The 72089-nt window shown below is 43.5% G+C and overlaps 1 pseudogene; it reads left to right on the top strand.

The window, feature by feature from the left end:
- Nucleotides 1-37616: 37616 nt before the first annotated feature.
- LOC132344428 (eukaryotic translation initiation factor 1A, X-chromosomal-like) lies at nucleotides 37617-71758 on the top strand (annotated as a pseudogene).
- The last annotated feature ends 331 nt before the right edge of the window (nucleotides 71759-72089 follow it).

Raw genomic sequence — 72089 nt, 5'->3', positions numbered from 1 at the left:
AGGTCCTGCCCTTGTGCGGGCCCCTAGCACAGTCTCCGACCCCACCTCTCGGTCCCTGCAGTCAGCGGGCGTTCCTGGGACTTTGCATAGTCGAGTCCCAGGAACACAATCCTGAGCGCACGTCTCAGGCCCTGCCCTGAAGCAGGCTGGGTCCTTCCCACGATCAAGGCCCGAGAAGCATTCCGGAGCCCACATCGGGTTCCCCACCCTCAATCAGGCTAGGTCCTGCCCTTGGACCGACCCCCGGCAAACACTCCTGAGCCGGCATGGGTCGCTACCCTCCACTGGGCGGTGCCCGGCGCTTCTTCCGGACCCTAACAAACACTCCGGAGCCAACACCTCGGTCCCTGCACGGGACGAGGCTAGGTCCCGCTCGGCGTCAGTCCCCTGACAGACCCTCCTGAGCTTGCCTCGCGGCCACGGCACGCACCTAGCCTGGGGCCTCCCCTGGTGCACGGCGCCGTCCAACGCCGCCGAGCCAACATCTCCTTCACTGCACGGGTCGCGGCTGCGGGAAGCACTTGCTGAAGACACCGGTAAATGCGCCTGTGCCTACCCCTCTGGCGCTGCGCTGAACCAGTCGAGGTCCTGCCCTTGTGCGGGCCCCTAGCACAGTCTCCCGACCCCAGCTCTCGGTCCCTCAGTCACGCAGGCGTTTCTGGGACTTTGCATAGTCGAGTCCCGGGAACATAATCCTGAGCGCGCGTCTCTGTCCCTGCCCCGAAGCAGGCTGGGTCCTTCCCACGATCAAGCCCCGAGAAGCATTCCTGAGCCCACATCGGGTTCCCCGCCCTCAATCAGGCTAGGTCCTGCCCTTGGACCGACCCCCGGCAAACACTCCTGAGCCGGCATGAGTCGCTACCCTCCACTGGGCGGTGCCCGGCGCTTCTTCCGGACCCTAACAAACACTCCGGAGCCAACCCCTCGGTCCCTGCACGGGACGAGGCTAGGTCCCGCTCGGCGTCAGTTCCCCGACAGACCCTCCTGAGCTTGCCTCGCGGCCACGGCACGCACCTAGCCTGGGGCCTCCCCTGGTGCACGGCGCCGTCCAACGCCCCCGAGCCAACATCTCCTTCCTTGCACTGACCGAGGCTCCGGCAAGCACTTGCTGAAGACACCGGCAAATGCGCCTGTGCCTACATCTCGGTCGCTGCGCTGAACCAGTCGAGGTCCTGCCCTTGGGAGCTACCTCAACACGTCCTCCTGAGGCCACCTCTCGCTCTCTGCCCTGAAGCCGTGTGCGTGCTGCTCACGGTCAGAACTCGAGAAACCCTCCAGAGGGCGCCTCTCGGTCCCTGCAGAGAGACAGGATGGGCCGTGCCCTCGTTCAATCACCCGGGGAACACTGCTGAGCCCGCATCTTGGTCCCCGCGCTGAACCTGTCCGGGATCCTACCTCCAGCCAATACTCCTGAAGCTGCATCTCGGTCCCTGTCCTGAACTGGTCTAGGTCTGGCCTTTGTTTGATTCGCCCAGCACAGACTCCTGAGCCCCCATCTCTGTGCCTGCCCTGAAGGAGGCTGGGTCCCGCCCACGGCCAGGCGACGACAAACACTCCTGAGCCCCCCGCCCCGTGCCTGCACTGAACCAGGCTGGCTCCTTCCTGAACTTGGGCAAGACCCTGACAAACACTCCTGAGCCCACCGCCCGATGCCTGCACTGAAGCAGGCTGGCTCCTGCCTTCGTTCAAGCACCTGGCAAAGAAACCACCGGGAGCCTCCAGCTCGCTCCCTACCCGCCCACTTCGCTGTGTCCTGCCCTTGGTCCCTCGCCGGGACAAAGCCCTGGTCCCGCAGTTCACTCCCGGCACTGAACCCGCCTCGGGGGCTTGGCGTGCTTCAAGACCCCGAGAAACACATCGGGGTCGGCGCACGGAAGAAGCAGTCTAGAGCCTGCCCTTCTTGGAGTCCCGCAACACACGCTCCTGAGCCCACAGCTGCGTGCCCGCCCTGAACTCGGATGGATGCTGCCCTTGGGCAACCCTCCCGCCCTCCAACACAAAACGCACCTCCCTGCGTGTCCATCTTGGTCCCTCCACTCAACCTCGGTGGTTTCTGCCCCTGGCCAAGGCGCCCAACAAACAATCCTGAGTCGAAATTGGCTCCCTGTCCCCGAACGACGGTGAGTCCTCCCCTTGTTCAAACCCCCGGGAAACACTGCTGCGCCCTCACCTCAAGCGCTGCATAAAAGCAGGCTGGGTCCCGCCCATTTTGAGGCGCCGTGTAAACTCCCGAGCCCGGTCTCGGTCACTGAACGTAACCATTCGAGGTCCTGCCCTTGTGCGGGCCCCTAGCACAGTCTCCCGACCCCACCTCTCGGTCCCTGCAGTCACGCGGGCGTTCCTGGGACTTTGCATAGTCGACTCCCGGGAACATAATCCTGAGCGCGCGTCTCAGTCCCTGCCACGAAGCAGGCTGGGTCCTTCCCACGATCAAGCCCCGAGAAGCATTCCGGAGCCCACATCGGGTTCCCCGCCCTCAATCAGGCTAGGTCCTGCCCTTGGACCGACCCCCGGCAAACACTCCTGAGCTGGCATTTGTCGCTACCCTCAAGTGGGCGGTGCCCGGCGCTTCTTCCGGACCCTAACAAACACTCCGGAGCCAACACCTCGGTCCCTGCACGGGACGAGGCTAGGTCCCGCTCGGCGTCAGTCCCCCGACAGACCCTCCTGAGCTTGCCTCGCGGCCACGGCACGCACCTAGCCTGGGGCCTCCCCTGGTGCACGGCGCCGTCCAACGCCCCCGAGCCAACATCTCCTTCCCGGCACCGGCCGCGGCTCCGGCAAGCACTTGCTGAAGACACCGGCAAATGCGCCTGTGCCTACCCCTCGGCCGCTGCGCTGAACCAGTCGAGGTCCTGCCCTTGGGAGCTACCTCAACACGTCCTCCTGAGGCCACCTCTCGCTCTCTGCCCTGAAGCCGTGTGCGTGCTGCCCACGGTCAGACCTCGAGAAACCCTCCTGAGGGCGCATCTCGGTCCCTGCACAGAGACAGGATGGGCCGTGCCCTCGTTCAATCACCCGGGGAACACTGCTGAGCCCGCATCTTGGTCCCCGCGCTGAACCTGTCCGGGATCCTGCCCCCAGCCAATACTCCTGAAGCTGCATCTCGGTCCCTGTCCTGAACTGGTCTAGGTCTGGCCTTTGTTTGATTCGCCCAGCACAGACTCCTGAGCCCCCATCTCTGTGCCTGCCCTGAAGGAGGCTGGGTCCCGCCCACGGCCCGGCGACGACAAACACTCCTGAGCCCACCGCCCCGTGCCTGCACTGAACCAGGATGGCTCCTTCCTGTCCTTGGGCAAGACCCTGACAAACACTCCTGAGCCCACCGCCCGATGCCTGCACAGAAGCAGGCTGGCTCCTGCCTTCGTTCAAGCACCTGGCAAAGAAACCACCGGGAGCCTCCAGCTCGCTCCCTACCCGCCCACTTCGCTGTGTCCTGCCCTTGGTCCCTCGCCAGGACAAAGCCCTGATCCCGCAGTTCACTCCCGGCACTGAACCCGCCTCGGGGGCTTGGCGTGCTTGAAGACCCCGAGTAACACATCGGGGTCGGCGCACGGAAGAAGCAGTCTAGAGCCTGCCCTTCTTGGAGTCCCGCGACACACACTCCTGAGCCCACAGCTGCGTGCCCGCCCTGAACTCGGATGGATGTTGCCCTTCGGCAACCCTCCCCCCCTCCAACACAAAACGCACCTGCGCGTCCATCTTGGTCCCTCCACTCAATCTCGGTGGTTTCTGCCTCTGGCCAAGGCCCCCAACAAACAATCCTGAGTCGCAATTGGCTCCCTGTCCCCGAACGACGGTGAGTCCTCCCCTTGTTCAAACCCCCGGGAAACACTGCTGCGCCCTCACCTCAAGCGCTGCATAAAAGCAGGCTGGTCCCGCCCTTTCTGAGGCGCCCGTGTAAACTCCTGAGCCCCGTCTCGTTTACTGAACGTAACCAGTCGAGGTCCTGCCCTTGTGCGGGCCCCTAGCACAGTCTCCCGACCCCACCTCTCGGTCCCTGCAGTCACACGGGCGTTCCTGGGACTTTGCATAGTCGAGTCCGGGAACATAATCCTGAGCGCGCGTCTCAGGCCCTGCCCCGAAGCAGGCTGGGTCCTTCCCACGATCAAGCCCCGAGAAGCATTCCGGAGCCCACATCGGGTTCCCCGCCCTCAATCAGGCTAGGTCCTGCCCTTGGACCGACACCCGGCAAACACTCCTGAGCCGGCATGGGTCGCTACCCTCCACTGGGCGCTGCCCGGCGCTTTTTCCGTACCCTAATAAACACTCCGGAGCCAACACCTCGGTCCCTGCACGGGACGAGGCTAGGTCCCGCTCGGCGTCAGTCCCCCGACAGACCCTCCTGAGCTTGCCTCGCGGCCACGGCACGCACCTAGCCTGGGGCCTCCCCTGGTGCACGGCGCCGTCCAACGCCCCCGAGCCAACATCTCCTCCCCGGCACCGGCCGCGGCTCCGGCAAGCACTTGCTGAAGACACCGGCAAATGCGCCTGTGCCTACCCCTCGGCCGCTGCGCTGAACCAGTCGAGGTCCTGCCCTTGGGAGCTACCTCAACACGTCCTCCTGAGGCCACCTCTCGCTCTCTGCCCTGAAGCCGTGTGCGTGCTGCCCACGGTCAGACCTCGAGAAACCCTCCTGAGGGCGCATCTCGGTCCCTGCACAGAGACAGGATGGGCCGTGCCCTCGTTCAATCACCCGGGGAACACTGCTGAGCCCGCATCTTGGTCCCCGCGCTGAACCTGTCCGGGATCCTGCCCCCAGCCAATACTCCTGAAGCTGCATCTCGGTCCCTGTCCTGAACTGGTCTAGGTCTGGCCTTTGTTTGATTCGCCCAGCACAGACTCCTGTGCCCCCGTCTCTGTGCCTGCCCCAAAGTAGGCTGCGTCCCGCCCACGGCCCGGCGACGACAAACACTCCTGAGCCCACCGCCCCGTGCCTGCACTGAACCAGGCTGGCTCCTTCCTGTCCTTGGGCAAGACCCTGACAAACACTCCTGAGCCCACCACCTGATGCCTGCACTGAAGCAGGCTGGCTCCTGCCTTCGTTCAAGCACCTGGCAAAGAAACCACCGGGAGCCTCCAGCTCGCTCCCTACCCATCCACTTCGCTGTGTCCTGCCCTTGGTCCCTCGCCAGGACAAAGCCCTGATCCCGCAGTTCACTCCCGGCACTGAACCCGCCTCGCGGTCTTAGCGTGCTTCAAGACCCCGAGAAACACATCGGGGTCCGTGCACGGAGGAAGCAGTCTAGAGCCTGCCCTTCTTGGAGTCCCGCGCCACACACGCCTGAGCCCACAGCTGTGTGCCCGCCCTGATCTCGGATGGATGCTGCCCTTGGGCAACCGTCCCCCCCTCCAACACAAAACGCACCCGCGCGTCCATCTTGGTCCCTCCACTCAACCTCGGTGGTTTCTGCCTCTGGCCAAGGCCCCCAACAAACAATCCGGAGTCGAAATTGGCTCCCTGTCCCCGAACGACGGTGAGTCCTCCCCTTGTTCAAACCCCCGGGAAACACTGCTGCGCCCTCACCTCAAGCACTGCATAATAGCAGGCTGGGTCGTGCCCTTTCTGAGGCGCCCGTGTAAATTCCTGAGCCCTGTCTCGGTCACTCAACGTAACCAGTTGAGGTCCTGCCCTTGTGCGGGCCCCTAGCACAGTCTCCCGACCCCACCTCTCGGTCCCTGCAGTCACGCAGGCGTTCCTGGGACTTTGCATAGTCGAGTCCCGGGAACATAATCCTGAGCGCGCGTCTCAGGCCCTGCCCTGAAGCAGGCTGGGTCCTTCCCACGATCAAGCCCCGAGAAGCATTCCGGAGCCCACATAGTGTTCCCCGCCCTCAATCAGGCTAGGTCCTACCCTTGGACCGACCCCCGGCAAACACTCCTGAGCCGGCATGGGTCGCTACCCTCCACTGGGCGCTGCCCGGCGCTTCTTCCGGACCCTAACAAACACTCCGGAGCCAACACCTCGGTCCCTGCACGGGACGAGGCTAGGTCCCGCTCGGCGTCAGTCCCCCGACAGACCCTCCTGAGCTTGCCTCGCGGCCACGGCACGCACCTAGCCTGGGGCCTCCCCTGGTGCACGGCGCCGTCCAACGCCCCCGAGCCAACATCTCCTTCCCGGCACCGGCCACGGCTCCGGCAAGCACTTGCTGAAGACACCGGCAAATGCGCCTGTGCCTACCCCTCGGCCGCTGCGCTGAACCAGTCGAGGTCCTGCCCTTGGGAGCTACCTCAACACGTCCTCCTGAGGCCACCTCTCGCTCTCTGCCCTGAAGCCATGTGCGTGCTGCCCACGGTCAGACCTCGAGAAACCCTCCTGAGGGCGCATCTCGGTCCCTGCACAGAGACAGGATGGGCCGTGCCCTCGTTCAATCACCTGGGGAACACTGCTGAGCCCGCATCTTGGTCCCCGCGCTGAACCTGTCCGGGATCCTACCCCCAGGAAATACTCCTGAAGCTGCATCTCGGTCCCTGTCCTGAACTGGTCTAGGTCTGGCCTTTGTTTGATTCGCCCAGCACATACTCCTGAGCCCCCATCTCTGTCCCTGCCGTGAAAGGGGCTGGGTCCTGCGCATGTTCCGGCCCCTACAAACACTACTGTGCCTAATACCTGGTGCCTGAAATGAACCAGGCTGGTTCTTGCCCTTCGGTAAGACCTTGACAAACACTCCTGAGACCACCCTGTGTCCCTCCACTGAAGCAGGCTGGCTCCTGACTTTGGTCAGGGACCTAGCAAACAAACCATCGGAAGCCTACAACTCGCTCCCTGCCCGTCAACTTCGGGGTGTCCTGCCCTTGTTAACTGGCCAGGACATAGCTCTGATCCCGGTGCTGACTCCCGGCACTGAACCTGCCTCGGGCTTTGCCTGGTTCATGACTCCAAGAATTACTCCTGAACCTACATTTCGGTCAGCGCACTGAAGCAGTCTAGGTCCTGCCCTTCTTCGATTCCCCCGACACATACTCCTGAGCCCCCATCTCTGTCCCTGCCCTGAAAGAAGCTGGGTCCTGCCCATGTTCCAGCCCCGAAAAACACTCCTGAGCCCACCGCACAGTGCTTGCACTGTACCAGGCTGTTTCCTGCCCTCAGGCAACACCCTGACAAACACTCCTGAGCCCACACTGGGTTGCAGCCCTGAAGCAGGCTGACCCCTGCCTTTGTTCAAGCATCTGGCAAACAAACCATCGGGAGCCAACAATTCGCTCCCTGCCCGTCAACTTCGGTGTGTCCTGCCCTTGTTCACTCGCCAGGACATAGCCCTGATCCGGCAGCTCACTCCAGGCACTGAACCAGCCTCGGGCTTGGCCTGGTTCAAGACCACGAGAAATACTCCTCAACCTGCATCTTGGTCATCGCACTGAAGCAGTCTAGGTCCTGCCCTTCTTGGATTCCCTGACACACACTCTGGAGCCCATATCTACGTTCCTGCCCTGAACTCGGATGGATCCTGCCCTTGGTAAAACCCCAACAAACACTCCTGAGCTTTCATCTCGGTCCCTGCACTCAACCACGGTGGTTTTTGCATCTGGTAAAGCCCCCGACAAACAATCCTGAGCCAAAAACTCCCTCTCTGTCCCTGAACTAAGGTGAGTCTTCCCCTTGTTCAAACCCCAAGACTCTACTTCACCGTCATCTCATCACTGCACTAAACCAGGCTGGGTCCTGCCCTTCCTGAAATGCCACTCTAAACTCCTGATCCCCGTCTCGGTCACTGAACTGAACAAGTCTAAATCCTGCCATTGTTAGGTCCCCTAACACATACTTCTGACCCCACATCTTGGTCTCTGTAGTCAAGCAGGCATTGGACTTCCCATATCAAGTTAAGGGAAAATAATCCTGAGTGCACGTCTCAGCCCCTGCCCTGAATCAGGCTGGGTCCTTCCCATGTTCAAGCCCCGAGAAGCACTCCTGAGCCCACATCGGTTTCCCTGCCCTCAAATAAGCTAGGACCTGCCCTTGGACCAACCACCGGCAAACACTCCTGAGCCTGCCTCTGTCCCTGCCCTGAACTGGGCTGTGTCCTGTGCTTGTTCCCCACCCTAACAAGCACTCCTGAGCCAACATCTTGGTCCCTGCACGGGACGAGGCTGGGTCCTGCCTGGGTTCAATCCCCCGACAGACACTCCTGAGCCTGCCTCGCGGCCACTGTACAGAGCTATCCTGGGTCCTACACTTGTACAAGATGCTGTAAAACACTCCGGTGTCTGCATCTCATACCCAGCACTGGCCGAGACTTCCTCAAACACTTGCTGAAGCCAACCGCAAATGGCCCTGTGCCCACACATTGGTCACTTCACTGAACCAGTTTAGGTGTTTCCCTTGGTAGCTATGTGAACACATCCTTCTGAGCCCACATCTCGGTCTCTGCCCTGAAGCAGTCTGTGGCCTTCCCATGTTCAAACATCGAGAAACACTCCTGAGGTCACATCTTGGTCCCTGCACTGTGATAGGTTGAGTCCTGCCCTTGTCCAATCACACAGGAAACACTGCAGAGCCTGCATCTTGGTCCCCGCACTGAACCTCGCTGTGTTCCTACCCCAAGACATACTCCTGAGCCTACATCTGGGTCCCTGCAGTGAACTAGGATGGATTCTTCCCTTGTTCTAACCCCCAAAACAATCCTGAGCCTTCATCTTGGTCCCTGCACTCAACCACGGTGGATTCTGCCTCTGTTCGAGGCCCTGAGAAACAATCTTTAGCCGAAAACTCGCTCCGTCCCTGAACTAAAGTGAGTTCTCCCCTTGTTCAACCTCCCCACAAACACTGCTGTGCCCTCATATCACGCACTGCACTAAACAAGGCTGAGTCCTGCCCTTACTGAAATGCCGGACAAAACTCCTGAGCCATGTCTCGGTCCCTTTACTGAACGAGTCTAGGTCCTTCCCTTTTAGGTCCCCTTATACATACTCCTGGGCCCACATCTCGGTCCCTGCACTGAAGCAGGCTTGGTACTTTGCATATTCAAGTCAAGGATATATAATCGTGAGAGCACATCTCAGTCCCTGCCCTGAAGCAGGCTGGGTCCTTCCCCATGTTCAAACCCCGAGAAGCACTCCTGAGCTCTCTTATTGCTCCCTGCGCTCAACTGGGCTAGGTCCTGCCCTTGTACAAACCCCCGACAAACACTCCTGAGCCTGCATCGGTCCCTGCCCTAACTAGGCTGTGTCTTGAGCTTGTTCCCGACCCTAACAAACACTCCTGAGTCAACATCTCGGTCCCTGCATGGAAAGAGGCTCGGTGCTCCCCAGGTTCAATCCACTGACAAACACTCCTGAGCCTGCCTCTCGGCCACTGCCCGGAACTAGGCTGGGTCCTACCCTTGTACAAGACGCTGTCAAACACTCCTGACCCAACATCTCATTCCCTGCACTGGCCGAGGCTGTGTCAAGCAGTTACTGAAGCCACCGTCAAATACCCCTGTGCCCACACCTCAGTCACTGCACTGAACAAGTCTAGGTCCTGCCCATGGTAGCTACCTGAACACATCCTCCTCAGGCCTCATCTCGGTTTTTGCCCTGAAGCAGTCTGCGTCCTTCCCATGTTCAAACCTCGAGAAACACTCCTGAGGGGACATCTCGGTCCATGCACTGAGATACGGTGGGTCTTTCCCTTTTTCAATCACCTGGGAAACACTGCTGAGCCTGCAATTGGTCACCGCACTGAACTTGGCTGGGGTTCTACCCCGAGAAATACTCCTGAGCCCACATCTTGGTCCCTGCACTGAACTAGAATGGATCCTGCCCTTGTTCCAATCCCCTAAAACACTCCTGAGATTTCATCTTGGTCCCTGCACTCAACCACGGTGGTTTCGGCCTCTGTTCAAGCCTACAACAAACAATCCTGATCTGAAAACTCGCTCAGTGTCCCTGAACTAAGGTGAGTTCTCTCCTTGTTCAAATTCCCCAGAAACACTACTGCACCCTCATCTCCTGCGCTGCAGTAAACAAGGCTGGGTCCTGCCCTTATTGAAATGTCCGACAGAAGACCTGAGCCAAGTCTAGGTTACTGCACTGAACGAGTTTAGGTCCTGCCTTGTTAGTCCCCTAACACATACTCCTGTTCCCACATCTCTGTCCCTGCCCTGAAAGAAGATGGGTCCTGCCCATGTTCCAGCCCTGACAAATACCCCTGAACCGACCTCAAGGTGCTTGCACTGACCAGGCTGGCTCCTGCCCTTGTTCAAGACCCAGACAAACACTCCTGAGCCTACTTTGGGGCCCTGCACTCAAGAGGCTGGCTCCTGCCTTTGTTCAACCACCTGGCGAACAAACAATCGTGAGCCTACAAATCGCTCCCTGCCCATGAACGTAGGTGTGCCCTGCCCTTGTTCAGTTGCCAGGAAAAAGTCCTGATCCTGCATCACAATCCCTCCCCTGAACCCCCCTCGGGCTTGCCCTTGATCAAGACCCAGAGAAACACTCTTGAACCTACATCTCGGTCATCGCCCTGAAGCAGTCTGGGTCCTGCCCTTCTTAATTCCCTCGACACACATTACTGAGCCCACATCTTGGTCCCTGCACAGAACAAGGATGGACCCTGCCCTTGTTCCAACTTCCAGAAACACTCCTGAGCTTTCATCTCAGTCCCTGCACTCAACCACAGTGGTTTCTGCCTCTGTTCAAGCCTCTGAAAAAAAATCCTCAGCCGAAAACTTGCTCCCTGTCCCTGGACCAAGGTGAGTCCTCCCCTTGTTTAAACCCCCCAGAGTCACTACTGAGCCCTCATCTCATGAGCTGCACTAAACAAGGCTAGGTCCTGCCTTTATTGAAACACCTGACAAAACTCCTGAGCCACCTCTCGGACACTGCACTGAAGGAGTCTATGTCCTGCCCTTGTTAGATCCCCTAACACATACTCCTGACCCCACATCTCGGTCCCTGCCCTGAAGCAGGCTGGGTCCTTCCCATGTTCAAACCCCGAGAAGCACTCCTGAGCCCACTTGTTGCTCCCTGCACTCAATTAGGCTAGGTCCTGCCCTTGTACAAACCCCCGACAAACACTCCTGAGCCTGCATCCTTCCCTGCCCTGAACTAGGCTGTGTCTTGCGCTTGTTCCCGACCCTAACAAACACTCCTGAGCCAACATCTCGGTCCCTGCACGAAAAGAGGCTGGATCCTACCCGGGTTTAATCCCCCAACAAACACTACTGAGCCCGCCTCTTGGTCCCTGCACTGAACCTGGCTGGGTTCATAACCCTAGAAATAGTCCTGAAGTTGCCTCTCGGTCCCTTCGCTGAACCAGTCTTGGTCTTGCCCTTGTTAGATCCCCCAAAACATACTCCTGAGCTCCAAGCTCTGTCTCTTCCCTGAAATAGGCTGGTTCCTGCCTATGTTCCAAGCCATACATATACTCCTGAGGCCACCTCACGGTGCCTGCACTGAACCATGCTGCCTCCTGCTGTTGTACAAGATCCCAACAAACAGTCCTGAGCCTACATTGGGTCCCTGCACACAAGCAGGCTGGCTCCTGAGTTTGTTCAAGCACCTGCAAAACAATCGTGAGCCTACAAATCGCTCCCTGCCCGTGAATTTAGATGTGTCCTGCCCTTGTTCACTCGCCAGGAAAATGTCCTGATCGCGCATCTCACCTCCTGCAGTGAACCCACCTCTGGCTTGCCCTTGTTCAAGACCCCGAGAAATACTCCTGAACCTACATCTCAGTCATCGCACTGAAGCAGTCTAGGTCCTGCCCTTCTTAGATTCCCCCAACACACACTCCTGAGTCCACATCTTGGTCCCTTCACTGAACTAGGACGGATCCTGCCCTTGTTCCAACCCCCAGAAACACTCCTGAGCTTTCATCTCGGTCCCTGCACTCAACCACGGTGGTTTTGGCCTCTGTTCAAGCCCCCAACAAACAATCCTGAGCCGAAATCTCGCTCCCTGTCCCTGAACTAAGATGAGTCCTCCCCTTGTTCAAACACCCCAGAAACACTACTGAGCCCTCATCTCACGCACTGCACTAAACAAGGCTGGGTCCTGCCCTTATTGAAATGCCCTACAAAACTTCTGAGCCTCATCTCGGTCACTGCACTGTACGAATCTATGTCCTGCCCTTGTTAGATCCCCTAACACATACTCCTGACCCGACATCTTGGTTCCTGCATTGAAGGAGTCTACATCCTGCCCTTGTTAGATCCCCTAACACATACTTCTGAACCCACATCTCAGTCCCTGCACTGAAGCAGGCTGGATCCTTCCCATGTTTGAGCCGCGAGAAGTACTCCTGAGCCCACATCTTGTACCCTGCACTCAATTAGGCTGGGTCCTGCCCTTGTACATACCCCCAAAACACTCCTGAGCCTGCATAGGTCCCTGCCCTAACTAGGCTGTGTCCTGCGCTTGTTCCCGACCCTAATAACACTCCTAGGCCAACATCTCGGTCCCTGCACGGAAGGAGGCTGGGTCCTGCCATGGTTCAATCCCCCGACAAACACTCCTGAGCCAGCCTCGCGGTCAGTGCCCTGAACTAGCCTGGCTCCTACCCTTGTACAAGACGCTGTCAATCACTCCCGAGCCAACATCTCATTCCCTGCACCGGCCGAGGCATCGTCAAGCACTTGCTGAAGCCACCGGCAAATGCCCCTGTGACCACACCTCGGTCACTGCACTGAACCAGTCTAGGTCCTGCCCTTTGTGGCTACCTGAACACATCCTCCTGAGTCCACCTCTCGGTCTCTGCCCTGAAGCAGTCTGCATCCTTCCCATGTTCAAACCTCGAGAAACACTCCTGAGGGCACGTTTCGGGCCCTGCACTGAGATAGGGTGGGTCCTGCCCTTGTTCGATCACCCGAGAAGCACTGCTGAGCCGGCATCTTTGTCCCTGCACTGAACCTGGCTGCGTTCATACCCCTAGAAATACTCGTGAAGCTGCGCTCAGTCCCTGCACTGAACCAGTCTAGGTCTTACCCTTATTAGATCCCCCAACACATACTCCTGAGCCCCCATCACTGTCCCTGTCCTGAAATAGGCTGGGTCCTGCCCATGCTGCAGCCCCGACAAATACTCCTGAGCCCACCTCATGCTGCCTGCACTGAACCAGGCTGGCTCCTGCCCTTGTTAAAGATCATGGCAAACACTCCTGAGCCCACTTGGGTCCCTGCACTGAAGCAGGCTGGCTCCTGAGTTTGTTCAAGCACCTGGAAAACAATCGTGAGCCTACAAATCGCTCCCTGCCTGTGAACTTAGGTGTGTCCTGCCCTTGTTCACTCGCCAGGAAAATGTCCTGATCGCGCATCTCACCTCCTGCAGTGAACCCACCTCCGGCTTGCCCTTGTTCAAGACCCCGAGAAATACTCCTGAACCTACATCTCGGTCATCACACTGAAGCAGTCTAGGTCCTGCCCTTCTTAGATTCCCTCAACACACACTCCTGAGCCCACATCTTGGTCCCTGCACTCAACCGCGGTGGTGTCTGCCTCTGTTCAAGCCCCTGACAAACAATCCTGAGCCGAAAACTCGCTCCCTGTCTCTGAACTAAGGTGAGTCCTCGCAGTCCTTGCAGCTGTGCAGGTTTAGTTACTCTGTAACATATGGGATGTTATTTTCCCAATCAGGGATTGAACGTTCATCCCCTACACTTCAAGGTGAATGCTTAACTACTGGAGCACCAGGAAAGGCCCCTAGACATGCTTTACGTGCTTGCTTTTACACCCTATATAAAAAAGACACATTATTGATGGGATTATATCACCATTCAGGGTTGCAAAGATTTGACATGCTTCAAGAACTTCTTCATCCACACTGGTCAAATACAACCAGATGTTTATCACCATGCAGTGCCATTCCGTGTGCCTCTTCATTGATTACTCGTGGAACACATCCAATAGATTATCATCATCTACTGTTTCATTGCATTGACACCTCAAATTATTCTTCACGCACCCTGGGTCAAACACATCCAGTTGTATATCTCCATCCAGTGTTTCACTGCTGTGACATGCTTTCAGTGTTTCTTTATCCACCCCAGGTCAAACGTACTCAGTAGCATATCAGTATCCGCACTTCAAAGAGGAGGTTCAGCCATATCTTGGTCCACCCCAGCTAAAATATCACTTCCTGTTTTTCACTGCTGTCACAAGTTCAAGTGCATCTTTATCAAACACACCAGTAGTTTATCACCATCCAGTATGTCCAAGCTGTGACACAAACTGCTTTATCATCCAGACTGGAAAAATACATCCAGTAGTTTATCAAAGTCAGTGTTTCAGTGCTGTGATGTGATTCAAGTGCCTATTCATCCACTCTCTGGAAATACACGCTCTGTAGTTTATTACCATGCAGTGCTCAGTGCCTTGACATGAGACATGTTCCAAGTGCTTCTTTGTCCACCTGGTATCAAATACTCAATAGTTTATCAACATCTATATTTCAGCACATGCTTCTTTGTGAGTCCTGGCCCATCACTCCTAGTTTACCACCCTTCAGTTTTTCAGTGCTGTGATATGCTTCATGTTTTTCATCCTCTCCTGTGAAACATGTTCATTTGTGTATCATCATCCCATATTGAGTACAGTGATATGCATCAAGTGCTACCTGTGGTGGATTCATTTTGATGTTCGGCAAAACTAATACAATATTGTAAAGTTTATAAAAAAAAAAAAAAAAGTCCACATCAGTTGAACGTTCCCAGCATTTTATCATTAGCCAAGGTTTCAGGGCTGTAACTTGTGGCATATATTAGGTGTTTGTTTGATCCCCAGAGGTCAAACTCAACAAGTGTTTTATCACCATTCAGTATATCAGTGCTGTGACATACGCCAGTGCTTCCTTATCTACTCTGGGTTAATATACACATCCATTCTTTCAGTGCTGAATAATGCACAAGGGCTTCCTCAACTATCCTGATTCAAATACATACAGTAGTTTATCAACATCCAGTGTGTAAGTGCTGTGACACACTTCAGGTGCTTCTTTATTTACCTCTGATTGATGTTTTTCAGTTACACAGTCATGTCCAGCTCTTTGCAACTCCATGAACTACAGCACACCAGGCTTCCCTGTCCTTCACTATCTCCTGGAATTTGCTCAGATTCATGCCCATTGAGACAGTTATGCCAACAGTCAACCATTTTATTCTCTGTCACACCCATCCCCACCTGCTTACAATCTTACCCAGCATTAGTGTCTTTTCTAATGATTTGGCTCTTTGCATCGGGTGGCGAAAGTATTGAAACTTCAGCATCAGTCCTTCCAATGAGTGGTCAGTGTTGATTTCCTTTAGGACTGACTGGTTTGATCTCTTTGCAGTTCAAGGGACTCAAGAGTCTTCTCCAGCACAGTTCTAAAACATCAATTATTTGACATTCAACCTTCTTTATGGTTCAGATCTCACATCCATGCACGACTACTGGGTAAAACCATACCTTGTTTATATGGACCTTTGCCAGCTAAGTGATATCTCTGCTTGCATATGCTGTTAAGGTTTGTCATAGCTTTTCCTCCAAGAAGCAAGTGTCTTTTAACTTCATGGCTTCAGTCACCATGCACAGTGATTTTGGAACTCACGAAAATAAAAATCTGTTGCAGTTTCCCTTGTGTCCTGATCTATTTGTTATCAAGTACTTTGGCCATCTCATGCGAAGAGTTGACTCATTGGAAAAGACTCTGATGCTGGGAGGGATTGGGAGCAGGAGGAGAAGGAGACAATAGAGGATGAGATGGCTGGATGGCATCAATGACCCGACGGACGTGAGTCTGAGTGAACTCTAGGAGTTGGTGATGGACAGGGAGGCCTGGCCTGCTGCAATTCATGGGGTTGCAAAGTGTTGGACACGACTGAGTGACTGAACTGACCTGAACTGATGGTACTGGATGACATGATCTTAGTTTATTGAATGTCAAGGATTAAGCCAGCTTTTTTTATCCCCCCTTTCATCTCAGCAAGGAGCTCTAATTCCTCTTCTGCTTTCTGTCATCTGCATGTCTGAGTTTATTGATATTTCTCCCAGCAATTTTGATTACAACTTGTGCTTCATCCAGTCCGACATTTTGCATGACATAGTCTGCATGTAAGTTAAATAAGTGGAACGACAACAAGACAGCCTTGATGTACTCCTTTACCAATTCTGAACAAGTCCATTGTTCCTGCCTTATTCTGTTACTTCTTGCCCTGCATACAGGTTTCACGGGAGCCAGGTAATGTGGTCAAGTACACACATCTCTTTAAGAATTTTTCACAGTTTCAGTGACCCACACAGGCAAAGGCTTTAGCATAGTGAATGAAGCAGAAGTAGATCATTTTCTGGAATTCCCTGCTTTTTCTATGATCCAATGAATGTTGGCAATTTGATCTCTGGTTCCTCTGCATTTCCTAATTCTATTTGTACATTTGAAAGTTCTTAGTTCACATGTTGTTGAAACCTAGATTGAGGAATTTTGAGCATTACCTTGCCAGCATATGAAATGACCACAGTTGTGCAGTAGTTTCAGCATTCCTTCTCAATGCCCCTCTTTGGGATCAGAGTGAAACTGACCTTTTCCTGTCCTGTGGTCATTGATGAGTTTTCCAAATTTCCTGGCACACTGAGTGCAGCATTTTAACAACATTATTATTATTTTTTTTTTGAAATAGCTGAGCTTCAATTCTATCACGTCGACTAGCATTGTTTGCGGTAATTCTTCCTAGGATCCACTTGACTTCACACCCCAGGTTGTCTGCTCTATGTGAGTGATCACACCATTAAGTGGTGATTAAGTGGAGAAGGCGATGGCACCCCACTGCAGTACTCATGCCTGGAAAGTCCCATGGACAGATGAGCCTGGTAGGGTGCAGTCCATGGGGTCGGGAAGAGTTGGAATGACTGAAGTGACTTAGCAGCAGCAGGAGCAGCAGGTGATTAAGACCTTTCTTTGGTTCAGTTCTTGTCTTGTTCTCTTGCCAACACTTCATTACATTTTCTGCTTCTGCTAGGTTCATAGCACTTCTGTCTTTGATTGTGCCCATGTTTGCATGAAATATTCCCTTGGTGTCTCTAAGTTTCTTGGCAAGATTCCTAGTCTTTCCTATTCTATTGTTTCCTCTATTTTTCTATTTGCATTAAACATGCACAATATTATATCCCCATCCAGTGTTTAAGTTTGGATATGCTTCAAGTGTTTTTTAATCCACTCCAGAAGAAATTAATGTGATAGCTTATCACCATCCATTTTTTCTGTATTGTGACATGTTTTGAGCCTCCTCCATTCCCCCCCAGGTAAAACACACTCTGTAAATTATCATCATTCATTGATGCTGTGCTATTAGAGGCTTGAAGTGTCCCTTTGTCTGATTGAGTCAAACACTCCCTGTAGTTTACCACTATCGAATGTTCCAGTACTGTGGCATGCCTCATGTACTTCTTTATCCTCTCCAAATAAAATATGGTCAGTAGCTTATTACAATTACTATTTTGGTTCTGTGATGAGTTTCAAGTCCTTCTTTAATTCATTCTAGATAAAACACATTCAGAAATTTACCATGGTCCCATGTTTTACTTTGTGCCATGCTTCCAATTTCTCTTCATTCAATATGTATCAAATACACTCCATAGTTTATCACCATCCAGTGTTTCAGTGCTGTTTCCTGCTTCAACTGTTTCTTCATTCTCTGCAGAAAATACACAACCAATAATTTATCACAATCCAGCGTGTTAATTCTGGCATATGTTTCAAAAGATCCTTTGTCCACCCAAGGTTGACCACACTCTTAGTTTATCACCATCCATTGATTCAGTGCTGTTATATACTTTTATTGATTTTTCGACTACTGCAGTTTATCATACACAATGATTTATCATGATCCAGTTTCAGTGTTGTGACATGCTTCATGTGCTTCTTTCCCTATACAAGATCAAACACAGACCATCTGAAGTGTGAACATATAGTGTTTCAGTCGTGAAACACACTTCAAGTGGTTCTTCATTCACTCCACGTCAAATATACCATATAGGTTATCGACATTCATTGTTTCAATGCTGTGACACATTTCAATGGCTGCTTCACTAACTCCCAGTCAAACACACTCAGTGTTTTACCACTATTGAGGATTAGTGTTTTCAGAGTGTTTTCCAATGAGTTGGCTCTTCACATCACATAGCCATAATATTGGAGCTTCTGCCTCAGCACCAGCCCCTTCAGTGAATTTTCAGGATTGATTTCCTTTAGGGTTGACTGGATTGATTTCCTTGCAGCCCAAGGGACTCACAAGAGTCTTCTCCAAGATTGTGGTTCAAAAATATCAATTCCTTAATGTTTAGCCTCCTTTATGGTATAATTTACATTGGTACATGACTACTGAAAAATATATATATATAGCTCTGACTACATGGACTCTTGTTGGCAAAGGAATGCCTCTGCTCTTTAACATGCAGCCTAGGGGTGTCACAGCTTTTCTTCCAAGAAATAAGTGTCATTAAATTTCATAGCTTCAATCACCATCTGCCATGGTTTTGGAGTCCACGAAAACAGAAATCTGTCACGGTTTCCATTGATTTTCCATCTATTTGCCATGAAATGATAGGATCAGATGCCATGATCTTAGTTTTTTAAAAGTTGAATCTTAAGCCAGCTTTTTCACTCTCCTCTTTCACCTGCATCAAAAGGCTCTTTAGTTATTCTTTGCTTTATGCCATACGGGTGGTGTCATCTGCATATCTGATGTTATTGATATTTCTATTTTCCTCTTAATTTCAGCTTGTGTTTCCTCCAGCCCAGCATTTTCCAAGATGTGCTCTGCATATAAGTTAAATAAACAAAGTGACAATATAGTAGTTTTTTTTTTTTTTTCCAATTTCAAAGCATCTGTTCTTCTGCATCTTGTTCTCACTGTTGTTTCTTGACCTGGATATAGGTCTCTCAGGAGGCAGGTAGGTAGTATGATATTTCCAAGTCTTTAAAAATTTTCTGCAGTTTGTTATGATCCACATAGTGGATTTTTATCATAGTCAATGAAGCAGAATATATATATATATATATATATATATATAGATATATAGATATATTTAGAATTCTCTTGCTTTTTACATGATCCAATGGATGTTGCCAATTTGACCTCTGGTTTCTGTCTTTTCTAACTCCAGTTTGAACATCTGCAATTTCTAGGTTAATGTTCTGTTGAAGTCTAGCCTGGAGAATTGTGAGCATGCCTTTGTTCGATTCACTTCAGTTGCTCAGTAGTGTCTGACTTTTTGTGACCCCATGGACTGCAGCATGTCAGGCCTCCCTGTTCATCACCAACTCCCGGGCTTTACTGAAATTCAGGTCCTTTGAGTCGGTGATGCCATCCAACCATCTGTCCTTTTCTGTCCCCTGTCCTCCCCTTCTCCTCCTGCTTTCAATCTTTCCCAACATCAGGGTCTTTTCAAATGAGTCAGCTCTTCACATCAGGTGGCCAAAGTATTGGAGTTTCAGCTTTAACATCAGCCCTTCCAATGAATATTCAGGATTGATCTCTTTTAGGATGGACTGGTTGGATCTCCTTGCAGTCCAAGGAACTCTCAAGAATCTCCTCCAACACCACAGTTCAAAAGCATCAGTTCTTTGGTTCTCAGCTTTGTTTATAATTCAACTGTCACATCCATATATGGCTACTGGAAAAAATCATAGTCTTAACTAGATGGAACTTTGTTGGCATATTTACATCTCTGCTTTTTAATATACCATCTAGGTTGTTCATAAATTGTCTTCCAAGGAGTTAGTGTGTGAAATAAGGGCAGTTGTGTGATACTTTGAACATTCTTTGCATTGTTCTTCTTTGGATTTCAAATGAAAAACTGATCTTTTCCAGTCCTGCAGCCACTGCTGAGTTTTCCAAGTTTTCTGGCATACTGAGTGCAGCACTTAAACAGTATCATCTTTGAGAATTTGAAATAGCTCAGCTGGTGTTCCATCACCTCCACTATCTTTTTTGGTAGTGATGCTTTCAAAGAGGCACTTGATTTCACACTCCAAGATGTCTGGCTATAGGGAAGTGATCACCTTGATAATCTTGGTTATCTGGGTCATTCGGATCTTTTTGGATAGTTCTTCTATGTATTCTTGCCACCACTCCTTAATATCTTCCACTTATTTTAGGTTCATACATTTTCTGTCCTTTATTGTGCCCATATGTGCATGAAATACTCCCTTGATATCTTTTATTTTCCTGAAGAGATCTCTAGTCTTTCTCAGTCTATCATTCCCACTCAGCAGTTTAGCAACATTTATTGTTTCATGGATGTTACATGCTTCCCGTGTTTCTTCTTCCACTTGAATTCCAACATTCCCAGTAGTGTATCACAGTCCCATGTTTCAGAACTGGGACCTGTTTTATCTGCTTCTTCTCAACCCAAGATCAAACACATTCAGTACTTTATTATCATAGAGTATTCAGTGCATTAACATGTGACATTTTCCAGTGTTTCCTTGTCACCTGGGACTAATCACCCAGTGGTGTAACTGCCATCCTCTATTTTAGTGCTGTTACACAGTTCAAGTGTTTCATTTTCTGAAGGTAAAACACACTCATCATCCAGTGTCTTGGTGCAGAGACATGCCTGAAGAGCTTCTTCATCCACCCAGTCAAATACTCTCAGGGGTTTTTCACCATCCAGTGTTCAAGTTCTGTGACATGCTTCAAGTGCTTCTTTGTGTGCACTGGGTCAAACACACCCAGTAGTTTGTCATTATCCAATGTTCCAATTATGCAGCATGCTTCTGGGTTTCTTCATTCCCTCAGGTCATCACACCAAGTAGTTTATCACCATCCAGTGTTTCAGACTCACAACATGCTTCCAGAGCTTCTTTTTTCTCCCTGAGTCAAACATACCAAGTAGCTTGTCCCCATCCACTTCTGAGTTCTGTGACATGGTTCATGTGCTTCTTGTCCACCCTAAATCAAGCACGCTCAATAGTTTGTCACTATCCAGTGTTTCATGTTGGTGACAAGGTTCTGATACTTCCTCATGCACTCTGGGTCATACCCAGAGTCAACCTGGGTCAGGTTGTTTATCACATCCTGTTTCAGTTTTTTGACATGCTTCACGTGCTTCTTGTCCATCCTGGGTCAAACACACAAGTAGTTTAGTAACATCCAATGTTTCAGTATTGTAACATATTTCAAGAATTTTGTCATACACCACCGTTCAGAAATACCCAATAGTTTATCAGCCTTCCATGCCTCAGTTAGAGGACTTGCCTCAATTGCCTAGGTTGCTCTTCACAACCCTAGACAAAACACACTTAGTAGATTATCACCATCCATTGTTTCTGTCCTGTGGCATGCTTCATGTGCTTCTTCATCCTCTCTAGGTAAAACACATGCCGTAGCTTATCACCATTTAGTGTTTCAGTTCTATGGCATGCTTCCAGGATTTTTTCATCCTCACCAGGTCAAACATACTTAGCAGCTAACACCATCCAATGTTTTAATGTGTGACATGCCTCAAGGCTTCTTCATCATCCCAAGTCAAACACATCCATAATATTCACCACCTACTGTTTCAATGCCAAGATACACTTCAATGGTGTGTTCATTCACCCCATTTAAATACATGCACTAGTTTAGCACCATACAGTGTTGAAGTTCAGTGGCATGCCTCAAGTGCTTCTCCATTCATTCAATGTCAAACCCAGCTGGTAATTATTGACCATTCAAGTTTTCTTTGTGTGACAGACTTCAAGGGCTTCTCTATCCACCCAGGTCAAATGTGCCCAAGATTATTAAAAAAAAAAAAAAAAGAAAAGAAAGAAAGAAAAATCACTCTTTAAGGGGTGTTCAGTTCAGTCCAGTTGCTCATTCATGTCCACCTCTTTGTTATCCCATGGACTTCAGCAAGCCAGCCCTCCCTGTCCATCACCAGCTCCCATGGGTTTGGGGAGTACCATAAGCCATGTCCATTGATTGGTGATACCATCCAACCGTCTCATCCTCTAATCTCCCCTTCTCCTCCTGCCCTCAAACTTTCCCAGAATCAGGATGTTTTCAAATGAGTCAGCTCTTCGCATCAGGTGGCCAAATTATTGGAGTTTCAGCTTTAATATCAATCCTTCCAATGAACACTAAAGACTGGTTTCCTTTAGGATGGACTGGTTAGATCTCCTAGCAGTCCAAGGGACTTTCAAGAGTCTTCTTCAACACCGCAGTTCAAAAGCATCAATTCTTCAGTGCTCAGTCTTTTTTATAGTCCAACACTTACATCCATACATGACCACTGGAAAAAACAGCCTTGACTAGATAGACCTTTGTTGACAAAGTAAAGTCTCTGTTTTTTAATATGCTGTCTAGGTTAGTCATACCTTTCCTTCCAAGGAATAAGTGTCTTTTAATGTCATGGCTGCAGTCACCATCTGCAGTGATTTTGGAGCCCAGAAATATACCGTCATCTACTGTTTCCACTGTTTCCCCATCTATTTGCCATGAAGTGATGGCATCGGATGCCATGATCTAAGTTTTTTGAATGTTGAGCTTTAAGCCAACTTATTCACTCTCCCATTTCACTTTCATCAAGAGGCTCTTTAGTTCTTCTTCACTTTCTGCCATAAGGGTGGTGCCCTCTGCATACTTGAGGTTATTGATATTTCTCCATCAATCTTGATTCCACCTTGTGATTCCTCCAGCCCAGCATTTCTCATTATGTACTCTATGTAGAAGTTAAATAAGCAGAGTGACAATTATACAGCCTTGAGGTATGCCTTTTCCTATTTGGAACCAGTCTGTAGTTCTATTTCCAGTTCTAACTGTTGCTTCCTGACCTGCATACAGGTTTATCAAGAGGCAGGTCAGGTAGTCTGGTATTCCAATCTGTTTCAGAATTTCTTAACATTTATTGTAATCCACACAGTCAAAGTCTCAATAAAACAGAAGTAGATCTTCTTCTGGAACTGTCCTTGTTTTTCAATGATCCAGTGGATGTTGGCAATTTGATCTTGGTTCCTCTGCCTTTTCTAAAACCAACTTGGGTATCTGGAAGTTTACGGTTGATGTATTGCTGAAGCATGGCTTGGAGAATTTTGAGCATTAATTTAGTAGCGTGTGATATGAGTGCAACTGTGCAGTAGTTGGAGAATTCTTTAACATTGTTTTTGTTTGGGATTGGAGTAAAAACACATTTTCCCGTCCTATGGCCAGAGCTGAATTTTCCAAATTTGGTGGCATGTTGAGTGCAGCACTTTCATAGCATCATCTTTTGGAATTTGAAATAGCTCAACTGAAATTCTACCACCTCCAATATCTTTCTTTGTAGTGATGCTTCCTAAGGCCCACTTGAGTTCACATTCCAGGATGTCTGGCTCTAGGTGAATGATCACTCCATCGTGATTATCTGGGTCATGAATATCTTTTTTGTACAGTTTTTCTGTGTATTTTTGCCACCCCTTCTTAATATCTTCTGCTTCTGTTAGGCCCATACCATTTCTGTCATTTATTGAGCCCATTTTTGCATGATATGTTTGCTTGGTATCTCTAATTTTTTTTGAGGAGATCTCTAGTCTTTCCCATTCTATTGTTTTCCTCTATTTCTTTGCTTCAGTGGGTGTGGCACAATACAAATGCTTCTCCTCCCACTCTGGTCAGTCATAGCCAATATTTTGTATTAACCAGTGTCCAGTGCTGTGACATATGGCCGATTTCAATTCATCAATGAAGTGAGTAAAAAAAAAAAAAAAAAAAAAAACATTCAGGAGTTTATCAACACACAGTTTCATGGCTGCCACTGGATTCGAGTACTTCTTCACCCACTCCAGGCTAACATAGTCGTTTATCACCATCTATTGCTTCAGTACACTGACATGCTTCAAATGCTTCTACATTAATCCTGGTGCAAAATTTCTAGTAGTTATAAACAGCCAGCATTTTAGTTTTGGAGCACGACCCAATGGCTTCTTCGTTCTCACCCATAAACCAAACTCTGTGGTTTGTCACCATCCAGTGTTTACATACTGTGACATGCTTAAAGAGCTTCATCATCCACCCAAGATCTAGACAGTCAGCATTTTATCATCATTCCAGCATTTCAGTGGTGTGACATGATTTAAAATTTTGTTTGTCTACACTGAGTCATACACAGCAGTAGTTCATCATCCTCCAGTGTTTCAGGGCTTTGATAAGATTAAATGTGTTCTTGGTCCTACTGAAATCAATATACTTACCATTGATAACCATCTTGTTTCACTGCTGTGACATAATGTCAACTGCTTCTTCATCCATTCCTGTGTCAAACAAACCCAGTAGTTTTTTTTTCTCCCATCTAGTATTAGTGTTTAGTACTATGAAATGATTTCTGGAGCCTCTGTGTCCATCCCAGCTCAAACACAGCCAGTATTCTCAATCAATGCTTCAGTGATGTCACATCCTTCAAGTGCTTTCTTCATTCACTCCATATCAAGTACATTCAGTCATTTATAAACATCCAGTGTTTCAGTTGTGTGATATGCTTCAAATGTTTCTCTAATCCATTTGAGCTGAAACATACCCAGTAGCTTAAGAGTATCCAGTGTTTCAGTGTTGTGACATGTTTCAAGTGCTTCTTCTTCTACTCCATGCTGAACACAAGCCATAGTTTATCACCATCAGTTGTTTCAGTTCTGTAACATTCTTCAAGTCTTTTTCATATACTCTGTTTCAAATACACCTGGCAGTTGTTCACCATCAACTGTTTAGTTCTGTGATATGTTTCAATGGTTTCTGTACATACCAATTCATACACACTCATAAATTTATCACCATCCTGTGTTTTAGGGCTGTCATATGGCTAAATGTGTCCCCATCTTACCCCAGGTCAAACACACCCAGTATTGATCAACATCCAGTCTTTCTTTTATGTGATGCATTTCAAGTGTTCTATCATCCATTCTTGGGAGATACATCCAATAATTTATTGAATTCCAGTGTTTCAGTGCTGTGAAGTTTTTAAGTGTTTCTGCATCCAAATAGCTCAGGCATGAATAATAGATTATAAACATCACTGTTTCAGTTTTATGACATGACTTAAGTACATCTTCATCTACTTTATGTGGAACACACTCAATAATTACCACCATCCTGTAAATCAGAGGTAAAATGTTCTTGGAATGCTTCTTTGTCTACTGTGGGTCAAACTCACCTAGTAGCTTTTCACCATTCAGTGTTTAAGTGCTGTGACGACTTCCACTGCTTCTTCATGTACTACAGGCCATTGCACCAAGTATCTTGTAACTACTAACTTGCACCTAGAGAACATATCTCTCCACTACTGAGACTGAGTTGTAAAGCATGCATCTAAGGACTAATAATACCCCATTCTAAGCACACATGAGACTTCTGCAGCACCTAAGCTCTGAAGGAAATGTGACAACAGTATTGATCCTGTATTCTAGAACACACATCTTACCATTATTGAACCAGTGTTCTACAGCAGGCTTAGCACAACTACTTAGCTTGCATTATGGATGTATCATCCTACTTCTACTGAGTCAACACTACCTGGCATATGTGATCCAACTTCTGAGTTTGCACTATGGAATATACATTATGCCACTACTGAGCAAGCTCTAGTGTACATATGACAAAAAACTGATCCCCACATCAAAGGGAAATGCCAAAACTTATTCAAAGTACTGGACAATTGTGCTCATTTCACATACGAAGCAAGATAATGCTCAAAATTCTTTGAGCTAGGCTTCAAAATATGTGAACCAATACACTGGATTTAGAAAAGGCAGAGGAACGAGGGCTTATACTGCCCAGCTCCACTGCCTACTAGAAAAAGTAGGAAGTCAAGAGATACCTGGAGTAACAGGCAAGTTTGACCTTGAAGTACACATGAAGCAGGGCAAAGGCTAACAGAGTTTCCTAAGAGAACTCACCATTCATAGCAAACACCCTCTTCCAACAACACAAGAGATGAGTCTAGAGATGGCCAATGCTGAAATCAAATTGATTTTGTTCTTTGCAGCCAAAGATGGAGAAGCTCTATACAGTCGGCCAAAACAAGACTGAGCAGTGGCATGGCTCAGATCATGAATGCCTTAAAGCAAAGTTCAGACTTAAATTGAAGAAAGTATGGAAACCACTAGACCATTTGGGTTTGACTGAAATCAAACCCTTATGATTACACAGTGGATGTGACAAATCAATTTGAAGGATTAGATCTCATAGACAGCCTGCCTGGAGAACTATGGACCAAGGGTCATAACCTTCTGCATGAGTCAGTGATCAAGAGCATATCCAAGAAAAATTAATGAAAAAAGGCAAAATGATTGTCTGAGGAGGCCTTACAAATAGCTTAGAAAAGAAGAGAAGCTAAAGGCATAGGAGAAAATGAAAGATAATCTCCTTGCTCTTCTTTGGGAATCCAGTTTCCCAAAGAACAGCAAGGAGAGATAAGAAAGTCTTCCTCAGTGGTCAGTGCAAAGAAATAGAGAAAAACAATAGAATGGCAAAGAACAGACATCACCTCAAGAATGTTACAGATACCAAAGGAACATTTTATGCAAAATGGGCACAATAAAGCAGAGAAACAATATGGACCTGACAGAAGCAGAATATATTAAGAAGTGGTGGCAAGAATACACAGAACTGTACCAAAAAAAGATCTTAATGACCCAGATAACCATGATGGTGTCTTTACTCACCTAGAACCAGACATCCTGGAATGTGAAATCAAGTAGCCCTTAGTAAATCACTATGAACAAAGTTACTAGAGGTGATGGGTTTCTAGTCAGGCAGTTTCAAGTCCTACCAGATTATGCTATTAAAATCCTGCACTCAATATGCCAGGAAATTTGGAAAGCTTGGCATTGGCCACAGAACTGGAAAAGATTAAACTCCAATCCCAAAGAAAGGCTATGCCAAAGAATGTTCAAACTACAACACAATTGCATTCATTTCACATGCAAGCAAAGTGATGCTCAAAGTTCTCCAAGCCAGGCTTCAACAGTACATGGACTGAGAATTTCCAGATGTTAAATGTGGATTTAGAAAAGTCAGAGGAACCAGAGATCAAATTGCCAACATCCATTGAATCAGAGAAAAGCAAAGGAGTTCAAGATAAACATCTACATCTGATTTGGACTATGCCAAAGGTTTTGACTGTGTGGATGACAACAAACTTCGGAAAATTCTTGAAAAGATGCAAATACCAGATCTCTTTAGCTGCCTCCTGAGAAATCTGTAGGCAGGTCAAGAATCAACAGGTAGAACTGGACATGGAACAATGCACTAGATTCAAATTGGGAAAGGAGTACATCAAGGCTGTATATTGTCATGTGGCTTAGTTAACTTATATTCAGAACACATCATGTGAAATGCTAGGCTGGATGAAGCCCAAACTAAAATCAGGATTGCCTGGAAAAACATCAATAACCTCAGATATGCAACTGACACCACATATATGACAGAAAGTGAAGAATAAATAAAGAGCCTGCTGATGAAAAGAAAGAAGAGAGTGAAAAAGCTGGCTCAAAACTAAACATTGAAAAAATGAAGATCATGGCATCTGGTGCCATCACTTCATGTCAGATATGGAAAACATGGGGGAAAATGGAAAGAGTGATAGACTTTATTTTCTCGTGCTCCAAATTCACTGCAGATGGTGACTGCAGCCATGAAATTAAAAGGTGCTAGATCCTTGGAAGAAATGCTGTAACCATCTAAAGAGCATATTCAAAAGCAGAGGGATTATTTTGCAACTATGGGAGAGTTGAGCTATACAGGAAACTGAGCATGGAATAATTGATGCTTTTGAACTGTGGTCTTGGAGAATACTCTTGTGAGTCCCTTGGACTGCAAGGAGATCAACGCAGTCAATCCTGATGGAACTCAGCCCTGAATATTCATTGGAAGTATTTTTGCTGAAGCTGAAACTCTGATACTTTGGCCACCTGATGCAAAGAACTGACTCTAGGAAAATGCCCTGATGTTGGGAAAGCTTGAGGGCAGAAGGAGAAGGGCCTAGCAGAGGATGAGATGGTCCGATGGTACAACTAATTTGATGCACATGAGTTTGAGCAAACTGGGAGTTAGTGGTGGACAGTGACGCCTAGTGTGCTCCAGTCCGTGGTGTTGCAGAGAGTTGCTATGACTGAGCAACTGAACAACAGGAGAATAATACATTTCAGTAAGAAGTGAAGACACAACTTTCAAGAAGATAATCAGAGAAAAATAGAGAAAAATTATCAATCCACTTCTCATACAGTCATTTTTACTGCTTTTGAAACAAGTTTTTCCATAGTTAAATGTGACTTTCCTGAAGTATGTGAATTCTATTTTTTTTTAATCTCAGAGAGGTGTATTGATGAAATTGTGATGCACACAGAAATGTCAGTTCTCACAGATCCCCTTAATAAAATCATGATGTACTTAAAGAGTTAGCAGTATTTTTTACATGGGAATGAAATTTTTTGATGAGTAACTCTTTAATTCTTTAGAAAACATTAATTACTATAATCAAATTAGTTTCGAATATTTGTAGTCTTTCCTTCAGTATCAGAAGATACTACAGCCCTACTAATAATGCAGGGTTTTCCAACCAAAACCCTGAAACAGAACAGTTCACCACACTCTAAAGGCACTGAAATCCCTATCAAGCTACCAATGGTATTTTTCACAGAGCTAGAACAAATAATATTTCACAATTTGTATGGAAATACAAAAAACCTCGAATAGCCAAAGCAATGTTGAGAAAGAAAAATGGAACTGGAGGAATCAACCTACCTGACTTCAGGGTCTACTACAAAGACACAGTCATCAAGACAGTATGGTACTGGCACAAAGACAGAAATATAGATTAATGGAACAAAATAGAAAGCCCAGAGATAAATCCACGCAACTATGGACACCTTATCTTTGTCAAAGGAGGCAAGAATATAAAATGGATTAAAAACAATCTCTTTAACAAGTGATGCTGGGAAAACTGATCAACCACTTGTAAAAGAATTAAACTAGAACACTTTGTAACACCATACACAAAAATTGGCTCAAAATGGATTAAAGATCTAAATGTAAGACCAGAAACTATAAAACTTCTAGAGGAGAACATAGGCAAAACACTCTCTGACATAAATCACAGCAGGATCCTCTATGACCCACCTCCCAGAATATTGGAAATAAAAGCAAAAATAAACAAATGGGACCTAATTAAACTTAAAAGCTTCTGCAGAACGAAGGAAACTATTAGCAAGGTGAAAAGACAGCCTTCAGAATGGGAGAAAATAATAGCAAATGAAGCAACTGACAAACAACTAATCTCAAAAATATAGAAGCAACTCCTGCAGCACAATTCTAGAAAAATAAATGACCCAAATAAACAAATGGGCCAAAAAAAAAAATACTAAATAGAAATTTCTCCAAAGAAGACATACAGATGGCTAACAAACACATGAAAAGATTCTCAACATCACTCATTTTCAGCGAAGCGCAAATCAAATCCACAATGACGTACCATTTCACACCAGTCAGAACGGCTGTGATCCAAAAGTCTACAAGCAATACTGTAGAAGGTATGCTGCAAGCATGCTGGAAAGAGTATGGAGAACAGGGAACCCTCTTACACCGTTGGTGAGAATGCAAACTAGTACAGGTACTATGGAGACCAGTGTGGAGATTTCATAAAAAACTGGGAATAGAACTGTCATACGACCCAGAGATCCCACAGCTGGGCACACACACCCAGGAAATCAGAATTGAAAGAGACACGTGTACCCCAAAGATCATCACAGCAGTGTTTATAATAGCCAGGACATGGAAGCAACCTAGATAACTGTCAGTAGATGAATGGATAAGAAAGTTGTGGTACGTATACACAATGCAATATTACTCAGCCATTAAAAAGAATACATTTGAATCAGTTCTAATGAGGTGAATAAAACTGGAGCCTTATAGAGTGAAGTAAGCCAGAAAGAAAAACACCAACACAGTATACTAATGCATATATATGGAATTTAGAAAAATGGTAACAATAACCCTGTAAGCAAGACAGCAAAAGTAACACAGAGGTATAGAACAGTCTTTTGGACTCTGTGGCAGAGGGAGAGGGTTGGATGATTTGGGACAATGCCATTGAAACATGTTTAATATCATATATGAAATGAATCGCCAGTCCAGGTTTCATGCAAGATACTGGATGCTTGGGGCTGGTGCACTGGGACGACCCAGAGGGATGGTACGGGAAGGTGGAGGGGCAGGCGGGTTCAGAATGGGTAACAAGTGTATACCTGTGGCAGATTCATGTTGATGTATGGCAAAACCAATACAATATTGTAAAGTGATTAACCCCCAATTAAAATAAATTTATATTAAAACTAAATTTAAAAATAAAAGTGCATTAGAAAAGTGTTAATTTGCTATTAAAATCAGTGACCATTATACCCAAATTAAAGAATGGCAAAAACAGCTTGAAGAACATCACTAGAGCCTGCTTAAAAAAATGCAGTACAGGGTTAATGGTATGCAAGGTTAGGGTAGACAAAACTTGAACTCTAGTAATAGAAAATATATTAAAATTTTCCTAGTGTTTGGGCAGAATGAGAAGACTCCTCAGAAACTAAAACCAACAAAACAAATATACACATTCTTTTAGAAAATCCAAATGGCTTCAGAAGGAAATATAAAGATGCTAAAGACAGATCTAACAGCTTAAGTAGATATATGTATACTTGAATTATATGAGCAACATGATGTTTCATAGGATTTTAGGCATTCGCACCACAAATTTGAACTCTGATGGTTGGGTTACCCTTACATCTCATCCTGGTGAACTATTACATAGAATATTTTTATTTTGTGGTAAAGTTGTTCTAATCAGTATTGTTCTATCATGTTTTAAAAAATAAGTATTTTTGTGCTTTCAACATTCAAAGTATATTTGCTTGTTGCTACATATATGTAACTACACTTCTATGTTAAACAAACTCACTTTTTTAAGGATCATATTTATTTTATTATTTTTAAAATTTTATTTATTTTGGCGGGTCCAGATATTCATGGATGTTCAAGGGCTTTCTCTAGCTGAGGCAAGTGGTATGGTGCACTTTGATATGGTGCATGGCCTGCCCATTGTGATGGTTCTTTTGTTGCAGAACACTGGCTCTAGTTTTGGCACATGTGCTCATGAGTTGTGGCCCATGAGCTTAGTTACACTTCAGCATGTGGGATTCTCCCAGACAAGGATCACTGGGAAGCTGACTATTAACCAATGGATCACTAGGGTAGTTCTGAACAAACCCAGATTATGCAGGCTAGAAGTTTGATACAAAACATATGAAAGCCAAGAACTACTTCTTAAATAGATACTATGTGGCTTTGGAGGATTCTCCTGGTGGCTCAGTGGTAAAAAATCCACCTCCCAATGTAGATGACCCAGGGTTGAGAAATCCCTGAGTTGGGAAGATAGATCTTCTGGAAGAGAAAATGAGAACCAACCTCAGCATTCTTGCCTGGGAAATCCCACGGGCAGAGGTGCCTGGTGGTCTATGGTCCATGGAGATGAAAAAGAGAAGGAAATAACTTAGCAACTAATCACGACCACCACCACCATGTTGTTTTGGGAGATAAAGTAGATAGTTTGTTTAAAAGACCTTTGTTGGAATGTCTGAAAGTAGTCAGTGTTTTTGATTATTCAAACTATGCATAACTAAAAGGCATTTTTTTTAAATTGTGTGTAAAAATCCTTTACAATATTGACTGTGATGTTTTTGTAATGTATTGCCAGAGAATTTAGCCAGTCATTATGTACATTTATTTAGCTCTCTTTTGAAGCCATGTCCTACAACAGCAACTGATTTCAATTACGTTATTGCTTTGGTATTCGTCTTGAATTAGATTATTTTTTCATTTTTGCAAGCAGCATTTCAGTAGGTTCAAATCATTTACTTAATCATTAATATTTTCACTACAACAACTATCCTCTAAAAAGGGAAATGACACTCCATCTCTCCTGTGATTTTATAGGGACAAGAGAGTAGTAAAGTTTGTTACTTAATGTATTTTTTTCAGGGTTAAAATACTCTTTCTAAGGCAGACCTCCAAACTTAAAGCTTTTCAAGCATTTTTTTTAATCTATTTTGGTTTCTGGTCTGCTTAGTCTCCCAGTCATGTCTGACTCTTTGTGACCCTCTGGTCTATAGCCCATCAAGCTCCTCTGTCTATAGGGGTTCTCCAGGCAAGAATAGTGGAGTGGGTTGTCAGGCCACTCTTCCAACGGATCTCTCATAGCAGGTGAATTTTTTACTACCTGCACCACCAAGGAAGCCTAAAGAATACAGGAGTGAGTGGCCTATTGCTTCTCCAGAGAATCCTCCCAAACCAGAAATCAAACTGCATTGCAGCATATTCTTTTTTTTTTAATTTTTTATTCCTTTATTTCTCATGTGTTCCCCATCCTGAACCCTCCTCCCTCCTCCCTCCCCATACCATCCCTCTGGGTCGTCCCAGTGCACCAGCCCCAAGCATCCAGCATCGTGCATTGAACCTGGACTGGCATCTCGTTTCATACATGATATTTCACATGTTTCAATGCCATTCTCCCAAATCTTCCCACCCTTTCTGTCTCCCACAGAGTCCATAATCCTGTTCTATACATCAGTGTCTCTTTTGCTGTCTCGCATACAGGGTTATCGTTACCATCTTTCTAAATTCCATATATATGCATTAGTATACTGTATTGGTGTTTTTCCTTCTGGCTTACTTCACTCTGTATAATAGGCTCCAGTTTCATCCACCTCATTAGAACTGATTCAAATGTATTCTTTTTAATGGCTGAGTACTACTCCATTGTGTATATGTACCACAGCTTTCTTATCCATTCATCTGCTGAGGGACATCTAGGTTGCTTCCATGTCCAGGCTATTATAAACAGTGCTGCGATGAACATTGGGGTACACGTGTCTCTTTCCCTTCTGGTTTCCTCAGTGTGTATGCCCAGCAGTGGGATTGCTGGATCATAAGGCAGTTCTATTTCCAGTTTTTTAAGGAATCTCCACACTGTTCTCCATAGTGGCTGTACTAGTTTGCATTCCCACCAACAGTGTAAGAGGGTTCCCTTTTCTCCACACCCTCTCCAGCATTTATTATTTGTAGACTTTTGGATCGCAGCCATTCTGACTGGTGTGAAATGGTATCTCATAGTGGTTTTGATTTGCATTTCTCTGATAATGAGTGATGTTGAGCATCTTTTCATGTGTTTGTTAGCCATCTGTATGTCTTCTTTGGAGAAATGTCTATTTAGATCTTGGCCCATTTTTTGATTGGGTCATTTATTTTTCTGGAGTTGAGCTGTAGAAGTTGCTTGTATATTTTTGAGATTAGTTGTTTGTCGGTTGCTTCATTTGCTATTATTTTCTCCCATTCTGAAGGCTGTCTTTTCACCTTGCTAATAGTTTCCTTTGATGTGCAGAAGCTTTTAAGTTTAATTAGGTCCCATTTGTTTATTTTTGCTTTTATTTCCAATATTCTGGGAGGTGGGTCATAGAGGATCCTGCTGTGATGTATGTCAGAGAGTGTTTTGCCTATGTTCTCCTCTAGGAGTTTTATAGTTTCTGGTCTTACGTTGAGATCTTTAATCCATTTTGAGTTTATTTTTGTATATGGTGTTAGAAAGTGTTCTAGTTTCATTCTTTTACAAGTGGTTGACCAGATTTCCCAGCACCACTTGTTAAAGAGATTGTCTTTAATCCATTGTATATTCTTGCCTCCTTTGTCAAAGATAAGGTGTCCATATGTGCGTGGATTTATCTCTGGGCTTTCTATTTTGTTCCATTGATCTATATTTCTGTCTTTGTGCCAGTACCATACTGTCTTGATAACTGTGACTTTGTAGTAGAGCCTCAAGTCAGGTAGGTTGATTCCTCCAGTTCCATTTTTCTTTCTCAAGATTGCTTTGGCTATTCGAGGTTTTTTGTATTTCCATACAAATTGTGAAATTATTTGTTCTAGCTCTGTGAAGAATACTGTTGGTAGCTTGATAGGGATTGCATTGAATCTATAAATTGCTTTGGGTAGTATACTCATTTTCACTATATTGATTCTTCCAATCCATGAACATGGTATATTTCTCCATCTATTAGTGTCCTCTTTGATTTCTTTCACCAGTGTTTTATAGTTTTCTATATATAGGTCTTTAGTTTCTTTAGGTAGATATATTCCTAAGTATTTTATGCTTTTCGTTGCAATGGTGAATGGAATTGTTTCCTTAATTTCTCTTTCTGTTTTCTCATTATTAGTGTATAGGAATGCAAGGGATTTCTGTGTGTTGATTTTATATCCTGCAACTTTACTATAATCATTGATTAGTTCTAGTAATTTTCTGGTGGAGTCTTTAGGGTTTTCTATGTAAAGCATCATGTCATCTGCAAATAGTGAGAGTTTTACTTCTTCTTTTCCAATTTGGATTCCTTTTATTTCTTTTTCTGCTCTGATTGCTGTGGCCAAAACTATGTTGAATAGTAATGGTGAAAGTGGGCACCCTTGTCTTGTTCCTGACTTTAGAGGAAATGCTTTCAGTTTTTCACCATTGAGGATAATGTTTGCTGTGGGTTTGTCATATATAGCTTTTATTATGTTGAGGTATGTTCCTTCTATTGCTGCTTTCTGGAGAGTTTTTATCATAAATGGGTGTTGAATTTTGTCAAAGGCTTTCTCTGCATCTATTGAGATAATCATATGGTTTTTGTTTTTCAATTTGTTAATGTGGTGTATTACGTTGATTGATTTGTGGATATTGAAGAATCCTTGCATCCCTGGGATAAAGCCCACTTGGTCATGGTGTATGATCTTTTTAATGTGTTGTTGGATTCTGATTGCTAGAATTTTGTTAAGGATTTTTGCATCTATATTCATCAGTGATATTGGCCTGTAGTTTTCTTTTTTTGTGGGATCTTTGTCAGGTTTTGGTATTAGGGTGATGGTGGCCTCATAGAATGAGTTTGGAAGTTTACCTTCCTCTGCAATTTTCTGGAAGAGTTTGAGCAGGATAGGTGTTAGCTCTTCTCTAAATTTTTGGTAGAATTCAGCCGTGAAGCCGTCTGGACCTGGGCTTTTGTTTGCTGGAAGATTTTTGATTACAGTTTCAATTTCCGTGCTTGTGATGGGTCTGTTAAGGTTTTCTATTTCTTCCTGGTCGAGTTTTGGAAAGTTGTACTTTTCTAAGAATTTGTCCATTTCTTCCTCGTTGTCCATTTTATTGGCATATAATTATTGATAATAGTCTCTTATGATCCTTTGTATTTCTGTGTTGTCTGTTGTGATCTCTCCATTTTCATTTCTAATTTTATTGATTTGATTTTTCTCCCTTTGTTTCTTGATGAGTCTGGCTAATGGTTTATCAATTTTATTTATCCTTTCAAAGAACCAGCTTTTGGCTTTGTTGATTTTTGCTATGGTCTCTTTTGTTTCTTTTGCATTTATTTCTGCTCTAATTTTTAAGATTTCTTTCCTTCTACTAACCCTGGGGTTCTTCATTTCTTCCTTTTCTAGTTGCTTTAGGTGTAGAGTTAGGTTATTTATTTGACTTTTTTCTTGTTTCTTGAGGTGTGCCTGTATTGCTATGCACTTTCCCCTTAGGACTGCTTTTACCATGTCCCACAGGTTTTGGGTTGTTGTGTTTTCATTTTCATTCGTTTCTATGCAAATTTTGATTTCTTTTTTGATTTCTTCTGTGATTTGTTGGTTATTCAGCAGGGTGTTGTTCATCCTCCATATGTTGGAATTTTTAATAGTTTTTCTCCTGTAATTGAGATCTAATCTTACTGCATTGTGGTCAGAAAAGATGCTTGGAATGATTTCCATTTTTTTTAAATTTACCAAGGCTAGCTTTATGGCCCAGGATGTGATCTATCCTGAAGAAGGTTCCATGTGCACTTGGGAAAAAGGTGAAATTCATTGTTTTGGGATGAAGTGTCCTATAGATATCAATTAGGTCTAACTGGTCTATTGTATTGTTTAAAGTTTGTGTTTCCTTGTTAATTTTCTGTTTAGTTGATCTATCCATAGGTGTGAGTGGGGTATTAAAGTCTCCCACTATTATTGTGTTATTGTTAATTTCTCCTTTCATACTTTCATACTCCCAAACCAGAAATCAAACTGCATTGCAGCATATTCTTAAGCAGGTGACCTACCAGGAAAGCCCTGGTTTCCGCTTAAAAGTACCAATTGTCATTCCTTATTACGTGGACTCCCTGATCATATGTCATGATTAAGTAAAAGACAACTTTCAGTACACAGTTGCATACTTGAAGTGAAAAACAATTTTTTTCCTTTAAAGAAAGTTATACCATATTGATGAAAATACCCAATAAATGATATATATACTAAAATTGGGGGAAAATATTCAAACAAACTCAAGGATCATAGCCTGGGAAATGGTCTTTCATACAGTTTTAAGAGGAGTGTTCTGAAGCTGTAGGGGAAGAGCCAGTATACATAGAAATTTCTTTAAAGTGGGAAATACATGAGTGAAACGTATATCGTGCTAAAAGAATCCTGTTAACCACAAAATACAGATATGGCAAGCAGTGATGTTAGTGTTTTTAGGCAAGAATCTGGAATCATTAAACTTCTTAATTATTTTAACTGACTAGGAACACACAACTCCAAAGCACAGAAATGCACAATCTCATTTTGTATCCTGATTTTCTGGAGGGTACACTGATGACAGACAACTGCAGTAGATGTTTACCTCCCCATTCAAGTGAATACCCAGTGACTATTCTCCATGGCTAAAGCAGATGTACAATATTTGTTTCACAGGTCAAAAATAGGGTGTCTAGTGTAAAGTTCAAGCAAAATTATATCTAGTCAGAATGTTCACTAATGCTTAAATAGGTGAAAAGGTCTCCCATCACTATGAAAAATAATCCTAAACATTTTATTTCTGAAGAGAAAGTATTTTTTGTTTGTTTGTTTACAGTAACTTTAAACTTTATTCCATCATTCCAACATTGGATACACAGACTATGGGCTCTACCCCCACCACCACCAGTCCCTAGCTTACTGGATCTAAATATTTCAAAGAGAGGGATCTCTAATGGACCACAAGAGGTTCCTGTCTCCCAAATCTACGAACGTTTGTCCAGGTCCTCTGATAGATATATAACCTTTCTCTTTAATTCCTCCACCACTTGTATTACGTTAGATTTCTAACAGAAGTATCCAGATGGAATTTATTTCTCCAAGAAGGAAGACAAGGGATACAATTTAAGTGAGGAAATAGTCAGGCAAGAGCACTTATTAACAAGTAGCAGAAGTCTGTTCAGTAGTATGAGTTAGCTCAAGTGGTTTCTAATTAGGGAAATGCACGTGGTCTTCACTATATTGACGCATCTTGTTTCAAGCTCAGTGCGGTGTTCTCCAAAAATTTACCACTCTTTACTGGAATCTGACACAGCATCCCTCACATTGTTGAGTACCAGGAAGTCAGTTGGTTTTGACTACACGTGCTCGGTAGGGCAGAAGAGACTGTGCTTGGGGAATAGGCCAGTAGCGTCATGCATGAGGAAAGTGACATTAACCCCGTGACACCAGCCGGGTTGCCATTTTGTTGCTGCTAAGCGTGGCCGGGTGCCAATCTCTCCCGAGTTCTCAATTCGGAGAGTGTAATTTAGTTCCTTGGAAGCCTTGGAGTATTACCTGGCAGCCGCAGCAGCAGCACAGGAAGCTGCTTAGAAACAGAGAGCCTGTCCCTATAGCTATGCCCAAGAATAAAGATAATGACTCAGTTTCCCGGAACCACCGATTGCTCAGCCGCCATCAGTGGTAGTTCCTACTTCTTCTGGTTGGCTGATGTCTTTGAGTGGACTGCACAGTCCACATAGGAGCAAGAAGCTGCTTGTGCTTCCTCTCGCTCTGTTCACATAGCAGTGTAATTTCCTCTCCCTTTTTGTCAATTTTACACCAACGGTAAAATACTATTAGTTTTGGATTCATGCTAGTTTAACTGCAGGCGCAGTAGTAAACTGGCAGAAGCCTAATTTTGGTCAGCGGAGGCTTCGCCCCTCCGGCCTTCCCAGGACTCCCCCTTAGCTGTTGTTTATGACACACTGATTCTTTCTTTTACAACTGTTAAATATTTGCCCATATTTTACTTTGTGGACAGTTCACTACTGGTGAAAATACTGCTTCTTTGTAAGTGAAGTGAAGTGAAGTTGCTCAGTCATGTCTGACTCTCTGCGAACCCACGGACGGTAGCCTACCAGGCTCCTCAGTCCATAAGATTTTCCAGGCAAGAATACTGGTGTGGGTTGCCATTTCCTTCTCCAGGGAATCTTTCTGACAAAGGGATGGAACACAGGTCTCTCGCGTTGTAGGCAGATGCTGTGCCATCTGAGCTACCAGGAAAGGGTAAATCCAGGTTGCATGTTTACATTCATGTCTGCCGGTTTGCTTTCCTCTACCTGTCACAAACCTTAACCATTTTGTAGAAGACACACATATCCCAACGTGTTCAGCCTTCTTTTCTCATAAAATCAATGCTGGCACTATGCATTTCTACTTATCTTTATTCTGAGGCAGACAGTTCACAAATAATCAGATATGACAATAACTTTACTTGTAACTTCCAAAACAGTACTTCTAAGCTAACTGAAAGAAGGCAGTGGGACAGTCATTCCTTGAATTCTCCATTTTACAGACCTGAGTTCTGCTTGGGTCATGTTTAATGTTCTTGTAATGCCTCCCGGAAAACTAACTGCAAGGAATGAGAATACATCCTTCAGAATAGCACCACATTTCACATTCCACAAATTTCTCTTCATAATTAATTCCTGGCACTTCATTTGAGCTCTCAAGGCTTACTTAACCTTTGCCATATTCGGTCACACTTCTTTGCCTTTGACTTTAGTGCTTTCTAGATGCCCCGAACCAACTGGTACAGCCTTTCTCTAGCAAATGTGTTGCTGCTAATTATTCAGGGAAACTCTAGGAATGTCTTTTTCAGAATGTGTTAGGGAAATTACAAACCACTTCTACTTTTTTTTTTCTAATCTATTTAATTCATTTTTAACTTACAAATAAGTGTACATTTCCAAACATTCCTTGTTTCCTCCTGTTTCTAGGAATGAAGTTTCAGATGCCCAGGTTGGGTTGTGTATTCTAAAGAGAATAGTAATTGTTTTATGAATGCAGAATTACCACAATTTGGTGCTTAATAGATGTTCAACACATTTTTTGTTAATGTTATCTTCCTCGGCTTCATTGCAGCCTTGTGTAACTCCCCTCTTCCATCTGTGGGACTTTTAAACCAGCTGCTTCCTCTCAGGCCAAACTGAAGACATTTTGACATATGATTTTTCAGTTTTCATTGCTTTACAAATATGTGGACTCTTTTGGTTTATTAATTTGCAAATGAATTGTAGAACAGAACATATAGAACCCAGGTTTAATTGGAAAGCATGGATAATAACAAATGCTAATGGTTATCTCTGGTAATGGGTTATGTGGTTGATAATATATTTATCTGCTAAGGGATTTAGAAGAAAGCCATCAACAAATTTGTACATGGTTAATCTGTAAGCAAATTAGGTTAAATTGTAAATCTCTTTTGAGGACTGTTAATATTTTGCTGCTATTTAAATGATAATCTGTTTGTTTCCCTGTTTATATGAAATTTAACAGCTTATGTTAGCTTGTTTGATGAGTTTGTAAACTATTATACAGATAATTACACTTCAATTTTTATTCACATTTTAATCACTGAGGTAAAGGAGGCAGAAACAGATGCAAGGTTAAGGGAAATGAATGTAAAAAAAGAGACTTCATATTTAAAGAAGATGGACAAAGTAAGAATTCTTTAGCTATTTATACCTTTTATAATAATGTGAATTTCAGAGTTTAATCTGAAACATACCTTAGTCAAAGTCCTGAGGAGTTGTCTCATATCTCCTTTTTTTTGTATTTAATCTAAATGCTGTTATTTGCTTATATGTTTTTTTGTTTTGTTTTTGCTGTGCTGGGCTTTCATCACTGTGGATGAGCTTTTCTCTAGTTGTGGGGAACGGGGGCTGCTCTGTAGTTGCAGTGCACAGGATTCTCATTGGGGTGCACTCTCTGCTTGTGGAGCATAGGCTCTATGGATACCAGGCTTCAGTAGTTGCAGTATGTGCAGCATCCCGGCTGTAGAACACAGGCTCAATAGCTGTGGCACAGGGGCTCAGTTGTTCTGAGGCATGTGGATTCATCCTGGACCAGGGATCAAACTGATGTCTGCTGTATTGGCAAGTGGTTTCCCTACCACTGAGCCACCACAGAAGCCCCATAGAGCTCCATCTTTTCCCCATTTTCAGTGCCATACATGTTTCCAGAATTTCTGTATTAAATAATTCATTTTACACTGTTTCTCATGAATGCTTAATGTGGCATTTCTGTAAACAAAGTGTTCTGTTTTTATTCTATGGAAAAACATGGCATAACTGAGAGTGAATTTTAGGGTTTAAAGCAGAGTAAGGATGTCTTCCAACATTGAAAATTCCCTACCATTGTAATATTTTTCAGTAGACTATGAGAAATCCATGCCAAGACCTCAGACCATCAGTACTTCAGTGTCACTAGCACATGATCATATTTAATAAAGTAACCAAATAACTGACTCTTATTTAAGTAAGTGCAGACTAAACTAAGACTAAACTAATTGACTGAAGCACCTTTTTTTGCTCCTTTATTGAAAATTTAAGCCCATGGAAACATTGAAATGTGAGCACAAATTCCATATGTTTTTCACTTAGACTCATTAATCTTTAAAGTTTCCTTTTTGTACTTTCTTTCTGTACATGAACATTTTCCTTCTAACATTTTAAGCTTTGTTATAGGCAGGTCTAGTTACATAGTTATGGACTATAGCCCTAAATATTTCGTCTAATAAGAGCGAAGCCTTTCTCTATGTAACTCCAGAAGAATGGTCACAAGACGTTTTTTTAATTTAATTTTTTAAATTTTTTTTATTTTTAAACTTTACAATATTGTATTAGTTTTGCCAAATATCGAAATGAATCTGCCACAGGTATACATGTGTTCCCCATCCTGAACCCTCCTCCCTCCTCCCTCCCCATACCATCCCTCTGGGTTGTCCCAGTGCACCAGCCCCAAGCATCCAGTATCGTGCATCGAACCTGGACTGGCAACTCATTTCATACATATATTATCTAGTTTGGTCATAACATTCCTTCCAAGGAGTAAGCATCTTTTAATTTCATGGATGCAGTCACTATCTGCAGTGCTTTTGGAGCCCCCCAAAATAAAGTTTGCCCTGTTTCCACTGTTTCCCCATCTATTTCCCATTAAGTGATGGGACCAGATGCCATGATCTTAGTTCTCTGAATGTTGAGCTTTAAGCCAACTCTTTCACTCTCCTATTTCACTTTCATCAAGAGGCTTTTTAGTTCCTCTTCACTTTCTGCCATAAGGGTGATATCTGCGTATCTGAGGTTATTAGTATTTCTTCTGGCAATCTTGATTCCAGCTTGTGCTTCTTCCAGCCCAGCATTCCTCATGATGTACTTTGCATAGAAGTTAAATAAGCAGGGTGACAATATACATCCTTGACATACTCCTTTTCGTATTTGGAACCAGTCCATGTTCCATGTTCAGTTCTAACTGTTCCTTCCTGACCTGCATATAAGTTTCTCAAGAGGCAGGTCAGGTGGCCTGGTATTACCACCTCTTGACCAACACAGCATATTAAATAGCAGAGAATTTACTTTGCCAACAAAGGTCCGTCTAGTCAAGGCTATAGTTTTTCCAGTGGTCATGTATGGATGTGAGAGTTGGACTGTGAATAAAGCTGAGCACTGAAAAATTGATGCTTTTGAACTGCGGTGTTGGAGAAGATTCTCAAGAGTCACTTGGGCTTCAAGGAGATCTAACCAGTCTGTCTTAAAGGAGATCAGTTTTGGGTGTTCATTGAATGGACTGATTTCAGCTGAAGCTGAAATTCCAATACTTTGGCCACCTAACGTGAAGATTTGACTCATTGGAGAAGATCCTGATGCTGGGAGGGATTGGGGGCAGGAGGAAAAGGGGATGACAGAGGATGAGATGGTTGGATAGCATCACCGACTCGATGGACATGAGTTTGGGTAACTCTGAGAATTGGCAATGGGTAGGGAGGACTAGTGTGCTGCGATTCATGGGGTTGCAAAGAGTCAGACATGACTGAGCGACTGAACAGAATTGCACTGAAGTACTCTTTTCTAGAACTGTTGTTTGCACTTAGTCATGTCTGATTCTTCTTTGAAATCATAGTTTGTGCCCCATCTGGCTCCTGTGTCCATGGGATTCTCCAGGAAGTACACTGGAATGTGTTGTCCTTTCCTTCTCCATGGGATCATCCTGGCCCGGAAGTCAAATGCATGTCTCCTTTGTCTCTTGCATTTGAAGGTGAATTCTTCATGGCTGAGCCACTGGGGAAGCCTTTTTTTTTTTTTTTTTTTGGTATAGCCACTAGCCATATGTGGATGTTGAAATGAATGGAAGTTAACATATTGTTCAATTCACATGTATACTTTTCTCTTAATTGAAAATTCTATTCTCTGTTGTTGAGCTGGTGTATAACCTCCATTCACATTTGTCCATTTCTTTCAGTAATTTACAGCACTTCTTAACAAAGCCATGTAGTTATTCCTACATAGTGAAAGCCATTAAACACACACACACACGCACACACACACACACACACACACTCACACTCACACACAAGCACAAATAATTTATTAATTATTTGGAACTTGATGTGTAGCTAAAGATAATCCGGTCCTTGACCTTCATATTTTTTCCTTACATTAGAAGTGTGTTTTCATGGCCAATTTTTAAATTATCATCTTCTTTTCTTTGTTATTTTCTTTTGTGTAGCAGTCCTGAGTACTAAGCTTGGTTCATGGCCTGTTATCCAAGGAACTCTCTAGCATGTAAATCCCATAACTTTTCAGGATAATTACTGATTAGACTAGGAGCTCTTTGGTCGAGTTGTTATTCAGTTGATAAGTCATATCTATGACTCTGTGGGATCCCATGAACTGCAGTACACTAGGATTCCCTGCCCTTCACTATCTCCCTGAGTTTGCTTAGGCTCATATACCTTGAATTCTATGATATCATCCAACCATCTCATCTTCTGTTGTCCTCTTCTCTTGCCCTCCTGCTTTCCCTGCATCAAGGTCTTCTCCTTTCAGTCAACTCTTTGCATCAGGTAGCCAAAATATTGGAGCTTCAGCAGCAGATCTTGCAGTGAATGTTCAGGGTTGATCTCCTATAGGATTGACTTCTTTGGTCTCCTTGCCATCCAATGGACTCTCAAGAGTCTTCTCCAGCACTTCTAGTGAAAAGCTTCAACTCTTCAATGTTCAACCTTCTTTATGGTCCCAACTGTCACATCCATATGGGACTACTGGAAGAACTAGATATTTGACTATACAGATTATTTGTTAGCAAAGTGGTAGCTCTGCCTTTTAACATGTTGTATAGTGTTGCGATAGCTTTTTTTCCAAGGAGCAATTCAGTTCAGTCACTGAGTTGTGTCTGACTCTGTGACCCCATGGACTGCATAATGCCAGGCCTCCCTGTCCATCACCAACTCCTGGAGTTTACCCAAACGCTTGTTCATTGAGTCTATGATGCCTTTCATCCATCTCATCCTCTATCGTCCCCACCTCCTCCAGCCCTAAATCTTTCCTAACATCAGGGTGTTTTCAAATGAGTCCATTTTGGGGCATCAGGTGGCCAAGTATTGGAGTTTCAGCTTCAACATCAGTCTTTCCAATGGACACCCAAGGCTGATCTCCTTTAGGATGAGCTGATTGGATGGCCTTAAAGTTCAAGGGACTCTCAAGACTCTTCTCCAACACTAAGTAAGAAAGCATCACTTCTTTGGCACTCAGCTTTCTTTACAGTCCAACTTGCACATCCATGCATGACCACAGGAAAAACCATAGCCTTGACTAGAAGGAACTTTGTTGGCAAAGTAATGTCTCTGCTTTTTAATATGCTGACTAGGTAAGTCATAACTTTCCTTCCAGGAGTAAGTGTCTTTTAATTTCATTGCTGCAATCACCATCAGCAGTGATTTTGGAGCCACCCCTAAAAAAATGTCAGCCACTGTTTCCCAATCTATTTTCCATAAAGTGATGGGGCCAGATGCCATGATCTTAGTTTTCTGAATGTTGAGCTTTAGTCCAACTCTTTCACTCTCCTCTTTCATTTTCATCAAAAGGATCTTTAGTTTTTCTTCACTTTCTGCCATAAGGGTGATGTCATCTGCATATCTGAGGTTATTGACATTTCTCCAAGCATTCTTGATTCCATCTTGGGCTTCATCCAGCCCAGCGTTTCTCATGATATACTCTGCATAGACGTTAAATAAGCAGGGTGACAATAGACAACCTTGAGGTACTCCTTTTCCTATTTGGAACCAGTCTGATGTTCCATTTCCAGTTCTAACTTGCTTGCTGACCTGCATACAGATTTCTCAAGAGACAGATCAAGTGGTCTGGTAATCTTATCTCTTTCAGAATTTTCCAGTTTATTGTGATCCACACAGTCAAGGCGTTGGCATAGTCAATAAAGCAGAAGTAGATGATTTTCTGGAACTTGCTTGCTTTTTTGATGGTCCTGCAGATGTTGGCAACTTGATCTCTGGTTTCTCTGCCTTTTTGAAAACCAGCTTGAACATCTGGAAGTTCACAGTTCATGTATTGCTGAAGCCTGGCTTGGAGAATTTTGAGCATTACCTTTCTAGTGTGTGAGATGAGCGTATTTGTGCGGTAGTTTGAGCATTCTTTGGCATTGCCTTTCTTTGGGATTGGAATGAAAACTGACCTTTTCTAGTTCCCTGGCCACTGCTGAGTTTTCCAAATTTGCTGGCATATTGAGTGCAGCACTTTCATGGCATCCTCTTTTAGGTTTTGAAATGGCTTAATGGGAATTGCATCACCTCCACTACCTTTGTTCACAGTAATGCTTCCTAAAGTTCATCACATTCCAGGATGTCTGGCTCTAGGTGAGTGAACATTTTATCATGATTATCTGGGTCATGAAGATCTTTTTTGTACAGTTCTTCTATGTATTCTTTCCACCTCCTTAATATTTTCTACTTCTCTTAGGTCCATACCATGTTTATCCTTTATTGTGCACATCTTTGCATGAAATGTTCCCTGAGTATCTCTAATTTTCTTGAAGAGATCTTTAGTCTTTTCCATAGTATTGTTTGCCTCTATTTCTTTGCACTGATCCCTGAGGATGGCTTTCTTGCCTTTCCTCACTATTCTTTGGAACTCTGCATTCAAATGAGTAAATCTTTCCTTTTTTCTTTTGCTTTTCTATTCCCTTCTTTTCACAGTTTTGTAAGGCCTCCTCAGAGAGCTATTTTACTTTTTTGCATTGTATCCCCCTTGGGGATGGTTTTGATTCCTGTCTCCTCTACAATGTCATGAACCTCCGTCCATAGTTCATCAGGTACTCTGTCTATCAGATCTAGTCCCTTAAATCTATTTCTCACTTCCACTGTATACTCATCAGGGATTTGATTTAGGTCATACCTTAATGGTCAAGGAGCAGGCACTTTTTAATCATGGCTGCAGTGGCTATCACTTTGATGTTAGAAAAAATTAGTAATGTACCAGTTTTATATTAATTACCTGTTTCTTTCTCTTTATTCTGATGCCCACTTTTGTTACTTAAGTCAAGAAGACATTGTCCCATACTGGCTAATGCTAATGTCAGTGTTTTCAAGTGACAGTAGCATTAGGTGGTCTCTTGACTACTCTTAGATATAATTGTTTTTAAACATTTGATGCTTTATCTTGAAATACAATTTTAAACACTATAGAATAAGCATCAATGTATTCTCAAGCAAAAGTTTGTTAATGATCAACCTACTGTTCATAATCAGTAGAGTTCATGAGGGAAAGGAGAGCCAAGATTCGTTGAATACTCAGCATGAGAGATTGCTAAGTCAGAATTTAGGGTGCAGTTTGAAATGAGCCGCTTTGATGTCCAAAGGTAGAGCATGCAGTCATTAAGACAAAGACTGAATTGTTTTTCTCATATTAGTGGATAACTTAAATATTCCCAGCGGCCAATAGCTTTTTGTGGGAATAGCATTTGTGATTTTGGATTAACAGCATCACTTTTGTTGATTTTTACTTGCTCTAAAAATAAGGGGGTAAATACCTAAGTGTAGCTGAAGAGACTATAGTTATTGTTTGAGAGATTAAGAGTCTTCTCATTTTCATGGAAAAAATTAATATGTATCACCTTGAGACAGCTCTCATTTGTTATAATACTTGACTTTTTTTTTTTTTTTTTAGATGATGGTTTGGTCTAAAGTTAGCACTAAAACTGAAGTTTCCAACCTAATAACAAACGTTACATTTTAGTAAACATTGAACATTCTTCATATTCTTCAGAAATGGTAATGAAAATGTTGGGAAATGCACGATTGGAAAGTAATGTGTTTTTGTGGTGTGACAAGGATATGTCATATCCGAGGAAGCTTAAGACAAAAGGTCAGTGTGGATATATACTTAACTTTAATACAAAACTTACTTTTAAAAAATTTACCTGTGCTTCCAAGTGACTGAATTTTGTGAATTCTTGAAGACTTCAAAAATAGTGATTTATGTGACAATATAAATGCATAAAATTAGAAAATCATTGATAACTTTCATAATAGGATTTATATTTAGAAAGAATGATTTGTGACACCTAGGCTGGACTTATGCCAGATATGTTTGCACTTGAGGAAACAGACAGATGTGTGTATGAAACAAAGAGCCTAGACTCTTAACAAAAATATTAAGCCATGAAAGAAAAAAAGAAAAAAAAAACGTGAAAATTATTTTTAAGGCAAAATGAGTCTAATTGCTAATTAACTATAAAGAAAAGGCAGAGGAACCAGAGATCAAATAGCCAACATCCACTGGATCATGGAAAAAGCAAGAGAGTTCCAGAAAAACATCTATTTCTGCTTTATTGACTATGCCAAAGCCTTTGAGTGTGTGGATCACATTAAACTGTTGAAAATTCTGAAAGAGATGGGAATACCAGAGCACCTGACCTGCCTTTTGAGAAATCTGTATGCAGGTAAGAAAGCAACAGTTAGAACTAGACATGGAACAAAAGACTGGTTCCAAATAGGAAAAGGAGTGGTCAAGGCTGTATATTGTCACCCTGCTTATTTAACTTCTATGTAGAAGTTAAGTTATTTACCTCTAGCAGAGTACATCATGAGAAATGCTGGACTGGGAGAAACACAAGCTGGAATCAAGATTGCCAGGAGAAATATCAATAACTTCAGATATGCAGATGACAATACCCTTATGGCAGAAAGTGAAGAGGAACTAAAAAGCCTCTTGATGAAAGTGAAAGAGGAGAGTGAAAAAGTTGGCTTCAAGCTCAACATTCAGAAAATGAAGATCATGGCATCTGGTCCCATTGCTTCTTGGGAAATAGATGGGGAAACAGTGTCAGACTTTATTTTGGGGGGGCTCCAAAATCACTGCAGATTGTGACTGCAGCCATGGAATTAAAAGATGCTTACTCCTTGGAAGGAAGGTTATGACCAACCTAGAGAGCATATTCAAAAGCAGAGACATTACGTTGCCAACAAAGTCCATCTAGTCAAGGCTATGGTTTTTCCTGTGGTCATGTATGGATGTGAGAGTTGGACTGTGAAGAAGGCTGAGCCCCGAAGAATTGACACTTTTGAACTGTGGTGTTGGAGAAGACTCTTGAGGGTCCCTTGGACTGCAAGGAGATCCAACCAGTCCATTTGAAGGAGATCAGCCCTGGGATTTCTTTGAAAGGAATGATATGCTAAAGCTGCAACTGCAGTAGTTTGGCCACGTCATGGCCAAGAGTTGACTCATTGGAAAAGACTCTGATACTGGGAGGGATTGGGGGCAGGAGGAGAAGGGGACAACAGAGGATGAGATGGCTGGATGGCATCACTTATTCAGTGAACATAAGTCTGAGTGAATTCCGGGAGTTGGTGATGGACAGGGAGGCCTGGCGTGCTGCGATTCATGGGGTGGCAAAGAGTCAAACATGATTGAGTGACTGAACTGAACTGAACTAATAGTGTATGGTCCTGAGTAAGACTTTGATTTGTGGGAACAGCTGTAGATGTTGTTAGGAGCATTTGAAATTGGAACATGATACACCATCGTATTTAGTAACTTTGGCATATTTATTGGTCATATTGTTTAAAAGTTCTTTCAACCCTAATTTTTTGGATTAAAAAACAGTTTTCTTCTCTTGAATCATTCTTTTCCAGTTAGTGATTTGGGGCCTGAATTGATGTAGATTGGTAACTAGATGGCTATAGTTGTGTAGATGGGTTATTTTCATTTGTTTAAAATAACTAAAAATTCCCAGAGTGATTTGTGAATAAAAGTAATTCATGTGACAAAGAACTATGCTTTTGTAATTTTAGTTTTAGTGACTTTAGCTGAAGTAAAATTACTGTATATTTTAATAGACTAAAATAGGAAATTTGACCCAAACTGAACTGCCTAACTTTAGTTTTTGCTTAGTATACTGTAACTATCTACAACTGGACTTTGTCTCATAGGCATGAGCACACACACACATCATACACAATACCTGCACATGCACACAAGACACACAGACACAAACACCACGCATCTGTAGTTTTCCCCTAATCCTTAGCAGATAGTTTTCACACACTGTGTGAATTGTATTTTTTGTATCATATTAAGTATGGCTTAACATCAAACACTGGAGACGGCAATGGCAACCCACTCCAGTACTCTTGCCTGGAAAATCCCATGGGCCAAGGAGCCTGGGAGGCTGCAGTCCATGGGATCACTAAGAGTCAGACATGACTGAGCAACTTCACTTTCACTTTTCACTTTCAGGTATTGGAGAAGGAAATGGTAACCCACTCCAGTGTTGTTGCCTGGAGAATCTCAGGGACCGGGGAGCCTGGTGGGCTCCCGTCTATGGAGTCGCACAGAGTCGGACATGACTCAAGCAACTTAGCAGCAGCAGCAGCAACATCAAACACTATTTTGTTGTTTGATTACATGTTTAATCAAACATGTAATCAAAATATGTTTGATTACATATTTTAGATGTAATATACTGTGTTTTATTTTATAGATTTGGATAAATACTTCAGATATTATATTGGTTGGTCTTTGAGACTATTAGGTAACAATTACACTTAAATTTATAATGTTCTTGAATTTAGGAATAATTAATATCATTATTTGACTAATGTGATAAAATGCATTTGATCTGTCCTAGCCAGTTATGGTTCTCATCCTTCTGGCATCAAAATTTGTTACGATCCACTTATGTTTAAGATGATAGGATTCTGGCTGACTTATGGTATATGTGTTCTGTGGGAAGACTGGTTGTTTCTTTTCTTATTTTAAATACAATATGCAATACATATTCTTTTATAGTTTTGGATAAATACTACAGCTCATCATTCTGTCCTCGTTTAAAGTCCAAGTGTATTCAGGGCTCTGTGCTAGGTTTTCAGGGTTTGTGCTGCAGGCTGACTTTTTCAGTTTTCTGTAGTAAAACGAGAAGATATCTTTGTATTTTATGATATATATTTCACAGAGCTAGATTATTCATTTTCCTTTCAATTTTTTTCTTTAATTTTTGACAGCACTGCAGCTTGTGGGATCTTAGATCCACAGTCAGGGATTGAACCCAGAATACTGCTGTGAAAGCCCCGAGTCCTAATCTTTGGACCACCAGAGGACTCCCTCCAGTTTTGCTTTTCAAATATTTTTCAAAAATGACCTTTGCTGAAATATGAACAGTAGCATATGACAGTGATTTTCATTAGCATTCTCATTCATCTAAAGAAAAAAAATTAGTAAGTTTATATTGGGTTCTCAGTTATGACTTTTAAATTTAAGGTCTCAGATCCAAGTTTGAGAAACCACTGCTATAGCTGATGCAATTAAATAAGGCAAAACCTCTATCTCCAAAAAAGGTTTTTTGGGGCTTATAGGAGAAAGGTAAGACATAGACTAGGTCTTTTAAAGTGTAAGTTATAAATCTGAGATGAATACTTAGAGAACTACTTGGTAGTTGCCCACTATTATCTCAATGTTTGGAATATGACTTGTGAGACAGAAATCCTTTCGATTTCTGGGTCAAACCCATCGCTTGTGCTTAATTAAATTTTGAGTGAAATAATTGTTGTTTCTCTCTATTTTGTTATCAGATCATGTTTTCTGTAAATACCTAAGACTTTCTGATTTGTAAAGTTTCAGTCTTATGTTTCCTTGTTGATTTTTGGTGTGGTGGTTCTATTAGTGATTTATAGAGACAGTTTGAAGTCAACCACTCCACTTTCCATCTCCACTGGTTTTCTTTTAAAGAATCTGTATGTCCTGATTCTCTAGTGAAATATTCTTGACAATTAAAAAATATATATGTATATATATACACACACACACATTGTTTCTTGTATTCTTTTCTATACTACCTGATGCAAAGTCTCCATTAAATCCAGCTTCTAGGCTTTCTGAGCCGTGCTTTGTATTTACTACTTATTTCTTTATGTGTGACCAGACACCTTCTCTATTTCTTTGTGTGTCTCGTGTTTTGTTGTTGTTGTTGAAAACTAGAAAATGCAGATATAATATGGTGAGATGGGACATCAGATTTCTTCTCCCAGAGCTTTCTCTTGTTGTCATTTGTTGGATGATTTCTTAAACTGATTCTGTATATGTATTTTTTCCTTGTGTGTGGCCACTGACTGCTTGTTTAGAACCTAGCAGACAGCCCATGTTTGAGGTTTCATTAAAATCAGCAGACATCTCAACCTCTGTTTTTAGGCTCTGTGCATGGTGGGGCAAACCTTATATACTCAGCCAGGCGACTGATAATTCTTCTCTTCATTTCAGGCTTGTGCAGAAAATCCAGCTCACCCAAAGCTGAGAGATTAGGAGCATTCCTGAACTTTGATGAGTTTGTATTCAGTCCTGAGTTCACATATAAATGAGGTCCTGCAGTGTTTGCTTTCTCTGTGTGACTTGTTTCTCTTAGCACACTACTCTCCAGGTTCATCCATATTGTTGCAAATGGCAGGATTTATCTACCTTGGATGTTAATCATTTATTGGTCATATCATTTGCAAATGTTTTTATAGATCTAGTACACTGTCTTTTTTTGTTGTTGTTGACAGTGTCCTTTTCCGTGCAAAATTGATTTAGTGTGATATAGTTTCACTTACTAGGTTTTGCTTGTGTGGCTTATGGGTTTGGTGTCCTATACCAAAAGCAAAGAGCAAGAGTGGCATTTGGTAGTTGTACACTGTGTTCTCTTGAAGTAGTTATATGGGTTCAGCTCTGTGTTTAAATCTCTGATCTATTTCATGGTAATTTTAGGTAGATTGTAGTGTAAAAAAGGGGGTCTACTTTTACATTAAGTATTGTTTTTCCAGTCCTGTCTGTTGGAGAGGATATCTTTTCTACACTGTGATCTTGGTTCACTTCATAAGTATTAGTTGAGTGGTTTTGAAAAATTATATTTCTCGTTTCATACATGATATTTTACATGTTTCAATGCCATTCTCCCAAATTGATGCCAGTCCATGTTCAATGTACGATACTGGATGCTTGGGGCTAGTGCACTGGGACGACCCAGAGGGATGGTATGGGGAGGGAGGAGGGAGGAGGGTTCAGGATGGGGAGCACATGTATACCTGTGGTGGATTCATTTTGATATTTGGCAAAACTAATACAATTATGTAAAGTTTAAAAATAAAATAAAATTAAAAAAAATAAATTCAGCATTAAAAAAAAAAGAAAAATTATATTTCTGAGTGAGTAGTTTTGTTCTAGGATCTGCATTACTGGTGGAATGCCAGTGTCATATTGTTTGGACAGTTGTGTTTCAAAAGCAGGAAGTGTGTGTCCTCAAGCTTTATTCTTTTTTATTTATTTATTTTATTTTTATTATTTACTTTACAATATTGGCTTTGCTATACATCAACATGCATCTGCCACAGGTGTAAATGTGTTCCCCATCCTGAACCCCCATCCCACCTCCCTCCCCACACCATCCCTCTAGGTCATCTCAGTGCACCAGCCCCAAGCTTCCTGTATCCTGCATCGAACCTGGACTGGCGATTCATTTCTTATATTATATTATACATGTTTTAATGCCATTCTTCAAAATCATCACACCCTCCCTCTCCCACAGGGTCCAAAAGACTGTTCTATATATCTGTGTCTCTTTTGCTGTCTCGCATACAGAGTTATCGTTACCATCTTTCTAAATTCCATATATATGCATTAGTATACTGTGCTGGTGTTTTTCTTTCTGGCTTACTTCACTCTGTATAATAGGTTCCAGTTTCATCCACTTCATTAGAATTGATTCAAATGTATTGTTTATAATGGCTGAGTAATTCTCCATTGTGTATATGTACCACAGCTTTCTTATCCATTCATCTGCTGATGGATGTCTAGGTTGCTTCATGACCTGGCTATTAGAAACAGTGCTGGGATGAGCATTGGGGTACATGTGTCTCTTTCATTTCTGGTTTCCTTGGTGTGTATGCATAGCAGTGGGATTGCTGGGTCATAAGGAAGTTCTATTTCCAGGTTTTTAAGGAATCTCCACACTGTTCTCCACAGTGGCTGTACTAGGTTGCATTCACACCAACAGCGTAAGAGGATTCTCTTTTCTTCACATCCTGTCCAGCATTTATTGCTTGTAGACTTTTGGATTGCAGCCATTCTGACTGGCGTGAAATGGTACTTCATTGTGGTTTTGGTTTGTTTTTCTCTGATAATGAGTGATGTTCAGCATCTTTTCATGTGTTTGTTAGCTCTCAAGATTGCTTTGGCGGTTTGGGTTGTTTGAGGTTCCATATAACTTTGTCTGTGGGAACTATGCTACTTGAATTGTTATAGGAATTACATGGAATCTGTACATTACTTTGGGTAATATGGGTACGTTAATATTACAAGTGTATTAAGTATGTTTATTTTATATCCTGATACTTTACTCAATTTTTTTTTTCATTTGTATGTTTTGTGATCTGGAAGATCCATTGATAACCTTTCCATGTTTTGTATTTGATGACTAAAAACATAGAATCTGTCCATCAAACTGTATCATTTTCATGTCCATTTACTTTAGTTTAACTACATATAACCCCAGAAATGGATCAAATAATAGTTAATTCCCAGTTAAATTCTCTGATGGGCAGTGTAACCACAATTATATTAATCCCTTAAGGGATTAAAATACTAACTGTAAAGTGATAGCCATAAATAGCTTTTCTGATTTTTAATCTGTTGTGGATAATTACAAACCCTTGGTACTCAAATCATAGTTTAAAATAATAGCAACATCACTACTTTATGGAATTGTATGAGCAGGTTATTAGCTTATCTCTTTACTACTGAGTTACACTCAGAGTTTTAACAAAATACCTATGTGTTTTTGGTGCACATTATAGTTTTAGAAGTGTTGGTTGGTATTACACTGCAATTTTATGGCTGATATTTTCAGTTGCCTTTCTTTAGGCCTTTTCTAGATTAATTGTAAGCATTCAGAATGTTTTCCTCTGTCAGTGACTCAGCTTCTTTAAAATGGAGAAAAGTGAACTCCCAAAAGGCAGTAATTCTCAGGCATATTTGCATCATAAACACACAAAGACTTCACTTCAGGCCTGTCAGGTTTTAGGAAGATATGGTATCTTTTTTTAAAGCACCACAGAGAATTCAAATTGGTAAATACTCTAAGAACTATGGGTTATAGAAAGGTTTCTCTAGGGTAGTAATACCACTTTCAGTTTGAACTACAGTTTTAGAGTGTGGACAAGGACCACATTGCCACCCCCATGTGTTTCCTTTTCTTTCTTTGATTCAGTGCATTGTATAGGTAACTTTCCTAGCCTATCCCTTATTTGGTCATGCATGCAAACTTCGTCATGAGGATTGTGTGTGTGTGTGCAGATGACAGAAGGAAGGTGAGAGAATAGTGAGGTTTTTCTTAAGTGTGTTTAATTTGAAAGGAATTTATGAGACAACTGATTATTCTTTGCATAACCAGTTTTGATCCTTCCTTGTTTTTCTCCAAGGACAACAAAGCTGATGTAATTTTAAAGTACAGTGCAGATGAACCTAGAAGTCTGAAGGCTTATGGAAAGCTTCCAGAATATGGTACTTAATATCAAAGTTAGTACATTTCCCTGTCTTCTCATAGTATTTGTTACTTAGTATTTAGGTGAAACAGTCCTTTCAGAATTCTCTCTTTTCTGTATTTTTGCATAGATGCTTAAATTCACTTTAAGTATGTATTAAATACTTCAGAATATTAACAACTTTAGTAACTGATTCTCTTCCTAATATATGTTCTTTTGGTGGGGAATTAAAAAGCTCACAAGTCCTAGACTTGTACATAATAATTGTTAAAGGAATGCCTCTTTTGCACTCTTAAAAACAATTCTTAAAAGATCATACCTGTTTTCAGCTAATTGAGGACAACATTTATGGTACTGGTATTGATTTTCCGGAAAAGAGTATTCAGTTTTTATTAATATATAAAGTACCGTCATAGAGCTTTGTGGACAGTGTTTATAAATCCCTTTTATTTCTTAGAGACAAAAGTATTTTATTCTTCCTCTAGTAAGCTTGGAACAATTAAAATAAGTTTCTAGCAACAAAAAAGAGGAAGTGTACTAAACTCACATTTTGAACATGAAAGCAATTTTTTTATTCTATTACAGTGCATTTTATTATATAAAGTTGAGTTTTTGTGTGTGTGTGTGTGTGTGTGGCAGGGGGAGCTTCCCTTGTAGCTCAGTTGGTAAAGAATTTGCCTTCAGTGCAGGAGATCCGGGTTCGATCCCTGGGTTAGGAAGATCCTCTGGAGAAGGAAATGACAACGCACTCCAGTGTCCTTGCCTGGAAAATCTCATGGACAGAAGAGCCTTGTGGGCTGCAGTCCATCAGTCACAAAGAGTTGGGCACAACTGAGCGACTAACACACTAACACATGAGTTTTTGAGTAAGAGTGAAGATTCTGATGACATTTAGGCCTACTGGGGTCCAGCCCTTGTTGGATCTAGGGATTCCCTCAGGAGAATGGCGTCTGCGAAAGGATAGCAAAGGGGAGAGAAAGAGGCTTGATCTAACTGGTTTACGCAGAAAGCCAATAAAGCCTGTGACACCAGACTTGCACTGACCATGGAGGCCAGAGGCACCCTCTCAAATCACTGAAGGTACCCCACTTTAGTCACCTTCTCGAATGGGTCTTAGAAGCCTGGACAGGTAAGTGGTCTCAAAGGGCCCCCACACTCCAATTAGTCATCCTGAAGGAAGAACAGAGGATAAAAGGAGAGAAAAGGAAACAAGAAGGACACGGGGAGACCAAGCCTGATGAGCAAGGTCCGTAGCTTTATTTCCAAAAGGAGCTTTTATACCCTAAGTTGTATATACAGGATAATAGGGGGTGTAAAGTCATGCAAGGTCAGCAGTCCTTGACCCTTATCGAAACCAGGCTTTCTGCAAACTTATCATATTCAAAGGCTTTAGGTGATTTACATCATCTTCCGGCCAGGAGGCCTGCTAACATTGTTCTTCTGATAAAGGTTAGTCAACCAGAAAAACTTATTTTTTCCAAAGGTGATTTTTCTTAAAGTTTGGCACCACTCCCTTAAAGCACTAGATACAGTTGCATTCCTATAGGGCAAAAGGTGCAGTGGGGGATAACAATGAAAGAATTTATTAACTCAAGGGTCTATGGTTGTTAACATCAAAGCTACTACTTATATTTCTATATACCAACTATATTAATCAATATATTCCCAGGGACACAGTGGGTAAGGGATATGGAAGCTTGGCCGCAAAATTAGCTCAACAAAGAAATCCTCTACTAGTACTATTCTAATAATTTTAACTCCCCAAGAAGCTCTGCATTGTTAGAATATCTTAAGCTTCCCGTTCCTCTTGAGGTTGGGAGACTGAACAATCACATGTGTAGTTGTAAAAGTCCAGAAACCTGTCAGGCAAGTTAGAAAGCTATCCAAGGGATTTGAATTGGAACACACCTATTATACCCTGGAGACGTATTAACTAGAGCTCTAAGTTGATTTCTTTCAGAGAAAGGTGGTCGAGGATAGCTTCCCGTAAATGTCAGAGGACTTGGTGAAAGTCATAAAATAGTAAAACAGACAGATTTTGGTTTTGGGATAGATGCTTAAGCAGATCCAGGGGGCCCCTCGAGTACTGACTCGCCTTGCCTGTCAGGCCACTCCTACATGACGTTGTCATGGGTGGGATCTCCAGTGCTGGCTCCCAGCATAGGCTGTTTAAGAAATACTAAGATAACTGGGAATTAGATAAATACTTACTTGGTAGTGAACTTCTTTTTTTTTTTTTTAATAATTTATTCCTTTATTTCTCATGTGTTCCGCATCCTGAACCCTCCTCCCTCCTCCCTCCCCATACCATCCCTCCTCCCTCCCCATACCATCCTTCTGGGTCGTCCCAGTGAACTTCTTTTAGCGGTTTCATTGTGAGTTTCTTTCTCTGTGATATGTTTGTAGTTAGGAAGATTTTTTCTGGAATAAAACTGTTGAAACAAAGATTGATTCCAAGCAGTTTCTTGTACAGTTCAGTGTTTTAGCATTAATCCAGTATTATTTCTTTAAATAGAAAATTAATCTAGTAACATCTTGATTTTATATCTTTAAGACTATGCTCTTACTCTTTTTTAGCTGAACTTAATGAAACAGACACCTTTGATCCTGAAGATGATGATGAAATCCAGTTTAAGGACTCTGCAGGTGAGGATGAAGACATTAAGTCCAGGCTGGACCATGTGTATGTGTGCTTTTTACTGTTTTATATATGAAAGTAGTCAATTCTCTCACCGTCTTTGGTCTCAGAAGGTTGAACATTGAATTGAATATATATTGAGGATTATGTATCCATGAATTTGAATATTTATTAATATTCATAAGCCAGCTTAGCAACCTTTCTAAATTTTCTAAAATTTTATAATTCTTTGGATCCTTTTTTTTTTTTCAATCAATTAGGTCTGACACTGGGTACTCCATAATGACACTTTATTAGGCAAGGGGGTCTAAGTGATAGTAGTAAGAAGTTTAGCAGACAGTTTTAAAATATATCATCTCCCAAGGCTGGTATATTAAAAGAGGAAAAGCAAACTGAAGCCAGCTTGCTGAAGTATTGGAATTTCAGTGTACTCCAAAGCATCCTTAAAATGAAGGCCTGTTTTGTTGCTCATGGATTTAGGGGTTACATTAATTGTCTGGTATCACTCTAGGACAAACTTTTGGTTTGGAGTTTGTGGGAAATGGTTGTTTATCTTGGTAAGGAAATAGTGATGGTAGGAGTTTTAAATGCCTCACTTTTCTATTATGGATGTATTTAAGTAAACATTTTATTGATTTGTGTCTCTTGACTTATTAGACAGGCATATCAAGTAATTGGAATGACAGTATGGCTTATAGTCTTGTAAGCCCTGTCAGACTTCTTCTTATTCTTTTGATACTTCTGTAGTAAAAAATGTACTGTAGAAACCAAACGTGCAAAAGAATCAATGAGTGTTTGATTGAATACTAAGTCAGAAGTTTAGAATTCCAGGAGCAGATTTTAGGAAGTCTAAAGTGGATCACTGACCTAGAACATGGATTTCAAGATCTTTCAGTCACCAACATTCTTATGTAGAGCATTTTCAGACACTCAAAGTGAATTTTAATTTGAAGTGAGCAATCACATATTCACCACGATTATACAGTTTACAATCTTCTACTCAGTGTGTCACATCTATCCTGTTCATACCAGTCCATATTATACATTGACAGATTTCCAAATCACTTAGGAAATAAAACCAAGGCACTATCCTGGTGGTCTAGTGTTTTAAGAGTCTCAATGCAGGGTTCATGAGTTCAATTCCTTGTTGGAAAATAATGATCCACATCCTGTGGCGGCATGGTCACAATTTGAATATGTATCTTTAATGGTGAAAGTATTACCAGAATTTTTTCTCATATTTTATAGATTTTTAAACATATGATAATATTCGACTAAAGTGAAAGTGAAGTCGCTCAGTCATGTCCAACTCTTTGCGACCCCGTGGACTGTAGCCTACCAGGCTCCTCTGTCTGTAGGATTCTCCAGGCAGGCATACTGGAATGGGTTGCCATTTCTTTCTCCAGGGGATCTTCCTAACCCAGGAATGGAACCCGGGTCTGTATTGCAGGCAGACATTTTCCGATCAGAGCCACCAGGGAAACCCAATACTCTACTGATGTTGTAATGCATTCTAAAGCACACAAGAACTATGAAATGAAAAAAAATTAGAAAAATATTGTTGAAATGTCATTAAATTTTTTCTGTTTCAGTTTTTCTATCATTATCAGAGCCTCTAAAAATTTAACATACATTTTTATTGTATGTATTTATGTAGTTTTTATCATCATCTTTTATGGATTTGGAGTTATGAATTATGTAAATGTTAAAATGAATGTCTTAAAGACGTCAGTTAAATTTTGTTGTTGTTGTTTTTTTTTAAAGGCACTTTTATTTGAAATAGTGGACCACAGGTTTTATGAATCAGTTGCAAATCAGAAAGTATAAAGCGATTATATACAAAGAAAGAATCCAGTAATGAAGTGTGTATTAAGTAGATGTCCATTTAGTGATGACTTTGTAGTTTATAGGTCATTTGTAATGCTGACAACAGATTTCATAAAAGTGCTGTCCTCTCTCTCTAACATTTTGTTCAGTTTTGCCAGAGATTCCTTGTGGCTAAATTAATTCTGTGGAGGTACAACAGACAATTGTTTTCTGTGGTAAGAATGTTAAATGCACCGGTTGCATAGTACGTTATTTGAGACCTGAAGGTTGTCACCACTGAGCTGGAGTTGAAAGCAAGGGATCTAACCAAAGGGAACACATGAATACCAAGCCCCATAGAGGTAAGCCTATCCTTAGAAGAAAAAGAGAATAGCTTTCTGGAGCTGTGACTAAGCAGTTCAGTTGGGGAAAAGACTAAAGACAATGGTAATGAAAAAAGTATGTGTTAGTTTGGAAATTTTGTTTATAAGTTTTACGTCAGAATTGCAGTTCTTGCCAGAGTCAGTTATCCCAGTGATTTACTAGACTGCCACTCCGGTGACCAGATTGAGTCAGAAGAATTTGATTGAGTACCACCTTCTCTATTTAGGAGGAAATAAGATGCTAAACTCCAATTAAAATGAATGCTGCTGCTGCTGTTTCTAAGTCACTTCAGTCGTGTCTGACTCTGTGTGACCCCATAGATGGCAGCCCACCAGGCTCCTCTGTGCCTGGAATACTCCTGGCAAGAATAACGGAGTGGGTTGCCATTTCCTTCTCCAGTGCATGCATGCATACATGCTAAGTCGCTTCACTCATGTCTGACTTTGTACAACGCTATGGACAGCAGCCCTCCAGGCTCCTCTGATCACAGGATTCTCCAGGCAAGAATACTAAAGTGGGTTACCATTTTCTTCTCCCATTAAAATGGATAAGTTAATTTAAAACATTAAAAAAATTGTACAACATGTGATGTTCTCATGGCGATCATAGAGATTCAGTGAAAACAGGAATTGAGAAAACAATCTGGTTAGTGTCCTTAACTTTAGTTCAAAAGGATTGATTTTCTAAGTAGTGTAAAGAAGATCCCTTATGTATTATTAAAAGAATTAATTTTTCTGTAGATCAGATGTTCTTATCACTTACAGATCTGAATTGAACTCAGAGGTCTGAGGGCCGTGCTACAGTTTGTATTTTGGTCATCACCTGTTAAGAAGAGTAAAACTTCAGTATCAATATAGTTTAAAGCACACTGTGCCTTAAATAAACAACAGTGTATTTTCATTGTTTTAAAGTATCATATTTCTTTTAAAAACTAAGGAGGCTGAATTATTTTGAGGAAAATGTTAACTCTTGGTTCTTTCAATATAATGGAACTTAGGGGTAAATCCAAAATATCTGCTGTGAAAACACTGGGAAGAAAGAAAGAAGAGAAAAGATTTCTCTCCTGTTTTGCCTCCAGTTAACAGATGTTTTGAATAAATTGCCTCACCATCATAAGATGAGTATGAACTAGTCTGTTTGAGAGTCCTTCTGTATATTCCACTCAAAATTCTTGAGATTTTTGATAGAATTTAAGGAAAGCAGAAATATACATTTGAGGTTAATAAAAGGGGCTATTTTCTTACAGACATTGCCCCAGGATAGTTTTCTACCATTTGCTAACATCTATTCTTTTCTTCATTTTGTGTTGCCACCATCATAAGAAGGGCATTTCCAAAGTGAAGCTTTCAGAAGACAGAGTGGAGTCATAATTTTCAATTCATGGGATTAGAAGTTGCAGACATTGTATACTAAGTAAATCTCAGTTTTCTTAACATTGAAAGTTTTGATCTGTTTGTTGAGAGTGTTTTTACTTAGCATTTTAAATATTTCTCAAGTAGAACAACCATTAAGTATAAAATAACTAGGTGATCCTTTACAGAATAAACAGATTGTATGTCATTTCATTCTCAAAATCCATATGCATTGTAACCAAATAGTGCTGAATTTGGATGAATCATATAATTATGTTGTTTGAGTGAAAATCTAATTTCATAACTAAATTCTATAAACTAAGACTTTCATAAATTTATCCCTTAGCTGAGATAAGGGAAAGGAAGGAACAGCCACTGAAAAATTTGAGAAAGTGTTGCACACAGTGTATTTTGGTCCTACTCTTTGTCACTGGTGTATTTTTGTGCGTGAGTATTTTCCTGCAAATTTAGATACTACCCTTGCTTTTTAGCAGTGTGCTTTGAATATATCCTCAGTAGTAAGATGAAATGAAGTTCAGGGCTAGTTCATTAAACTCAATACAATTATGCTCGTTTGTAGTGAGAGACCATTTGTCAAGTAATTTCTGAAACACATTTCTTTTGAGAATTTATATGGAATACTCATTTAGCTAGTTTCTCTAATATAAAAAGGGGAGTAAACCCTCAGATGGTTTCATTTCACTTTGCTAGAGTTTTCTTTCCCAAGTTTATAAACTGAGTGTATAAATAAATAAATCCAAGAAAAACGTAACCAATGTGGTTTGTGCTGCTTCATCTGTGGAGGTCCTGAACCCTTATATGCTGAATGTATTTGAGATGGAGGATTAGTTTTAGTATGCTGAAGAAAAACTTGAAAAGTTGACTTCATGGATAATCAAAACTTCTTCCTGGTTATTTAGTCTTTTTACACATCTTTCTTCAACCCTTTGCCAAAAATATCAGAATCCGCACACATGACAAAGAGAAAAAATTTCTCTGTGGACAAACACATACAGGTTTATCCAAAGATTTAATCTACACTTAAATTGTGTTCGTTAGTTGTCATGGTCTGATTGTTGTATGCTTGTTTTGTTGTTCTTGTTGTTGTTTGTTTTTATCTTTCTAAAAATTGTATACTGATGCCCTTACCCCAGAAGATGATAGTATTGGAAAGAAGGCCCTCTGGGATGTCCTTCTGCCACCAAAGAGGAACCGTTGGGAAAGAAATCTCTCCGCATATCAAGGAGACCTCAGAGGGCTCGCCATGAGCAGAGGAAGCAAGAACTCAGCAGTTTGCAAATCAGAACCCTAACCCTACCAGCACACTGATCCTAGACTTCCCATGACTGGAAGTGAAACTTTCCGTTGTTGAGAAGCCAGTTTGTACTATTTTGACATAAGAACTTGAATGAAGTGACACACTGGTGACAACACATTTTATTCTCACTGTTTAGTAACTGTGAGGCATAGTGTTTCATCTTGAGTTGCTTATGTGCAATCTTCCATGGAAGAATTATTTTGATGCATGTCATGTAGAAATTGTATAGGTAAATTTTTTCAGGCCTAGAAATTTTATTCAAAATTGAATATCCCACATTAATTGGTGCTAAAAGTGAGTGATCAATTTTGTTTCCTCTCCAGTCACTTGAAACATTCTATAAGATGCCCTGGAGGGGAGTACAAAGTAATATTTTAATGGAAACTTAGCAGTTCTGTTTTGTACGACTTTAGAGTATTGGAACCCAGTCCTTGGCATCAAAATTTGACACTGCCCTAATTCAAATCAGACATTGTTACATAGGTTCAGAAGATATGCTGTACCATGGACCCCCAACACTGAAATTTCAGAAAGCAACCTTTTCATTTTTTTAAATTATTTTAATGGGAAGATATTCAATTTACAATATTGGGTTACTTTTTGCCTTACATCAACAAGAGTCAGTCACCAGTACACATGTGTTCCCACATCCAGAACCTTCCTCCCACCTCACTCCCCAGACTATTGTTCTTTGTTGTCCCAGAGCACTGGCTTTGGGTGCCCTGCATCATGCCCTGAACTTGTACCAGTTATCTGTTTACATATGATAATGTACATGTTTCAATGCTATTCTCTCAAATCATCTCGCCATTGCCCTCTCCACAGAGTTCAAAAGTCTGTTTTTTCCATCTCTGTCTCTTTTACTACCCTGCATGTAGGATCATCGTGACCACCTCTCCAAATTGCATACATATGCATTGCTACACAATATTTGTATTTCTCTTTCTGACTTTACTTCATTCTGTAGAACAGGCTCCTGTTTCACCCACCTCTCTATAATGGACTCAAATGCATTCCTTTTCACAGCTGAGTAATAGTCTATCGTGTATATATACCACCACTTTCTTACCCATTCATCTGCAGTGGATATCTAGATTGCTCCCATGTCTTAGCTATTGTAATTATTCGTGGGATGAATGTTGGTGTACACATGTCTCTTTCAGTTCTGCTTTCCTTGAGGTGTATGTAAGCAGTGGGATTGCTGGGTCATACGACAGTTCTATTTCCAGGTTTTTAAGAAATCATACAGTTTATTGTGGCTATACCAGTTTTCATTCCTACCAACAGTGTAACCTAGTTACCCTTCCACTCCCTCTCCAGTGTTTCTTGTTTGAGACTTTGGGTGATGGTCATTGTGACCACTGTGAGATGACATCTCATTGTGGTATTGACTTTCATCTCTCTGATAATGAGTGATGTTGAGCATATGTCCTGTGTTCATTAGCCATCTGTATATCTTCTCTGGAGAAATGTCTATTTAGTTCTTCTGCCCTCTTTTTGATCAGGTTGTTTGTTTTTCTTGTATTGAGTTACAGGAGCTGCTTGTATATGTGGGATATTAACTCTTGGGCAGTTGTTTGATTTGTTGTAATTGGCTCCAGTTCTGAAGGCTGTCTTTTCACCTTGCTTATAGTTTCCCTCACTCTGCACAAGCTTATAAGTTTCAATCGGTCACTGTTGTTTCCTTCTGTTTTTATTTCCATTACTCTGGGAGATGGGACATAGAGGAGAAGATCTTGCTGTGATTTCTGTCAGAGAGTGTTCTGCCTATGTTTTTCTCTAAGAACTTTATAGTTTCTGGTCTTCCACTTAGGTCTTTAATCCATTTTGCATTTATTTTTGTGTGTGCCATTAGAAAACATTTCATTCTTTTTATGTGGTTGACCTGTTTTTCCAGAACAGCTTGTTAAAGAGGTTGTCTTTTCCCCGTTGCATATTTATGCCCCCTCTGTCAAACACAAGGTGGCCTTGGGTGTGTGGCTTCATCTCTGGACTTCCTATTTTGTTCCGTTAATCTGTATTTCTGTCTTTGGCCAAGTACCTTACTATCTTGATAACTGTAGCTTTGTAGTATAGTATGAACTCAGGAAGGCTGATTCCTCTGTTTCCATTGTTTCTCAAGAGTGATTTGCTCATTGGAGGTCTTTTGGGTTTCCACACAAATTGTGAAATTATTTGTTCTAGTTTAGTGAAAAACACCATTGGTGTTTTTTATAGGGATTCCACAGTTGAATCCAAGAATATCAATGGTGAATGAATGTACCAATAGATTGCCTTATGTTGTATACTCATGGTCACTATATTGATTCTTCTGATCCAAGAACATGGTATACCTCTTCATCTATTTGTGCCATCTTTGATTTCTTTAAACATGGTTTTATATTTTTCTGTACCAGGTCCTTGCTTTTTTCTTTGGGGAATATATTCCTAAACATTTGAGTCTCTTCGTTGGACGGTGAATGGGATACTTTCCTTAATATCTCTTTTTCATTTTTCATTGCTGGTGTATCAGAATGAAAGCGATTTCTGAGTATTAATTTTGTATTCTGCAGGTGTACTCTATTCATTGATTACCTCGAGTAATTTCCTGCTGGCATCCTTAGTGTTCACTGTGTGGAGGGTCATGCCATCTTCTAACAGTAATATTCGTTTGTTTCCAATCTGTATTCCTTTTATTTCCTTTTCCCCTGATTGCTGTATCTAGGACAATTAATTTAAAAACTAATTCCAATGTGTTTTTCACCTCAGAAAAGCTTACTGATGAAATTACGAGGCACTGAGAAATCTCATTTCTACCATATTCCCACAATAAAAGCATGAAGATCTTCAGGAGTTAGCGGTAATTTTTTCGGTGGCGGGGAAGAAGAAACTGTTTAAGTCTTTAGAAAAATGTATCATGATCAAATTAGTCTGCAATATTTGTAGTCTTTCCTTCAGTTTCAGAAGATTCTACAGCCTTAAGAGTAATGCAGGGCTTTCTGACTGAAACCAAGAAACTCACCAAGAGCTCACCAAACTTTAGAAAGTTCGCACATTAGAAAAATTGTGTTACTGTGCTGTTAAAATTTGTGAGCTTTATAGCCAAATTAAAGAATGGCAAAAACACCTTCAAGATGGTTGTGCTAAAGATCCTGCTAAAACAGGTGAGGCCACAGAGCAATGGAAAAGAGAAGGTGTGGGAGACCCTTGAATGAAGTGTGGTCCGGGGGAGAGGCAGGCTCCAAAGCACAGCTGAGAAGAGACTGGCAGGGCCACAAATGTAAGTGTCACAGCCATGACTTTGGGGGTCTCCCTCAGGCCTGCATTTGAGAAGAGCAGCACCCGAGGCCTCTAGGTCAGGAATCACCAGAGACAGTACACCAGAGCAGCCACCAGAGACCATTATTGTTGTAAATGTGGATGATCCCAGGAAAAACTGAGACAGCAGGAGTCCCAAGACCCATGCCCATCAGTCAGAGACACTGTAGTTGCACTCACTAGTGCAGTGAAAAGGCACAAAGTGGTCCACAAGCAAGGTGGAACTGGAAGGGGCTGCTGTTCTCTTCTGCTCTGAGTGCCAGAAGAATTTAGACACATTCCTACCATCCGTTGTGAAGACAGGAAGCAGGTCAAAGACCCAGGGCTTTCTTGTTGAAGACACACACACACACACACACACACACACACACACACACACACATACATACACAGGCACACCACCCCCTTGCTTGAAGACACAGTGTGCGATGGGGACTGCAAATCCTGACCAGGTAAGCAGTGACATGACACTACCCAGCACACACAAGTCAGGAGGAGGACAGTAGGTGTGAGAAACAGCGCCTGGTTGGGGGATGCAGACCACCTCAGATGCAGTACACCATAGGGAACATGGAGCCATGAGTGTGTCTGATGGTAGAGCAGGGCCTGAGGACATCAGTGGTGGCTGGGTAAGTGGAAGTACCCAGCATCGTTGGAAACTCCTGTTCCAGTGTGCTTCTTCCACCCAAGACTAGGACTGTTGCTATTGGATCTTCTGGCCCAGCATGTGGCCTGAATGGCTCCTTGACCTAAAGCAGATTATGAACCACCCTCAAGTTTCTGTCATGATCAGCAACCAAGATAAAGACTTTCTTAGCTACAAGATCTACTTGGAGGTCAGTGAGGGGGACTGAAGATGGGTGGGTATGGGGCCTGGTGGGTAGTGGGAGGACCGTGTTAGCCATGTTCCTGCACTGTGAGACTTTGGAGAGGCATCGTGGAAGCTGTTAATGCCTGCTTGGGAGGCAAGCTGAGGCACCTAGAAGCTTGCACCTTTACCATCATCCCTATCCTGGCAGGTGCAGGTGCGGAGTCATCCAAGGTCCCACTGCACGTTGATCTTTTCCTTTTGGGACAACCCCTACTTCTGGAACACAGTGATCTTTAAGGAGTATTACCTTGATATCATTAGTAAAACGTGGCTCCAGGGTGGTGAGTGTAGGTGTGTACGAAGGTGGATGATCCACCTGAGGAATCCGCCCCTGTGTCCCCTGTCTTTCTACAGGTTATAGGGTACGTTATTCCACTCCAGTTCACTGGTTCTGGGAATTTGAATGAGGAGCACAAGCCTCAGGCTGGACATCAGGAGCCTTAACTTTATCAACTGGTTGTCAGGCCACTACTGCCCAGAATCGAACAGGATTGCTGAGGTGGGTTTGCTTTGGGCCTGCATACAGGTGGTGATTGATGTTGGAGTTCATGGATGCTTACGGGAGGGTTGGGGGCCTGGTCAGCCCTGAGCTGATCTTGCTTGTGCTGCCAGCAGATCATTGGCAAAGACGTGGGGGACGATCCTGTGAAATGTTACCCTAGGAAGGAAGGTTCTACCATGAGTGGTAACTGACAGAAACACACGTGGTGAAGGGGTCTGCAGGTGGACCCTGTAGGGACAGCCGTGTAGTTGCCGGGACACTGTCCTTTCCCAAATGGGGATTCTTAGGCACATGCAAGCTGTCTGTGGAGCCAGATTCTGGGTCATGCATGTAGCAGATGACCTGCTGAGACTGGGGGCTTGGGGATTCCGTGTGTCCATGAGTGAAGCAAGTCTCCCTCAATTTAGCTGTGATTGCAGTGCGAGAGTCCTAGGTGATACTACTAGAGGCAGGGTGAATTACGTATCTTTGTCAGAATCATCCTTCCTTGGGTCCTGCCATCCCCCAGCCTCCTGTTGCTCACTGATTTTAAGATTGCCTGGGCACCTTACCCTGGGAAGGCCTATCATTGAAAGGGCATCCTCTCCAGGGTCCCAGTGCACCTGTGTGCTGACTTTGGGATCTTCTGTGATTTTGTATATCCACCAATCAGCGTTTCGCCATGACCACAATTGCTGCACTGGGAGAGGCTTCAGGCTGCCTTCAGAAAATACAGAAATTCTCAGGGAGGAGGTGGACAGAGAGCTCGAAGTGAAGTACATGGTGCCTACTAACGCCATCTCCGACATTGCTGGACATGGGAGTCTTCAGCTCCTGAAACACCTGTGTTCCCTGTTTGCATTTATGTCCCCGTATCAAGCCTATGTGTGTATACACGTGTGTGCTTGTGTCACCTGAGTTTATGTGTGTGTGTGTGTGTGTGTGTGTGTGTGTGTGTGTGTCCAGCCCAGGGAAAAAACAGAGATAAAGGCGACAGGAGAGGAAATGCCAAGCAATCAGAAGAGGAGGCACAAGGCGTCCCCAGTCTGTGGGTGGTTGGTCGCCCTATCTCCGCAGTGACCCTGTCCAGGATGGGAATGAGGAAAGGATGGCCAGAGATAACTCAGGACCTTGGCTCCAAAAATCTGCAATGAGATAAAATACAAAAATATGCTCACTATTTCTACCGTGTTCTTGTATGTGTTTGGACCAGGAAGAGCAGGTACATGGTCTGTGGATTCACCCAGGGCAAATCGGGTCGGTGGAGCTTTAAAACCACTGCCTGTGGAGCCCACAGCCTGTGGGGACATGGGCTGGCAGGTGGAAATGGTGGATGTGGATAAGGAGGCCCTGGGATGGGTGAGGAGGCTAAGGTCTTGCTGAGAAGGACAGAGACCCAAAGGAGAAAGTGGCACAGATTGACTGCTGTACTGGAGACTTGTTCTACACACGTGAGAAGGAGACCCGGGAAGGTCCTGGGCCAGTGCTTCCCAGGATCAGCCCATCAGCCAGCACCTTCTCTGCATAAGGGTAGCACACACTGGCATGATGTGACACAAAATGAGAGACATGCTAAGGTAGACTCTCCATGCAAAACCACAGACATCCTAGGAGAGACAAGATGTGAGTGTGGCATGCCCCCAGGCACTTCCAGTCTCCCTGGCAGTGCAGAAAGGTGAAGAAAGTTCAGGTGTTGGTGTAGGTGTGTGCTCCTCTGCCGGGGTGTGCCTATGAGGAAGGGAACAGGGAGGAAGCAAGGATGGTGAGCTTATTGCATGTCCCAAGGACGTCAGGAGAGTGGGAGACAGGAAAGCCCCTGGGAGCAGTTCAGGGCCTGCTGGTTTTCAGGGTCCAGGGGAAAGGCAATAGCAATCCTGCCAAATACCCCATGGCTCGTGCTGAAAGCCCTGACATAAATTCCTTCTTTCCTCTGGGTCTTGCCCTTGGCTTTGGGGGCCTGAGGGGCAAGGGTGTGTGTCTGCACCTGGGGAGGATTTTGGCAGTCTCTCTGGATCACAATCTCTGATTTTGTTGTAGGCAATCTGCACCAGGTGCAGGCAATCTGATTTTGTTGTAGGCAATCTGACCATCTTGGACTGGCTTTTTTGGCACATGGGCTGTGTAGGTAAGCAGGGATGCCTGGCTATAGGGAGTCCTACCTGGGCTTAATGAAACCCACTGAAAGAGGGTATTTGCATTTAGCAAATCAATGAGGCCTTGGTGGAATCAAGCCCTCTTGGTGTTTTTGAGATAGAAAAGCTGCTATCTGCCCAAGGGAGGCATGAGCTGTGGGCCCAGAAAGGGCAGGTTTCCCAGGTCATCATCTGTTTGGGGACTCCTGGGTCTGGGTAGGAATAAATAGAAGGGACCACCTGTAGGAATGCCACCTTACCATTATGGTCTCGGGTTTCATGCCTTGTATCGGAAGAGACCCTCTCTATACGTGCACCTTCTTCACATATTGGATCACACCCAGGCCTCTCACAGACTCTTGGGGCCCTTGGAGGCTCGGGCATCTCTTTGGCCTTTTCCTGCTAAAGGGAGATAGTGCTTGGAGGCACAGGTAGACAGGTGCACACAGAAAGCTACACAGGTAGAAAGAACAGGGGGCCTCTCTCAGAATGTTGGGGTGGTAGGCTAGCAACAGGGACACAACATTGACCAGGAATGACCTAGATAAGTGCATACCCAGAAAGCAGTTCTCCAAATCAGCTGAGCCCTGACGTCCTTGTTTTCTCGTCCCCTGAAAGAATGCACAGGCAATGGATCAGGCCAGCATGACTGGTACCGTGAAGCTGTCCGAGGTGATGGGAGAATGCAGATCGCAGGCACTTGTCATTCAGCTGTCCAGGGCGAGCACTTCCAACCCTGACCTATGCTCCGCAGATCGGTCCCTGTCAGGAGCAAATGCCAAAGTTTTGTAACCTTTGAGGCTAAGTCACAGAGTTAGAAGTACAACCTGACATGATTGATGAGAAAGTGAAAGAAAATAACCAGGACAAAGAAAGTCTAATGCTTACCAAAATTGATGTTCCTGAAGAAGAAAGTTTGTACTTCTGCATATTTGCAAGTTTCCTTTCAGGGATGTTAGTGTGTACACACGCATGTGTGTGTATATGTGCATGAAAAGCGCCTGACAGTATGCTTGTGAGTATGAGGTGTACAAACTGACCTAATCAGGTGATGGAATTTGGATAGCAAAAACATGAAGGTCATAGGGAAGCACTGGAGCCAGAGTGCCAATCCCTGTTATCTCACTGAGTGAGCAATTTCTAAGTGGAATTATAGTAGTGTCCCCAGGATACCTGGCAGAAAGGAGAAGCAGGAAGAAAGTGCCTGGGGGTGACCAGTAAGAATGCAGAGGATCTGAGACGTAGAACAGGTTGCAATTCCAAGAGACAGAAGCTGTCGTGGGTGACCCCACAGCCCCTTGGACATGCAACTACAAGGGCTTTTCTATCTTTCTCGAATGCTGGGCTTTCTTTCCCTGACTTTGCCATGAACATGATCACCCCATGCCTTTTTTCTGAGGTTTCAGAAATGGACCAGCACTGCAGCATAAGCACCTGCTACCTGCATAGTCTTCAGTTTGAAATATCACTCTTTGTACTCTTTGAAGAACACATATATTGGGGGTCAGGACTATAGGATGGATGGATTAGCTTGATCCTCTTGCTGCTCCCAGCCCCACAGGATTAGGTGACTGGGCAGGCTGGTATGTGTTCTCACATGGAGAACAGAACCATTTTGAAAGGGTCTCGATAGGGTAAATGGGCAGACCTGCATGTCTTGGGCACCAGGGATTCATGGAACTTAACAGGGAGTTGTCCTTAGTGTCTCACTGGTAGGCGTTCGAACAAGATTCAGGGAGTTTCCTCATGCCAGGCAGAGCATGCCCCATTTCTCCCTCTGTGCAAAGTGTGGCCACGACGCTGCAACCTGTGCAGTGTTCATGTCTGTCCAGCGAGGGAGGGAGGGTAACCCAACCCCTTCTGAGGTTCAGCAGTGACCGCCCACTGTTGGCTTTCAAGTTTGAGAAAGCACTCTCTGAACGTGTGGACTGAAAAAGTCTGATCATGTACACTCGTGGCAGATTCATGTTGATGTATGGCAAAAACAATACAATATTGTAAAGTAATTAGCCTCTAATTAAAATAAATAAATTTAAATTAAAATAAAGTCTGATCTCCCATTAGTGCAACTCACTCAGGAGGAGAAGGGCTTGCCTTCATGCCAAGGATAAGTTTCTCGTATGAGCGCTGGTGTCCAGACAGTGCCAAAGGGCAACAGCACTACTTAGAGAGATGGAGACACACAGACACCAGCGCCTGCTACACACACAGAAGGATTTCCCGACACAGGGCTATGCTAGAAGCAAAGATACAGAGACACAGAGTGAGCTCTGTACCCTAAGGCTCTGGTGTTCCCGAACAGTGGAGATCAACTGTAGCAAACGGTGGGGTTTTTCCCTACTCCCCTAGCATCTGGACAGCAACAGGCTCTCTGTCCCTTGAAGAAAAGTATCCAGCCCCTTGGCACCCCTGCATATCCCTTGGATACTCAGGGAGAGCTCCCAGTTATTGAAGGTCCTGTGGGACACAGGAGTGTGTTGTTTGGATTGCGGAGCAGGAACATGTGGTTGGAAATTCCAGACCCAGGTCAATGACAACACATAGGGTAGCAGCAGATGCAAAACCTGCTAGCTCCCTGGAGCAGAATCTGGCCACTTGGTGGAGCTGGAGCCCAAGAACCACGGAAGATGCCCTCCGTCCTAGGGGTGTGTCCATAAGGGTGCCGTCCACTACCCTCTCAGCCATTGGCCTAGATTTGGGCCAGCAGCCTGTGCGTGGCTCACAGCCTAGGGCCCTGCCTGTTTGGCTGATGTCCCAGGGCCCATTCACCCTGTCCTGGGCTGTCCACCACCCCTTTCTTCAGCCTCAGGCCACCCCACACACACCAGCCCCTGCCTCTCGACCATGCCTCTCACTCCCCACACTGAAAAAGCAAGTGAGCCCCACAGGTTTACTGCAGCCTGGGCCGCCATTTCACACCACTTGCTTTGGTGCTATTATGGCCCGTCCTTTCACATCAGACACAGCCTGGGGTCATGGCCAGGGCCAAGAGGAGCGTGAGAGGTGATCAGAGTAATGTGGGAGCATCCTGGGACCCTGGACCTTCTTAGTTGTGAGCCTGGGTGCTCAGGGGGATGGAGCCCCACAGCCTGCATTTGTGATGCTGTGCACAGCTGGGACCTTGCAGCCACCAGTTGTCATGCCAGGAGAAGATGCACCCTCTTTAGAGTGGAGGCAGCAGAGGATGTTAGGGCCCTGGTGGACGGAGATGTGGCGGGGATTAGGCGGGTGTTCCAGCTGCTTGTGGAAGACATCATGGAGGAAGTGGAGGTTTTGGCAGATGAGGAGCAGCAACAGGGGTCCTCTCAGGAGCTGAAGGAGAAGACTTGGGAGGAGCAGGGCAAAGAAAGGCCTGGAGGCCTGAATGAGATTCTGGTGCTAGATGTGCTGCAGGTGCTGGCCGCCTGCAAGCGGAACTGAGCTCTGAGCATGAGAAAAACCGTAGGGCCTATGTTTGGTTCATGTGCAAGAGCCATCAGAGGAGGAAGCGTGACTTGGATCGGAGGAGCGCCATCATCCAGTGCATCCCTGGCTTCTAGGCCAAAGTGGTATCCTTTCTGCAGTTCCTTGGGTTCTGCTGTTCAGGAAGAGGAAGAGGTGCAGAGCCAGGAGCAGGAGGAGGGTGGGGGCAAAGGCGCAGGATGGGTGCTGGTGGACCCTGAAGGAAGTGTGGTCCTGGGCAATTGGCAGGCTCCAAAGGCAAAGCTGAGTAGAGTCTGGGCAGGGCCACACCTGTAAGTGTCACAGCCAT

The sequence above is a fragment of the Bos taurus genome, chromosome Y (genome assembly GCF_002263795.3).
Source record: "Bos taurus isolate L1 Dominette 01449 registration number 42190680 breed Hereford chromosome Y, ARS-UCD2.0, whole genome shotgun sequence".
NCBI lineage: Eukaryota > Metazoa > Chordata > Mammalia > Artiodactyla > Bovidae > Bos > Bos taurus.
This window is presented reverse-complemented; position numbering and strand designations above follow the sequence as displayed.